Source organism: Lactuca virosa, chromosome 4 (assembly GCF_052849685.1).
Source record: "Lactuca virosa cultivar CGN04683 chromosome 4, Lactuca_virosa_CGN04683_v6, whole genome shotgun sequence".
Taxonomy (NCBI): Eukaryota; Viridiplantae; Streptophyta; class Magnoliopsida; order Asterales; family Asteraceae; genus Lactuca; species Lactuca virosa.
In genome coordinates this window covers 64,309,811-64,381,899 of record NC_136429.1, presented here as the reverse complement: position 1 = coordinate 64,381,899, position 72,089 = coordinate 64,309,811, and the positions used below count along the sequence as shown (strand labels likewise).

The 72,089-nt window shown below is 36.6% G+C and overlaps 2 protein-coding genes and 1 pseudogene across 3 annotated transcripts; all 3 read left to right on the top strand.

The window, feature by feature from the left end:
- The first annotated feature begins 27,082 nt into the window (after window positions 1-27,082).
- On the top strand, window positions 27,083-29,328 carry LOC145104965 (cytochrome P450 CYP736A12-like; annotated as a pseudogene). The gene is made up of 2 exons (XR_013707199.1): window positions 27,083-27,804; window positions 28,365-29,328. The product of XR_013707199.1 is annotated as a cytochrome P450 CYP736A12-like (transcript).
- A 14,078-nt stretch (window positions 29,329-43,406) lies between these two features.
- Window positions 43,407-45,470, top strand: LOC145104958 (cytochrome P450 CYP736A12-like). The gene is made up of 2 exons (XM_079042113.1): window positions 43,407-44,128; window positions 44,690-45,470. Exons 1-2 carry the CDS (start codon window positions 43,454-43,456, stop codon window positions 45,242-45,244), a joined length of 1,230 nt encoding a protein of 409 aa, XP_078898239.1. The 5' UTR covers window positions 43,407-43,453; the 3' UTR covers window positions 45,245-45,470.
- A 14,234-nt stretch (window positions 45,471-59,704) lies between these two features.
- On the top strand, window positions 59,705-61,913 carry LOC145104956 (cytochrome P450 CYP736A12-like). Its single transcript, XM_079042112.1, has 2 exons — window positions 59,705-60,426; window positions 60,988-61,913. The coding sequence occupies exons 1-2, from the start codon at window positions 59,752-59,754 to the stop codon at window positions 61,813-61,815; spliced, it is 1,503 nt and encodes a 500-aa protein (XP_078898238.1). The 5' UTR covers window positions 59,705-59,751; the 3' UTR covers window positions 61,816-61,913.
- Window positions 61,914-72,089: the final 10,176 nt, after the last annotated feature.

Here is a 72,089-nt window from a genome sequence, read left to right as displayed (position 1 = left end):
ATATAGGCCTGTAGATATGAATAAATGTAGTAAGGCTTATATTGTACTGTTTATGCTTTTGATCTGTATCGAACATGACATCCCGAGGTTTTTAATGAAATACATTTCTAGGGAAATGCTTTGATAAATCTTTATTATATTTTATTTTGGGAACAAATTCCACAACACTTTTATTTAAAATGTTACTCTGATTTTTAAACAAAGCATAAACAAAATCGGTCTTTTCTGGCCGTGAAAATGGGGATGTCACATACAGATAGTCATACAGATCTAACAGATCACTAACATAACATCATCCTATAACCAAGATACCGATCTAACTGATCACTAACATAGCATAATCCTATAACCAGGATACTGATCTAACAGATCACTAATATAGCAACCATCCTATAACCAGGATACCGATCTAACAGATCACTAACATAGCAACCATCCTATAACCAGGATACAAATCATAAAGGGCCGGCCTTGGTGCCTTAGACCCTGTTGATATAGTGAGAAGAACTCACCTCACAAGTAGCTCGGGATGATAATGTCAAACTCCCCAAGTACAGCTCCAAACTGAAGCACCTACATCCACCAATAATCCACTTCCATAATTTTCCAAAGTACTAAAATACCCCAGAAGTCAAACTGTTCAACCCTTGGTCAAAGTCAAAGTCAACGGTCAAGGTCAACAGTCTATGTTGACCCAACTCGTCGAGTGTAGCTAACTGACTCGTCGAGTTCCTTCAGAACTCAAGGAGTCGTGAAAACCCTAGTCGACTAGCCGAGTTTCCAGACAACTCGTCGAGTCTATGTGGTGTCCAATGTCAGGAAAAACCCTTACTAACTCGTCGAGTCATCTCACTGACTCTCCGAGTCCATGCGGAACCAAAAACGACCAATCTTCATCCGAATCGTCGAGTTCTTTCATTCCATTTCTCATTCAGGTGTTTTTACATGAAACCAAAACTCCAAACTGCAGATCTAGGCTCCTAGGGTGTTGTTATCACGTAAAGTTGAAACTTTACGTGCATGCAAGGTCTTTAATGCCAAAACCAAGCTAAGTAAGAGGTTTAATCCAAATATAAGGGCCAAAGCTTGATAATTTTAATAACTTTATGACTATAAGGACTTAGGGGAGTCCAGATCTGAATTTACAACTTCAGATAATGCCCAATACCCGAAATGACCCACAAATATGCTAAGGATGGCCTTAAACCCATGAATAAGGAGATCTAACACTAGAATGATCAAGGTAACAACTTGTTACCTTCAAATGGAAGCCAAAATGGAGTAGGTACTGGATCTACAAACTTCTCCTTGATCCAAGCTCTTGAGTCTTCAAGCTTCTTGCACAAATGTACCAAAACACTCTTTTAGCCTCACAACACTCAAAAATGGGGTTAGATCGCTTAGGGTTTTCTTCTGGACGTGAAAGGGTGGTAAGGAGGCTGGGGGGAAGGATTTAAGGTCCTTTAAATAGGGTGCAAACCCTAAAAATTAGGGTTTCATATTCCAGCTTCAACTCGTCAAAAAGTCAACCTTGAGAGAAAAAGGCCAAGAGCGTTGAGAATAGAAGTTGTCTCGACCATTGTGGAAAGTATAAAGAAAGCTCAAGAAGAAGCTACAGAGAAGAATGACCGAAAAGAAGAAGGTTTGGGTAAAACGTTGGTGTTAGGTACAAACAGTCAAGGACTAAAGGTATTCCAAGATAGAATTTGGGTACCTAAGACGGGAGGGATACAAGATCTTCTGATGGAAGAAGCTCATAAGACCATGTACTCGATTCATCCCGGTAGCACTAAAATCTATAGGAACCTAAAACCCTACTACTGGTGGTCGACGATGAAGCTCGATGTTGCAAAGTATGTGGCCGAGTGTGTAACTTGTGCAAGAGTTAAGGCACAACATCAGAAACCGTATGGGATTTTAGAGCCCTTACCTGTACCCATGGGTAAATGGGAAGACATCACCATGGATTTTGTGACTAAACTGCCTAGGACGAAGAACGGTCACAACATGATTTGGGTGGTCGTGGATCGTTTCACTAAGAGTGCACACTTCATAGCAGCCAACGAAAGGTGGTCTATGGATAAGCTCGCAAATGCTTACGTGAAGGAGATAGTAAGACTTCACGGTGTTCCTCTAACGATTGTATCCGATCGTGATAGTCGTTTCACATCATGATTTTGGAGAAGTCTACAAGAGGAATTGGGTATGAAGTTGTGTTTGAGTACAACTTACCATCCGCAGACTGATGGTCAGAGCGAAAGAACGATACAAACACTCGAAGATATGCTAAGAGCATGTACCCTAGAATTCCAAGGTAACTGGGATGAGCACTTACCTTTGGTAGAGTTTTCCTACAACAACAGTTTCCACTCGAGCATCAAGATGGCACCCTATCAAGCTTTGTATGGACAGAAGTGTCGTACGCCGTCTTGTTGGCTTGAGACCGGAGAGAAGCAGTTTATGGGCCCCGAGATAGTCCATGAGACTGCTGAAAAGTTAAAGGTGATCAGGGAAAGGATGTTAGCAGCTCAGGATCGTCAGAAGAGCTATGCTGACAAGAAAAGACGACCGATGACTTTTGAAGTTGGAGATTCCGTTTTGCTTAAAGTCTCACCGTGGAAGGGACTTATAAGATTCGGAAAACAAGGGAAGCTGAGTCCAAGGTTTATTGGACCGTTCAAAGTTCTTCAGAGGGTTGGGAACCAAGCTTACAAGCTCGAATTACCTGAAGAACTAGATGGTATTCATAAGACGTTCCATGTGTGTTATTTGAGGAATTTCACAGGAGAAGTTCCCGACATAATTCCAATCTCAGAGTTAAGGATGGATGAAAATAAGAGGCTAATCGAAGAGCCCGATGCAATCGTTGACCGTAAGACTAAGAAGTTACGACGCAAGATGGTCGACTTAGTGCTAGTCCGATGGAAACATTCGAATGGGCCAAATCTCACTTGGGAAACAGAGAGTGACATGATGAGTCGCTATCCACATCTGTTTGCTGATGCATGATTCCGGGACGGAATCATCCTAAGGGGGAGAGAATTGTAACACCCGGGTTTCGGGGCTAAGCATTAATAGATGATGTAATAGTCTAGGTCAACTATTGTAACTCTTTTTGAAGTAATAAAAATGAATTATTTGAGTATTATGTGAATTATGTGAATTTATGTGCTTTATACTTAATTATAAAGGTATAATTAATAAAGAATAAAAATAAGCGTCAAAATTAAAGTGTGAGATAAACCCGATATCTTTACATAAAGTGGTGGTGGTCGAAACAAGGATTCCGGGGATATAAAGAACCTCCAAATCTGACTTCGTATGAGGAAGTTATGATTTTTCTAAGATTTGGCATAGCAGTGAACGGCCCGAAACTCGAATTTTAGTTCGAGCGGTTTTTGGCTTACGCGACCTAAATGAGAGTTAAAGATCTCATTAATAGGAACTCAACGACAAAAAGACAGACGAAAACGGAGTCCGTATGTAAAAGTTATGAATTTTACGCGGACATTTAACAGTGTAATCACCTCCTACTGTTAAATTTAAGATTGGTCGAGAATTAGCCGACAGAGTAAATAGGAAAGTTGTAGATTTTATTTTTACCAACGTGTGGATATAAATAACGTCAAAAACGGAGCTCGTATGCGAAAGTTATGGACGAAGCTTAGTCTCTACTTTTCGAGCGCGACGAATTCGATATAGTTTTGTAAATCCGAGATAAAATGAGAATTAGCCAACGGGGTCTAAATGAAAGTTGTAGTACTCGTAAATACCAACGCGTCGATATAAATAATGTCGGAAATGGAGCTCGTATGCGAAAGATATGGATGAAGCTTAGTCGTTTCTCTTCGTGCGCGATAAATACGATACAGTTTTTGTAAATCTGAGATAAAAGGAGAATTAGCCGACGGGGTCTAAATGAAAGTTCTAGTACTCGTAAATACCAATGTGTGGATATAAAGAACGTAGAAAACGGAGCTCGTACGCGGAAGATACGGACGAAACTTAGGGGCTACTTTACTATAAAATCCCTATAAATAAAGGGTGAACTCTTCATATTTTCTTCACACCATAAGCCTTTATTTCTCTCTCTAACTTCTCTCTAGCCTCCCTAAACCCCTCCAAGTCTAGGGAACCTCCCTAGCACGAGAAGGAAGCCCCGGAGCGCCCGACGGCTTCGAGAAGAAAAGCTTTCGGCTCGGAAACGCTGCTCCAGCGAAGCCCGGTTTTTAATAAAAACCCGCTGTTTTTTCGAGGAAAATTGTTTTAAGAGTAACGAAGCGCTGTCCGAGTGCAGAGTCACCATCTTTTCAGGTGAGTGCATAGTCACTTTCATCTTACACATAAATATGAAGTATTTAATATAAATTACGTGCTATGTGTGCATATTGTCTGAATACTTGCTGTCTATGCTGATGAAATATTTTTATACATGTTTTAAATGATTTAAACTGTATATGTATTTTATATCTACAAAATGTTGGGGTAAAACATGGGTAGATGTAATAGACGATGTGTGATAAAATGATGAGAGGCCTCGATGTTGTTGTTGTTGATTCTGTCATCTAGCGGAGTATGGATGACAACCACAGACTCTTCTAGACAGTCCAGTGGAATGCTAGCAGGCTCGCAACCTGTAGGTGTTTGTGAACGATGTGTTCACCGGTGTACTCCATCCCCCTCATGGTTGCCTTTAAGACATTTATTGCTGAGGAACCCCCTTAGCAGTAGTGTCCATCCCGATGATGATCCTTCGGCTAGGTCCCTTATGATAGGTGTTTAGGGACGTAAAGTGAGGATAACGGGAACGGGTAATCGGGTTATTGTTGGTTGATGAAATTAATAAACTTATTTATTGTGGGTTGAAAACCCTATGTGTTCACCAGGCTCCCAAGCCTGACCCACTCAGTTTCTTGTATTACAGGTAGTGGTGCACGAGCATAGATATGATGTTTGGGATGAGAGATTACGGATATAGGCCTGTAGATATGAATAAATGTAGTAAGGCTTATATTGTACTGTTTATGCTTTTGATCTGTATCGAACATGACATCCCGAGGTTTTTAATGAAATACATTTCTATGGAAATGCTTTGATAAATCTTTATCATATTTTATTTTGGGAACAAATTCTGCAACACTTTTATTTAAAATGTTATTCTGATTTTTAAACAAAGCATAAACAAAATCGGTCTTTTCTAGCCGTGAAAATGGGGATGTCACATACAGATAGTCATACAGATCTAACAGATCACTAACATAACTGTTGGATTAATGTCTAAGTCCATAACTATATTTGGTATGTACTTGACCCGACCCGGCATGGTCCATTTGGGTTGCACTTCACCGGCACAATTTATATGGATAGTCTTTTGAGAATAGTATATTTATGATTTATATTAATATATTATAAGTTCTAATATATTAATATGGAATCATATTATTTAATTAGTATTGATCAAGAATTAATTTAGAATTAATTAAGTGATCAAAAAGAACTAATTAAATATGGACTCTTATATATATGGAATGGGCCAAGTTCATTTAGGTTGGGCTAAGCTTTCATGGATGGTCCATGGAGCTTTTAACCCATGGATCCTATGTAAATGAAAGGTCATGGGTATTAGGTTTTACATGGATGTAACCCTAATCCTCCATAATATATAAAGGGGTCCTTAGCTCACAAAATTGGCACAAGTGTGTGAAAATAAGAGTGGGCCGATTTTAGTGTGCATACATATTCTCTCAAGTTCTTCCAAGGTGTTTTGGTGATTTGTGATTCCATTTGAGGCTTCCACACTATTGGGGCTAAGCTCTTAAAGCTTGAAGACATCAAGCTACATCAAAAGGTATGTCATCTAACTAGAACTTTGTAGTATAGGTGCTTCATAATATGCTAGTTAGGATGAAACCTTGGAATAGTTAATATTTGCATGTATAATAGAGAAAACATAGATCCAAGGTTTATAGGGTTGCATGTACACCATAGGAGTGTTAGAATGCTCAAAACCCAACAGTGGTATCAGAGCCATGGGTTGTTTTCTGTTATATTGATGCAAATGTTTTATTTTCAAGTTGACAAAAAAGGGAAAAAAACATGACGTTTGTCAAATTTTAAGATAATTACTTGTTTTGTGAAAAACGAATTATTTGTAAAATTTGAATCATTTGTTATATGAGTTGAATTATGTCAAATTTAGTAAAAGATAAAATGATATGATTATTTTATTAGTTTTAAAAGTTTGATCTAAATGTTTTAAGGAGTTACATATTTTGTCATAAAATTTTGGAGCTCAAAAGTTTTTTTTAAAGTTGTGATCTTAAGGGTTTTTGAAACTTCCATAAGTTATGGATATGAAAGTTTTTTTTTTTAAAAAAAAATTTGATTTAAAGTTTTTATGGAGTGACAAAATTTGGTGTTAATGTTTTAAAGAATTCCATAACTTGTTCTTAAGTTATGGAACATGGAAAGTTTCATCATAAAACACCATTAATTCCATAAGTTATGGAATCCAAAGGTTTTCAAGAATTACAAAACTTGCCCTCAAGTTTTGGAATTTGAGAAAAGTTTTTTATGAAAAAAAGAATTGAATTCTAAAACTCTTGGGTTCATAACTTAAACAATTAATTAAATGGTTTAATTTTAAGTTTAATAATTGGAATTATGATGTTTTGTTGAATAGTTCAAATTAACTCTTATGGACTTTATTAATAGTTAATTAAAGCGTTCAAAAGAGTATTATTAATCCATAAATATATGGTTTGAGTTTAATTAAATTAAAAGTCTAGTTTAATTAATAGATTAAACCACCAACTATTTTAAATGTCTAAAATACACCCTTATACTATTATAATATTAAAAGTTTAATATATTATATGTATAAGAGCAATTCGTCTTACTATTAGTAGGCCTCATTCACGAAGCCGGTCTATAAGGGGGGTATAAGGTTACTGCCTATAAAATGGCAGTTTAATGGGTGTCCACTCTCACTCACCGCTTCCTTGACCGGTGGAGGGTCGTTACCCGAACAGGTAGGACAAGGACTATAATTCTCCCTTCATTATAAGTATAATGATAAATACTAAGTAACTAAACACTTATAAATTCCCAATCTTAGTTACTTAGGAAAATGTGAATAAGGTGCTAATCCATGAAATTACACTTTGCACTTTGTTTAAGCTGTTAGTGGAGCGTGTGTGGTTAACCGGCACACTAACCTGGACTTAACAAGGTAGGCAAAGGGTAACTTAATGTTTATCATAGTATCGTTGGAGCGTGTGTGGTTAACCGGCACATCGATTGAGGGGTAAATATTAAGGGTACCAAGTATATTTGCATGGTTACTTCACACCTTGTTTTGTGATCCTTGGCATCCCAGTCACAAAACCTGAAGGGCACACTCGAGATTGAAACATGCCATTGAAAAGTTCAATGAATCTCAAAAGAATCTAGGAGTTTCAAAACCAATTAAAACCTAATAATACATTTCGTTTATCTTGGTGGAAATTGGTGAATCGTCATTCACCTACCTTCAAATATTTTATAGCTTGGATTACGGCATCCCTCTTCCAAGTTATAAAATAGTTTGTTGGGTCCTAGCCTTAATATATCATATTGGGTGTTATATTAAGGACTTAAATCAACTTTACGTGAATTTCTCCCATTGTTGATGTCTGGTTTAGACAACAATGATCTTCCTAAACCAAGCTTTCCTAATGAATATGACTTCCCGAGTTTGGCTCATGGAAGTCATACTTCTCTTCCTCCACCTCCTCCAATTATTCTCCCTAACCCACAAGTTCAAGGTCACTCAAGCCCTAATGGCAAGCAAGGTCTATGTGTGATCACATCTTAGAGATGAAGTCACATATTGACAAGCCGGGAGAGTTGGGTGTCAAAGTCTTGAGAAAGTTGGATGTTCAATCACTTTCTAAGTCACATAGTGAGTTCCTTTGGGACTACTATGAAACAGACTATGACATGAACCTTAATGATCATATCTATTTGCTTGGTGCTGCTGAATCAGCAATGATTTGGAACGATAGTAAAGAAAATCTGATTAGAAGATCATCTTCCGAAAAACTTTATGGACAGTGACAATGGTGACACTGGAAATCCAGAAAAAGCATTCTCTTCCTAATGGAAAGGGATTGGCCATAGTCAACCCGGTTGACCAGATGGTAAAGAGAAAGGCTAAGTCTGAGATAGTCCCATTACCAAAGGGTCCATATGTTTATTTTGCCAAAGGAAGGGGCGTTGATTGCAAAGCTGTCAAAATTACCTAAGGATGTTAAAGTCAATAAGTTTGACTCTACATCAGGTAGAGCCCATTATCTAACTATGTTAAGTTCTATTCTGAGATCCTCATTACATGATGTGACTGGGTCACATGTTGATGTTTTAAGAATCAAAGAATAGAGAGAAATTTTAAAGGAAGTATATGCTGATTCTGATCGCGAAGGTGGATTTCGATCGCATCAGAATTTTGAGCAGTTGCTTAAGAAGTTATGATATATTGCTAAGGAATAGATAACAATAATTTTCCATGTGGATTGTAAGGATAAGGTTTTCCGCAAAGTTTTAAAATAAAAGAAAATTGTTTAATTTTGTTTATTTGAAGTATCCTTACAATGGCATTTGTGGAAAATTGTTGCTTATATGATTCCACTGACAACAATATTGGAAAATGGATTTGATTCTTTCATTTGTGGTAGTGTCTAAATTTACCAAATCAGGAAAGTTCCTCATCACCCAAGTTTCAATTGGACCGAAACTTGGAATCATGCAAGTTGAATAGTATGATGAATGAGAACTTTCAAGCATTGGAAAATCAAGACTAATTACTTGTTCACATGGATGTGTGAGTCAAGTGAAGGACTAAAGGGATCGAGTACACATTCTTGTGCACTGGTCATGTCCACCACAAAGCTCTTTAAGACTATTTGATTTACTAAAGTTTAGTAAATATGGTTATACTTACAAGTTTAAGTATAATTCTGAAACATTGGAAAAGTCTCAATGTATGGCAGAACGAATGGGAAGAATCAAATTAGGCAGAAAGATAAAAGTTTCTCAAATCTGAAAAGATGGGAGAGTACTTTAGTATCATGTTTGTGATCATCTTAATGATTTAGAAATCATATCACAATTAGTCCTCTAAAGGTCATCTTAGTGCATTCTTATGACTAAGAAGAGGAGTCATGAATTGTTGAAATGGTTAGATCAGGAAGATGAGTCATACTTCGTTCCAAAACAATTCTTAGAGTCATACTCCAAGATTGTAACTTGAGTGACATATCTTAAAGAAAGGTTTAAAACACTTGTCAAATGTAAGAGTAAAAGTGTCCTACTCTTGTACATTTGAAATTGGTAAGTTGTGATGTTTTGGATAAAACAAAGACCAACTAAGGCCAATTGTGTGAAGTGTTTGTCTTGATAAAGAATCCGCACTATCTCTTGAATATTTGGCAAGATAGTCTTATATGTCAAGAGGATAGTGGGAGTCTTAAAGATCCTAAAAAGAATTTCAAGAACTAATCAAGAATAAAACCTGAGGTTCTTCACTAGCACACGACTTGAGGTTTATAACCTATCGTGTTGACATATTCTGTGCCCATTCCAGTTAAAGTTGGCTTTGCATAGGAGTTCTGAAAGTTCTCAATTGGTTGCATAACAACTTGGAAGCAATGGCAGGCCCTGTACTGCCAGGTGGCAAGAAGTTAAGATTGCATAAGTTCAGTCCATATGAGTTTGGATTTGTCATTATCCTTGTCTTGTGACTATGGTTTTGACGATTCACATGGATAAGAACACATACACCATAAAATCTAAGGGTCATAAGGTTTCTCTCCGATTCATGAAAATGATGGTGAGAAAACACTTCCACCAAGTAGATTTGAAGCAGATGGCAAAAGGTCTAAACAATTGAGACTATGATTACGTCATCCCTTTTCATAGTTCTGAAATTGTTTAGACACACATACATGCTATCTAAGGAAAGGTGTATGATTTTGATAAAGTTTTATCAAAGCATCTCGTATCAGAAATCTGAACTTTGGTAAGAAAGTCAATAAAGTATTGATTTCTAGAAGTCCAGCTGATTTCTGAGTACATGTCAAAGCTAGTGGGAGCATAAGTGTTATGCTAATAATCATCATGTTAGTGGGAGCATGATAATTATTGTTAATGTTGCAAGTTAGCAATGTTAATTATAGAAAAAAAAAGTTTCAATTCGTGAGGCTGCAGGGATTGAAAAAGTTGTTTTGCTATAATTAAGGGAGAGGATATACTTCATTTCAGTTCTAAAGGCTTAGATTGAGACCTTAATCATCTTTATTCAAGAATATATATATGAATTTCATGTTGGATTGGTTCAACTTAAGGAAATTCTATATATTGCGTTCTCAAAATTCAATTATGATTACGACATCCCTCTTCATAGTCAAATTTTGAAAACATGGCAAATAAAAATATTGTAGCAAAAGACTGGTCTAGAATCATGTCTTTATGTGAGACATCATGAATCGTGTACCATTTGCTTTGGGTACAGGATCGATTGCATGTGCTATAATATTTGTCATTTCTAAATTTTTCCAAATGCCCAGAGGCATTAAGAAGGGAAAATGTCTAGAATTGGATATGACTAAAATGATTAAGCAATTGTCGAGGACAATCTGAGGTTTACCAAAGATTGGTTGCTCAGGGACAGTTGGAAGTATAGTGCTAATTTTGGAAGGACCATATTGACATATTCTGAAAAGAGGCATCTCTTATTCAGAAGTGATAGTCAAAATGAGAATATGGAGTTGTCTCCATAGGTGGAAGTTATCTGTGTAAGATTAGAAAACTTAATGCAAGAAGCATGTCCAAAGCAATGTACTTTGAATATGAGACTTAGTTTCCATGGAGTTGATCTACATTGGAATACCTTATAACGACTGTTGACAAGTCTTTGTGACTTTGTACATATTCATTACAGGAGGGTCAGTGCATATAAGTTTAAAATCTAAACAGATTTCGATAAATGATAGGAATTTGAAATTCTCACATTTTTCAATAAGGATTTGGGAGTGTGAAATTAGAATCATTGAAATTATGTTCAATTGGTTTATTTCACAAAGTAAGGATCATAGACAAACATAGAGTGCATACTTGGTGTATGGCAAAGCTATTGTTTAAGAAAAACATAGTGTACATGCTTGGAGCATGGGACAACTAGTGTTTTTAATTCAAGTATAAAGTTGATAAAACCGAAACAATGAATAATGAGTAATCAGTATGGTGATAAATAAAAGTGTTTATTTATATTCATAGGGTTTGATACCATATTTGATTCATTTATTCTTGTGTTTCACTTTGCATGTTTTGACTTCCAAAATAACTAAGTCGCTCTTCCTGAATGATTAAGTTATTCAAACCATCCACAGTCGGTCATATGTTGGAAGTAGATATGAATCAAGACTCTCATGGGTTGGTTTGTAGAGGTCCAAGTTGGTGGACAAAGTGGTGCTACAACACTCATGAGTGCTCATAAGTTCTGAGTATTGGATTCAACCGCGCTCATTTGAATCACTTCATGGATTTTATCACGAGTGATCATGAGACGATAATATCTTATATTCTTCAAACCTAGAGATATGAGTTGTTACTATGAGTTGGTTATACATTGATTGCACGAAAACACATTTGGTAACTCGATGTTATAAAACGTGCCTTTGTGTATGATTCAACAAGTAGTAGAACAAGCCATATGAGTCGAAGTTTATCCATTCCTTTTACCTTCGGGATAAAAGCGATATCTGTGGGCCCCTCGATGATTTAGCGATGACACATGTGAGTGTTTGGCGAAGCCAGGACTGATTTGATTTGTTCAATCAGTCAGTCATCATAAATCGAAAATCGGGAAACAACAAATGGACAGAGAGAATGATTATAATCCATGTCTCAGTCCATATGATATCTAGAATGGAGGAATATATGATCCCTTATCTAATGGACAAGTCATTGACAAGGTCAGAGTTCGACAGCGGCTTTAAGAGCTACGATTGCCAGTTAGGTTTTGAAGTCATACTCAATAATAGTTTTAGACTTATCCAAGTGGGAGATTGTTGGATTAATGTCTAAGTCCATAACTATATTTGGTATGTACTTGACCCGACCCGGCATGGTCCATTTGGGTTGCACTTCACCGGCACAATTTATATAAATAGTCTTTTGAGAATAATATATTTATGATTTATATTAATATATTATAAGTTCTAATATATTAATATGGAATCATATTATTTAATTAGTATTGATCAAGAATTAATTTAGAATTAATTAAGTGATAAAAAAGAACTAATTAAATATGGATTCTTATATATATGGAATGGGCCAAGTTCATTTAGGTTGGGCTAAGCTTTCATGGATGGTCCATGGAGCTTTTAACCCATGGATCCTATGTAAATGAAAGGTCATGGGTATTAGGGTTTACATGGATGTAACCCTAATCCTCCATAATATATAAAGGGGTCCTTGGCTCACAAAATTGGCACAAGTGTGTGAAATTAAGAGTGGGCCGATTTTAGTGTGCATACATATTCTCTCAAGTTCTTCTAAGGTGTTTGGTGATTTGTGATTCCATTTGAGGCTTCCACACTATTGGGGCTAAGCTCTTAAAGCTTGAAGACATCAAGCTACATCAAAAGGTATGTCATCTAACTAGAACTTTGTAGTATAGGTGCTTCATAATATGCTAGTTAGGATGAAACCTTGGAATAGTTAATATTTGCATGTATAATAGAGAAAACATAGATCCAAGGTTTATAGGGTTGCATGTACACCATAGGAGTGTTAGAATGCTCAAAACCCAACAATAACATCATCCTATAACCAAGATACCGATCTAACAGATCACTAACATAACATAATCCTATAACCAGGATACTGATCTAACAGATCACTAATATAGCAACCATCCTATAACCAGGATACCGATCTAACAGATCACTAACATAGCAACCATCCTATAACCAGGATACAAATCATAAAGGGTCGGCCTTGGTGCCTTAGACCCTGTTGATATAGTGAGAAGAACTCACCTCACAAGTAGCTCGGGATGATAATGTCAAACTCCCCAAGTACAGCTCCAAACTGAAGCACCTACATCCACCAATAATCCACTTCCATAATTTTCCAAATTACTAAAATACCCCAGAAGTCAAACTGTTCAACCCTTGGTCAAAGTCAAAGTCAACGGTCAAGGTCAACAGTCTATGTCGACCCAACTCGTCGAGTGTAGCTAACTGACTCGTCGAGTTCCTTCAGAACTCAAGGAGTTGTGAAAACCCTAGTCGACTCGCCGAGTTTCCAGACAACTCGTCGAGTCTATGTGGTGTCTAATGTCAGGAAAAACCCTTACTAACTCGTCGAGTCATCTCACTGACTCGCCGAGTCCATGCGGAACCAAAAACGACCAATCTTCATCCGAATCGTCGAGTTCTTTCATTCCATTTCTCATTCAGGTGTTTTTACGTGAAACCAAAACTCCAAACTGCAGATCTAGGCTCCTAGGGTGTTGTTATCACGTAAAGTTGAAACTTTACGTGCATGCAAGGTCTTTAATGCCAAAACCAAGCTAAGGAAGAGGTTTAATCCAAATATAAGGGCCAAAGCTTGATAATTTTAATAACTTTATGACTATAAGGACTTAGGGGAGTCCAGATCTGAATTTACAACTTCAGATAATGCCCAATACCCGAAATGACCCACAAATATGCTAAGGATGGCCTTAAACCCATGAATAAGGAGATCTAACACTAGAATGATCAAGGTAACAACTTTTTACCTTCAAATGGAAGCCAAAATGGAGTAGGTACTGGATCTACAAACTTCACCTTGATCCAAGCTCTTGAGGCTTCAAGCTTTTTGCACAAATGTACCAAAACACTCTTTTAGCCTCACAACACTCAAAAATGGGGTTAGATCGCTTAGGGTTTTCTTCTGGACGTGAAAGGTTGGTAAGGAGGCTGGGGGGAAGGATTTAAGGTCCTTTAAATAGGGTGCAAACCCTAAAAATTAGGGTTTCATATTCCAGCTTCAACTCGTCGAGTTGGGTCCTCCAACTCATCGAGTAGGTCCCTAAAGTCACGCGGCCATATCCGTTTCTACATGACGAGTTGGGGCATCCAACTCGTCGAGTAGGCCTTTAAACATGAATTTAAAGCTATAAAATTTATACCTAGGAGTCGGCGTGTTACAAAATCATGTGGCGGAAAATAACTTAACTCTTAAGTTCACATGCAACTTAATTGGATCTATGTTTTCACTATTGAAAGCTCTAATCTATGAACATCAAAGAACCCTATGGAAACCCTAGTATTTGTGAAAATCATAAATAAGTTAGAGTTTGCATGCCTTGTGATTATTCTTGTAAATAACCAACAAAATCCTTCTTCAATCGCTCTTGGAAGCAAGCACCAGAAACCTCTTGCCTCTAATGGTTCACACCTAAACCCTAGCAACTAAGAAAACTTGAAGATAGAGGAGAGGGAATGCAATTTTTGGCTATACTCTTGAGGTATCAAGTGGCCGAAAATAAGAGGGTTTAAGGCCCTATTTACATCTGCACTAGGAAACCCTAGAAACCATAATTTGAAAATAATACTACTATTTCAAATTAGGTCATTATCCAATGTCCTAATTATCTTCAAGTGATATTCTAGAAACCTTAGAATTTTCCTCCAAAACCGTCCACCACTTTTGGGGAAGGTTCTGGAACCTTTTTGTTCAACTATTGAACAATTACAGCTTAGGTCCTTACACTTTTAATTAATCCAATTAATCCAAAAATTAATTCTAATTAATTTCTTTAATTATTAATTAAATAATACTAATTCTAATTAATTTATTATTCTCATAATATATCAATAAATTATTTATTGATATTTATTAATCATATAATAAATCAATAAATCAATCTCCCTCTCAAAAAGTCATCCTATTAAATTACTAGGTTTGAGGGCAACCCAAAAGGACTTTGCTAATAATTCAAGTATATACCAATTTAGTCATTGTCTTATACATCTAATCCAATAGACATATTGTGGCAGTTAGGTTGTGGCAGTCCTGTTTTGTGTTGTAGGCCATGATAGCAGGTGCGGGCCGACTGTAAGCCATAGGCACGGAGGCTCGGGAGAAGAGGTTGGGTTGAGACAACATGCCAACATACCCATGGCAATATGGTCTTTGTGGCTGTAGGCCCGAGGGAAATCATGTATTTTTGACCGTGGGACCGGTATGCATGCATTGTATGTGTATTGTGGTGTGTGGTATTTTGGGGGAAACTCACTAAGCGTCGTGCTTACCCAACTGCTTATATTTTTTAGGTACCATCAGTGACTGTGGGAAGGCGAAGGCATGACTGTACACATTCATCAACAACAATGACGATCCCACATTCACTTTATTAGTCTGATTTTAAACAATGTACTTTGGAACAAATAGTTTTCTAAACTTGGAGTCTAAACATGTGAAGTCCTAACTTAATTAAAAATGAAAATTTTTGATGTGAAAAATGGAACATTACATGTGACTTTCCCATTCATCTGATGAAGATCCTGATACCTCCAATCCACTTAAGTATTCAACTGTCACCTTTGAGTTGTACCTCTAATCCACTCCTCTTTAAAGTTAATGTTTTCCATGAAATCATCCATGTTTACATCTAAATCACCTATCAAGTTTTCCTCATCGACTATAAAGTCATTATCCTCACCTCCACTATCACTATCAGTAACCACATTTCCATCCCTATCACTTCCCTCATGATGATGCCCAAATTGTCCCTACTTTCCTTCCTAACAGTTTCAAAATCATTGAAATTGATTTGTTATAACCCAACATCTCCTTTAACATTGTTATCTCTAGTTGGCTCTGTAACATTGGCTTTGTCTGGTTGTAACATCCCCTTCTAGCATGTATCATAATATATTTCGCTTTGGGATCCCGACACGAAAACTTCCCATGGGATCACCCATCCTGGAATTACTCTTGCATGGGAACACTTAACTGTGAAGTTCTTATGGGATCTGCTACCCTCACAACTTTAAAAAGTGTTGTGACAGGGAAGGTATCCACACCTCTCATAAGGAATGCATAGTTCTCATTCGCAGCCGATGTGGGATCAAGTGCAACCCACCTTCACCCCCTATACAAGATTCAATGTTCCTGTCGAACACATCGACCCATGCCCCAACTCTGATAACATTTGTAACGCCACAAATTCCAGAATAAATTTTTCAAAATTATAAAATAGAATAAACAACCATTTTCATAAAGTTACATTCAAGTCAGCCATTAGTTCATAAACTATAATTCACAATCAGAGTTATAAGGAAAATAATGCCGAATCTCAAATCATAAAACTATTTATGTGTATGTACAGTCCCGCCATCGCAATCCGATTGGTATCTAAAAACATTTGAATCCACCACTGTAATCCAAAGCTTAGCGAGTTCCCCAAAATACCCCACATAATAATACACATACAACGCATGCAAACATGTGCCTCCAGTCTAACCGGACCGCCTCACAAGGCCTACAGTACACCTGGACCACTCTCCTTGGTCCTACAGTATGACTGGACTGCCTCGCAAGGCCTACAGTACACCTGGACCGCCCGAGTATATTGGCCTACAACACAAAGCAGGACCGCCTAAACCCAACCACAAAATGTCGACATATGCAAACAAATAAACAATAACCGATAAGCACAAGTAATCATACAGATCTACCAATCTAACAGATCACTACATCATACTAACATCCTAAACACATGGATACATATTGCAGTACAAAGTATAGTGAAAAAAATTCACCTGAACTAAACAACAGAAGCTCCACAATAGTCTCAACAACAAAACCAGCTAACCAAGCTGTCTAAATCCAAACCAAGACTATCCCTTAATTAAATATACAATTCTACCCAAGTTTAACAAAAAGTTAAACCGGTCAAAAAGTCAATGGTCAAAGTCAACAGTCAAAACCAACTCAACTGGATACCACGTTGTAGCTAAGCATTTGCCACATCGTGGTGACCTTACGACAAAATAGACACAAAGACTGTTTATCGCCACGTCGTGGTGGCCAACCCTCGACGTCATGGTGACCAACCTTCCACGTCGTGGAACCTGTTCTAGCCTACTTAATGTATTAAGCCCTTAATCCTTTAAGCTACTCATTCATACATTCTAAAAGACTTTCCTACACTCAAAGCATCATAAAAAGTAGTTGCTTTATATAAATGCATGTCCAATGTATTTCTTGAGCTCAAGCTAGGTCAAAATGGTGAAAGTGAGGCCAAAACCTCATGCATGGAATCAAAACTATATCAAACTTCAGATTTGGAACATATAACCACAAAGGGACCTCAAGGGTCCATAAAGTTGCCAAATTTATGGAATCCATCCACTCAAACTCTCCTAATCATGGAGAAAAGTTCATACAAGCCTAGATCTAGAAGCATAGCACACAATGATCGGATCTTGAGGACTTACAAGAGTCCAAAATGTGTGCAAGAAGATGGTGAGGAGATTTGCTTGTTGGTTCTATGCACCAAGGACACATTCTTCTTCTTCAAGACACCAAAAGCTCAAAAATGTCAACAATGGAGGCTAGGGTTGCTCTATGTTGAAAGGGAGGTGATAGAGGCTGAGGGTGTGTAAACCTTAGCCATCATATCCCTTAAATAAGGCCCAAAACCTGTAAAATTTGGTTTTACACCCTGGCGGGCACCATGTCGTGGCCAGGCTCTTGCCACGTCGTGGTGTGCATAGATGATGCATGTTTCCTCCGGCTATGACCATGTCGTGGTCACCACAAAAACCACCATTTGGTTATTTCATTGTCATAAACTTAAGGGAATTATTTACCTGGAACTGGTGTTACACTGGTTGTGTGGAACTATTACTAACCACACTCTCTATGTCATGCTACTTAAAAAAAAGTCTTTTTGCACACCTAGGTTATAAGGGTAGTTGTGGCTCAATAATTCCTCTATACGAACATGTGGTGAATTAGGGGACATCAAGTAAGTTTTCAAATCGGTTTTCCCAAGTTCTATAAGAACATCTATGAGTTTATGCCTAGGGATATATTCAGCCAAATGACGATCATCTTGGTCACTAGCCAAGGCATACAGACCTATGTCTAAACTTGGTAAAGGCATTCAAAAATGGTATAACAGTGGCTTACCATCCTTAACATGATTAAGGGATGGCATCATGTCATCAATATCATGAATGAAGAATTTCTGAATATCTAGTAGGTTAACAAAATCCAACTTACCGTTAACATATTCTCTTCCAGGGTACTTTTTAAACTCCCTACCATAATGTAGACAAATGGAAAAAATATTAGGATGCCAATCTGCATTACAAAATGGTCAAGATGAGATTTTTGTTCTAAATGAAATGAACGACAAGTTATAAAAAAAAGCTTGTTGTGTCTTTTTCAAACATCTATTTCTGCCATTGTTGTAGATATTCTCCAAGTAGCCATTTTGATCGTTTGCTTTGGGGTTTAGAAGGGTTAGGTTTTACTTAGTTTAATCGGATTAAGGAGAAGACGGAGAAAGAGTAACCAAAGAGAGAAGGATGAAATGATCACAATTAAGGAAGTCTCATGGTTTCCTAAAGTTGCCGGTAACAAAGAAAGCCCCAAAGGACTAAATTACCCATACGTATGAGCTCACTAACGGAACAACTTGAGAGAGGGTTAGTATAAGGACGAAACGTGCAATAAATAAAGCATTTAAGGAATCCACGGATGGAGAAATCGACTTAGGGACTAAATGTGCAAGTACAACTATACACAAGGACCATTCGTGTAATTTACTCTTATTTCTATCATAGTTTTCCTTTATGAGACAGCTTATATATTAATCTCTAGTGATAATATTTATTTAAAATATTTTGTATTAAAGTTGATGTGTTTAAGAAATGACTAATTACATAAAGAGGTTTTATGGAACATCTTAGATAGATAGAGATAAATAATTATGATTAGAGATATAATTTAATTAAATCTAAAATAGAATAGAATAATGATGTGACAAAAATAATGATAAAAGTATATTGACTATTCAACAGACCTGACAATCGTGTCGTGTTCGGGTTGGCGGGTCAAAATACACCAACCCGAACATGACCCATTTAACTATACGAATCACGGGTTGACAGGTCACAGGTTGGTGGGTTTGAAACATAAACTCATTTACGACCCGTCAACCCACTTATTTATACGGGTTCATAGGTTGTTCGGTCAAATTCGGGTTTGTGGGTCATATTTGGATCTGTGGGTTAGATTCCACTAATAGAATTGATAATTAAGCATGACCAAATTTCAGAAATTTAACAAGATGCAAACATATCCAAATTTTAAAAACTTAAGTCTTAAACATCCAAATGAAAATGAAAAACATTCATGGAAACTTGTCCAAACTAAAACATTAATACAAACATAGATAAATTCAAATGCTAATGCAAAAGCCACAATTCCAATTTTTCCTTCAAATGGAACGACCTACTTAATAGAAGACCTACTTAATAGAATAATACTTAATATATTTAAAAATATATATAATTTTGTTTATAACATTCTAAACGGGTTGGCGGGTCAACTCGTATGTTTAATGAACAGGTTGGCGGGTTGAAAAACTCAACCCAAACCCGTTTATCTTCGTGTCGGTTTCATGTCGTTTCGAGAATTATCAAGCCTACCATTCAATATATATTGAATGACCCATAGTAAAAAAAATAAAAAGTTATATGCTTTATGATAATAACTGATTAATAAAAAAACAAATAGAAATAGATTATAAAATAAAGTCCAATGGAACTACTCTAAATTAATTAGATTTTTTTTGGAATAAATAAAAAACACTATTATACATCGACCAAGATATATATATATATATATATATATATATATATATATATATATATATATATATATATATAAAATAGCAAATTAATAAAAATCAATTCCTTTAATTAGTAAATATATAAAAATATTAATATGCTAATACATTAATATAATAGTGTAATAGTGTTTTATTATATTTATAGAAAATAATTAAAAAACTTACTAGTCAGGGGTTTTTGTGAATATAATTGTCTTTTTCCCTTGATCAGGGGCGGATCTCTTTAGGGGCCGGGAGGGGCCATGGCCCCCCTGTGTTTTTGCCTTCTAATACTAAAAAAATATAAATTAAGTTATAAGTTTAGGTAAATTCATTATAACAGTTGTGTTGATCAAAAATTAAAATTATTAATCTAAGAATTAGATGTATTTGCCCTCATAAATTTGAAAAAAATAAAATAGTAAACCACAATCGGTTACATCGGTTACAGTTAACAAGATAAATAAAATAGGAAGAAAAGCAGGAGAAGAGAAGTTAAAGAAAATAGAAAAGATTATATTTCCAAAAGTTCACAAAGTAAAGAAATAATCTTTAAAAAGTTAAAAGAAAACTAAATGACATACAATGGGAAAGCATCCCTTACACCGGAGAAACAATGATAGCAGCAGGAGAGCAACTATGGTCGCCTATCTTACCCTTCTTGTCGCCTTGACTCAACCATCCATCGCCGTTGTGATGTATTCTTTCTCTTCTTCATTTGCGGTAATATTTCTATTGCTTTTGAGGATTAGACTTTTGTGGTTTTTATATTTATTTTCATTTTAGAATACCCAATATCAAATTAAAGTGACTAGATTAGAGTTACTGTGAGTCTCTGAGCTTAGGCTTTAGGACCCATTACGAATTGTCTTGTCAATACCCTTGTTATATTTTTTTCATAATGGTTTTTTAATAATAGTAAAATAGTTCAGCTCTTGCAGCGTACAACTAAAATAAATTGATTTCATTTGTTTCTTATACATTTTCTCTAAGTATCATTTTGTATGTTATTTGTCTTTCATTTAATTAGTTTTTAATAAAAAAATTTGTTATAAGTGTAATACTTTATTCAATTGTAATTTAGTTGCATGTCTTCGTTTTATAATTTATATTACTAAAATTATATGCATTGATTCGTATTAGTATATAAACAGGTTTATTATTAGAATACTAGATATATAGATATATGTTTAGTTTTGTATTTAGAATATTAGGAGAGTAATCGGTTTATGATATATATATATATATATATATATATATATATATATATATATATATATATATATATATATATATATAATGCATTTATCTTTATGGGCCCTAAACATTTTAAGACTATTGTCTTAAAAAACAAGGAGAAGGGATCTTGACCCTTTATTATCATTCTAACGGTCCAGATGATCTCACAGGACATTCACACAGATCGACCATCTCCCGATACCTTCTTCACCCGCTCTTCCATGTTCATTTCAAAATTTGAATACTCTATCCTTTTCTCTCTAGAAACCCTAGCTATCACCGCCATCACCACAACCACTTTTCTCATTCTCTCTTTCTTAACCAGCGTCCGATCACCACAACCACCAGAAGCACCTCCTTCAACACGAAGACCAGAAAGAGAGACGAAGTTGAACCCTACACACGCCGATGATTTTCTCTCTAAAAATTAAAACTCAGATATCGTGTGACCATATGTCGCCGCACCATCGCTTGCCGCCTTCCCACCATTATCGATTTACTGGCCTGTGGACAGCTTAACCATCTTCTTTACCAGACACTACCCTCCAAAATCAATGTAACACTTGAACTGGTAAATATTTTCCTTTCATTTTTTGTTTGCTTATGGTTTGTTTTATTGCTTCGGATCTATTTAAACCACCTAAACATTTTGAAGTTTTAAACTCTTCTCGTTTGATTCTAATAGCTCGAGTTTGTATTTTGGTCATAATGCTCCCAAGCCCCAATAATTTTACAGGTATGTATTCATTGAATCGATTTTGTGATTTTTTTTATCTCGAATTTGCTCAAAACATATTTTCTTTTATGTATTTTGTTTCTCCCTGATTTGCTCAAGAACTCTAATTATTTGATATTTATGGTATTGATTTTCAGATCTATGTCTGTATAATCATGGTTTTGGCAACTTGGAGGTGAATTTCAAGTTTTTTTGTTTCCTCATAATTAGTTTCCTATACACAGACACATGTTTTTTTTTGTCAATTCATTGTTTTTACTGTTGAAATGGAGCTGCAGAAAATGCTTGGATATAGTTCTAATACTGATGTTATATTGTTTGTAGGAATGAATTTGGAATTTGGGTTCATCAAGAGCTTTCTGTACATTTAATATTTTCACATTTCTCACATATGAGCTGTAAATGGTATCCATTGTGCAGGAGCAGATCTGGGATTTGTGTCCTGCTCTCTAGCATCGAACCCTAAACTACAATTTGAAGAAGTATAATAGGTATCCATTTCTTTTTTCTTTTCACTCATCTTCATCTACTCGATCTAAACCCTCTCTTTAATGGTATATGTGTTATTTAACTTTATGTATGATAAACAATCTAATTATGTGTTTCTTTACTCTAATGTCTCAAAACATTTTAAAAATCACTAATGATTTTGTATCTTTGTTCATATAGTATATTTTATGGTATTAATATGTAAATCCTAATGTCCGTGTCTAATGTTTACAAATATTGATTAGGCCAAGTGATTTTGGGTTTGATTTTAACCTAACATAGCATCTCCACCATCCACTGGGTAGACTCTTGCTATCGCTATTTTTAATACAAATATTCGTAAGTTTTGCTAGCTTTGTGCTGATTACAGTTAGAAAGTATTTTCTTTATTATAGTAATTCTTTTAGTTATTTTTAAATTTGATGCAGAAAAGTTATCGAAGAAAATGAAAAAGTTTTGTTTGAGTCCTGATGATTCAACAAGTTTGGGTGTTTAGTAACACATTTGACAGCAAGGTAAGAAAATTTATACTTCTCTTGCTTGTATATGTCATCTTCTCAGAAACCACAAAATTCTCATGTTTTTGAGATGTTTGTATTCTTGACAGTTTTGGTTTATAACTATATGATGTTTGTGTAATTGTGTATGTGTGTATGCATGTCTGTTTTTTATGTGTTGTTTTTTTTTTCTCTCTCTCTCTCTCTATCTTTCTCTCTCTCTCTCTCTCTCTCTCTCTCTCTCTCCTATTTGTGTGTGTTGTAAATACATAGTAGGATGTTGTATTAAATGCATGTAGTAAGTACAACGTGGTAATGAATAAAATTAGGATGTTATAATACATAAATAAATAAAATTAGGTTGCTATTTTTTAGCAGTTACTCTTAACTTTTATGTTTTCCATATCTCTAATTCCCCCAATAATGGTGTTGGTGGATGCATATGAACATTTATTTCGTATTTATTGGATCTTTAATATATCCGATTAATTGAAATCTCATTTTTTACAATCTTAAAGCTTACAAGTTGAGATCGTTGACTGAGGAAACAGAGGATGTTTACAATCTTTTTTGCTTCTACATGTTTTCTGCTTGGTTATGACTAATGTCATTTTTTGAAATACTTTGAACTGTAATTATTTGGATGTAGTACACATGATGTTCAAATGAAGTTGTGTACAAAATGTGATGCGAAATAGACGTGGGAGTGTCATGTGGATGCTGCAACAGGTAAGAGAACTTCATAAGGCTTCAATTTCTGTTTCCTAAATCCATATCTAACCTAAAAATTTGGTTTAGCCTTCAAAAATATTGACTGAGATGATATAACTATTCAGGTTATGGAAATGTTGTCAGTTGGCCAACACAAAAGACAATGTTGATTGGTCAACAGTTTTGTGAAGCATGAGGCTATTTAGCAGAGGTTAGATGGGGGCACTTAACAATCTAACTAAAATGATGAATCTCCACTAAAGATGGTGGCAGCTCTTTTGCTAATGTTCTCTTTGATATTTCAGTAATATCAAGTTTGGAGGTCAAGTTCAGAGAAAGAGGAAGCCATGGTTAGATTAATAGGTAGAGGGAAAGATGTAGTGATATCAATCTATCTTTATATCGTATAGGCATATATTTTGAATAGTGAAATGATTTTCTGAATACAAAATCGCGAATTGTTGTCCAAATTATATCATTTTTCAGATTTGGAAAGTCTAACGTGGAAAGTGTTCTTTTGAAGGCATCATTCCTTTGGTTATTTTTATTTCCATATTTATATATCCATTTTAATTATCTCAAGGTATGATGTTAACGAAATTCTTATCTAATTGTAATTTAGTCGGTTATAAAAACTAATATTTTCTAAACAATTCTTTGTATGTGTAAAGTATTCTTTGAATGTATTGGAAGATAAGAACCTACATGTTGTATCTGTGTTTTATTTTAATTATTTTATCATATTTATGCTTCTTGGATTTCTACATTTTGTAAATTATTATGAACTGATTAAATGAAACAAATGATTTTTTATTTTATTTTGTCTATTGGTTTCAAATTTCAATAATGAATGCAAATGGTGAACTTGCTGTTAATCTTTGGTTTCAATAAGATTGGTGATTTTTGGTTCTTTTTTCGCAATCGAAGATCCATGCCTATTTTCGCAGTGAACTTACTGTTAATCTATGAGTTAAATTAACTATGAGTTAAATTAATGTTTTTGGTCTTAATTTCCAGTATTTGACTAAATGACATTTAAACACTTCTATTGTGAATATTTTAGATCTTAAACAAATGTATTTTTATTAGTAACCAAAAACAATAATATATTTATACTTATCAACCAGAAAATAAACATAATCTTTTAATCCAAAATGAAAAGTATACTTATATATTAAAGCAAAAAAATAAGAAGTTATTTTTATTTTTAGGGAAAAATACAAAACTAGCCATTTTTCCTAATTACTTATCAAAAAATAGCCAAAAAAACTCACTTAGCCAAACATAGCCCACAAAAGAGTAGTCAACTTTTGGTTGACTACGGTCAACAGAGGATGACTACGGTCAACGCCCGTTGACTACTCTTTTCCCCTAATGGGCTACTGTTTCAAGGGGCCGTTTACTTTTTCGTGGCCCATTAGCCCAAAGTATATAATGAAATTTTTTTCAGATTAGGTCATTTTCCTATTGTTTTTTTTTTGTTTGGCTACGTTTTTCTCTCAATGGAACACCCGAAGAACAACCAGGTTTGTCTATTTTTCTTAAAAATTTTACCGTGTTTGTGATTAGGAGTAGGTTATGTTTATGGGGATAATTTTTTTTTTGAAAAAAATATAAAACCGTAGGTTTCATATGAAACCTACGGTGTACAAGTGCCCAATGCACTGTTTGTGCAGTGTCGACTTGTACACCGTAGGTTTCATATGAAACCGTACAGACGTTTTTTTTTTTTTCGTTTTTTTTAAAATGGTATCAATAGAATAGGAATTGGATGTATTTTGTTGTGGTATAATTTTTTTTTTTAAAAAAAAGGGAAACCGTAGGTTTTTTAGAAACCTATGGTGTACAAGTATGTACTGCACAGTTTGTGCATTAAACACTTGTACACCGTAGGTTTCACAAAAAAACCGGTGTTTTTTATTAAAAAAAATTTAATAGCCAATAAACATTTGTATCTCCTTGTGTGTATCTTATGATTTTTGTTTGGAAAAAAAAATCGTAGGTTTTTGCGAAAACCCCCCAAAAAAAAAAAAAACCGTAGCTTTTTTTGCGAAAACCGTAGACTACGGTTTGGGAAACCGTAGGTTTTAAAAAACCTACGGTTTTGAATGTCAAAAATGAAAAAAAAAAAATATACAAAACGCGAAACAGTAGACGAAATGGCGAAACAGTAGGCGAATCTCGAAACCTATGGTTTCGTGGGCTATTTTTGGCAATTTGCTAATTTTTGGCTAAAAATTGATAATTACCCCCTTAATTTGGCTAGATTAGTAATTAGCCCTTATTTTTAACCCCCAAAAAATTGTATTTTAAATTTTAACGAAAATAACAATATAATTTTATTTTTAACCCAAAATAGAAACAAAAATTATCAATATATTGTAATGATAAACTATATATACAAATACACTCTCTTTATTCTATATTATTTTAATTTTATTACTTATATTATGATTATGACTATTTTTATCTTTAAATATTAGCAATGATTAAAGGACACTCTCTAAAATAAAATGTCCCACCCATACTTAAAAGTTATCACATTCCATCTAAATTTATAACCCATAAATACACAACTAAAATAAAGAGCCACCCATGGACTAAAACAATCAAATAGATGTAGTTATATTTATTGCACACCCCACCTCTTAAACCCTAAAATCTAAAGATAACTATTAGTCTCATGCAAAATGAAAGCTAAATTCCGCTCAAAACCATTTGTCATAAAGTTAGAAATGAAACGGAAAAAATAAAATCAAACTAAAAAAATCTAGAATTCGAACAAAAAAAGAAAAAAAAAAAAAGAACGTGATACCACAATGATATGGGACGAGATAAGATCGGAAAGAAAGACAAGTTAGGAAAAGACTAGATCAAAAAAGACTAACATGAAAAAGAGCACCCGAGATCGCCCGAAATAGATTGAACAATCGTCAGAATGAAACTATTATCTGCCCGCTGCATCGCGCGGGTACGCTACTAGTATATATATATATATATATATATATATATATATATATATATATATATATATATATATATATATATATATATATATATATATATATATAAGGATTCAGCCCCTCCTCTACTATTGCGTGTGTTCGGCCCGTGCCCTTCATAGTTACTTACTGGTCGGGGTTTTTTTTTTATTAATAATATTTGTCGTTTTAAATTTTTTTTTTATAGAAAATAATTAAAAAGAACAAGGACCACGTCCTAATTGACCATGCATGGGTCGGTGAAATAATCACTTTGGAAGAAGTTATTCAAGGACAACTTTTTTATTTAAACAAGTTAATAACATGACTTCAGCAAATCCGATAACCGTGTTAATTAGGTCAAAGTGAGCACAAACACGTTATGAAAAATTACAAACATAATATGCCAAAAAAAAAAATTAATCAGCTAATGCTAAGAAGAATCCATAAAGTCCATCAACCCAAGCCATCTACTTATACATCTATATCACAAAGATAATCTGTACCATAGAAGCTTAAACAAGCGGCTTGACAATGCATTCTTTTGCACTTGCAATACTCCTAGTTCTCACCGGAATCTTATTTTGGCAATGGTGGTCAACTCATGTCCGCTGTAAAAAACTACCACCAGGCCCCATGCCCTTACCAATCATTGGAAGCCTCCACTTATTAGGAAATCTCCCACATCGCGCCCTCCACAACCTCTCCCAAAAGTATGGTTCGATCATGTCCATCCGCCTTGGGTCCATCCAGTCTGTGATAGTCTCTTCACCTGAAGCCGCCAAACTCTTCCTTGGAACCCATGACGCCATTTTTGCTTCTCGTCCCAATACAGAAGCTGCAAAATACCTATCTTATGGTAGCAAGGGAATGACACTTACGGAATATGGACCATACTGGCGTAGCGTGAGAAAGTTTTGTACGTTGGAACTGCTGAATGTTATGAAAGTTAAATCTTTTGCAGGGATGAGAAGGGAGGAAATTAGGTTGATGGTGGAGGAGATGAAGGTTGCATCAATGGAGCGTAAGGTGGTGGATTTAGATGAGGCTGTAGGTGCGTTGGTTGATGGAATGACGTGTAGGATGATTTTTGGTAAGAAAAATAAGGATAGGTCTATTTTCAAGGGCGTACTTGATGAGACCATGGAACTAGCAGGTGCCTTCAATTTGGCAGATTATGTGACAATATTAGCTCCGTTTGACCTTCAGGTACGCAATTTCATAATCTTCACCTCAATTTTGCCAAAAGTTCATAGAGATATTTTTATTAAATACACATAAAAATATGTATACTAATATGCATGTTTGCCAATCGAATCAAACATTGGCTTTTTGCAGTGGCAGAACCTATAACCCAGGTTTTCAGCCTTATTAGTATACCAGATCCTATTTTTCTATAGACGAAAGATGAATTTTTTGAAAAATGAATTATAAGACAGCCAATGCATTACTTAGAACAAACCAAGTTTGTACCAATTTTTTTTAGTAATACTTATTTTGGCCACCTTGATTAAACTGTTTGTGTTCCCTTCTTGACTTTATGATAATAATCTGAGAGAGTAAATCAGATTCATATATTAAATGATAGTAAGATACTAATTATGTTTCTTTCGGGTAACAACATTTTAGGAAGCTAATACATCAAAATCGTGTATTTCATACATTTTAGACATGATTGGCTTTTATAGTTGCTTTGAGTTATTAATTGTCTTGAGTATTGAGAAATATATCAAAGATTCTGATCCATTTCTCATATTCTGGATTTGCAGGGCTTAACTAAACGCTTTATGTCGTTAGAAAAAGGCATTGATGAAATGCTCGAGACATTGATAAATGAGCATGAAGAACACGGTCGTGTCGGTTCTCAAAGGCCTGATGAAATGGATTTCATTGACATATTGATGTCACTAAAACAACAATATTCAAATACCCATGATGAGCTATCCTATACAATTGATAGGTCTAGCATGAAGGCCATTTTACTAGAAATGGTAGCTGGGGCCGTGACACTGTAAAAACTTCAATTGAATGGATATTAGCTGCACTTATCAAACACCCTAGAGTAATGAAAAAGCTCCAAAAAGAATTGAAGACTGTGATTGGAGATAAAAACGAGGTTGAAGAAATAGATTTGGCAAAGCTAACTTACTTGCACATGGTAGTTAAGGAGACTTTTCGGCTTTACCCGGTCTCTCCATTATTGATTCCGCATGAATCTATGGAGGATGTCATAGTTGATGGTTACTATATACCAAAGAAGACTCGTGTTATTATAAATTATTGGGCATTTGGACGTGACCCAAAACTTTGGTCTGAAAATTAGGAGGAGTTTCTTCCAGAGAGGTTTCTTGCCAAAGATATTGATTTTCGTGGGGCTGATTGTCAACTTATACAATTTGGCATAGGAAGAAGAGGATGTCCTGGGATGAATATGGGGTTACTGAACGTTGGTTTAGTGATTGCTAACATTGTACATTGCTTTGAATGGGAGCTACCGGATCGAATGTCACCAAGTGATCTGGATATGAATGAAAAGTTTGGTTTAACTATTCCTCGTATTAAGCCTTTATTAGCCATTCCAATATACCGCACTTGAGGAAGCTAGAAAGGCTTAGATTTTTTCAGGACACTTGGCAATCAAAGAATGAAACAAACTTTGGGGTTGCTTAAGTTTGAATCTTTCATTTTGTAATGTTTTCATGTGTTTACTAGGCGAATATATAGTTAAAATACTGCAAGTTCATGTTAAAAATAATTATTAAATTGATATTTACTATGAAATAATAGTTTCTTACACTAAATTGTTATGTAAAATTGTAATGATTTCTTACCATATTATAATATATATTAAAATCATATCATTTAATATTTTCTTAACGAGAGTTTCGGGCCAACTTTCGCACAACGATTATTCTCTCGCTACAAACATGAGACTATGGATCATGTCGTGGATTTAAACATGACACTACTACAAAAAAGTACATGGGACCTTCTAGAAAAGACCCAGTTTTGAAAAAAAACGGGTTTTATTAGTAGGGATATCGGGGCTTTTAATTTATGACCCGATTTAAAATAAGTGATCGGGTTTTATACTCTTTGGATGCCCTTTTCTCGAATTCATAGGCCCAGTTTTAACAACCAGGATTTTTTACCGATAAACGAGCAACAACTTGGTTTGTGAGATTAATTTTATCAACAATGACAGCGTGGTTGTTCAACACCCTAATTATTCTCAAATGATTATGTATAAACTCATATACTTCACCTGGTTTCAACAAACTACAATTTTTATATTCTTTTCTTTCACCATTACCTCTTTGCATTCTTTGCACGTTACTGTTCACCATCAATTTTTACTTCAATTTCGAAAGGTATTGTGATTACTCTTTTATTTATGTTGCATATTTATTTCAAAAGTTTGTATTTGTAAGTTATATTTTGTTAAAAGAGTTCTAGTTTTTTATATGACAGGATTACCGCTTTGCATTATTTTCACATTACCGATTCATCATCACTTTCAACTTCACTTTCCTAAAGTATTGTGATTACTCTTTTATTTATGTTATATATTTATTTTATAAGTTTGCATTTAACTTCTGAGATCGAGTAGTTTTGTTAAAATATTTCTATTCTTTTTATATAACAGGAATGACGGGAGAAATCAATTGAACCACAAAGCACACTTTTCTAGCTTGATCTAATCTGAACAAGTAAGGTAACATTTTTTTTCACTTTTAAGCAATCGTTCGTATTATTCTAAATTTTATTTTATAATTTAGGTACATAATACATCGCATATAAACTCTATTTGACATAATTACCAAACCACCTACACATCACATAACTTCTTTACAAAAATATTACGACAATATGAGGTATGTCTACAAAATGTGATATCAAATAGAACAAGACAAGGTTTTCTAATGGTTTCACAAACATCAAAACAAACGAGTTTAGGTCGAGAGAATCAAAGTATTTGGTTTAGTGACTCAAATGGCCTTTAAGATTTAGATCCTAAATTGATGCAAAAACCTGCTGAAAAAGTTTAGAAAAATTATATATTATACAAGTTTACGAATTCCCGAAAAGATTTTATTATAATAAAGTAATTAAAATGCATTATGTGTTTGAAAATCCTAAAGAAATCTACTTATGCTATTTAGAGAAACAATAGTCAAACACTTTGAAATTTATACATGTAAGCAAAAAGACAAGCATAGTGACAATTAGCAACCACCAAATGGTGAAAAAGTCCAAAAAAATTGGTCTTTGTGATAATTTGTAACTTGTATTGTAGTAAAGTTATTGTCACTTTTTATACTAAACAATTCAAACAAATAATACAACTTTTGGAATTTAATAAAAAGCGTAAAAATTATTACTCAAACAAATAATATAACAAAGCTAGACATCAGAAATAATTTGGAGAAAACATAGCCTGCAAATAATATCAAATGAATTAACCAATATATTTACCTCTTCATGAGAGCTAGCATTGATAGCAAAAAAAGTGAGTGTCCCATTCAACTACAGCCTACAGTTAAGTACATATATCGATAATTGCAAATAAAATATGAACCATGAGATTGTTAACGAAAAAAACTCTAATCAGTTAAAACAATAAATTTCTTTTTATTTGATTAGTATTGCTATTATTGCACAACTTTTTAAAAGTTCTTTGTTGTAACATGACCAAATGAAAGTATGGTGATATAAATTTATAAAAAACAAGTAAAATGAAACTATTTTGCTATTTTTTCAAATAAATCTTCAATATATTTACCTCAAGAGTCTTGGAATCCCACACTGGGAAATCACTTTTATGTGCTTTCAATATATTTACTTCAAGAGTCTTGTAAACTATTTTTTTGTCATAAATCACCAAAAGCATGAACTTATGTTGTAAACTAGATTATTTTGGTGGGCATAATATTACCTAATCTTCTCTTCCGTTAAACAACCAATTAAAGAGATTTGCTGAGTGGCGGAAAGTAACAAATCTACCATGGAATAAACACAGAAACGATGAACATATATTACTTTTGCGGATGGGTTTTGGGAAGGCGACTCAACGACTCACCTGTCTACATTCATGCGCCGACAGTTAGATGACCACCGATACGACGCTAAGGGTGATTGAGAAAGAAAATACAACCATCGTTCTCTATTTTTAATATGTAGAGGAAGAGATTGAGATAGAACCAAAGAGTTATTTATAAGCGATGGTCAATGAGAAGCAGAGGAGATATACCCTAGATATTGCGATGATGACCATTCGACTTGCTACCGAATTCTCCAATCAACTTCTCTTCTTCCTATATTACGATTTCCAATTTCCTTATGATATTCAGTGTCGCTCCGTTTCCTTTGGAATTTAGATTTCCCGCACATGTTGCACTTACCCCAACCCTGCTGGCCTCTCAAACGCTGATTAGAAGTCTTGGGTCTCTTCCAGGGACCCTCCACTATATGCACCTGATCTGACTCCTTCTTACCAAGGTGCTACAAATCGATCTCCCGCTCTCAGTCTCTGGAAATCATATCATTCAGGGTATTGCACCCTGAAATACTCACAAACTCCCTGATATCATCTCGCAACATATCATGATACCTCACCTTCTTCATTTCCTCATCTGCTGCATACTGCGGAACCAATAAAGCCCTATCCCATAACTTGGTAGTGATCTTTGCCACAGTCTCAGTAGTCTGGCGGAGATCCAGAAACTCTCGCACCAGCTGCTGCACCTCAATCACCGGTGCAAACTCAGCTCGGAACCTGGTCGAGAAGTCATCCCATGACATAGCATCAACAACATCATCATCCGTCTCACTACCAACCTCTTCCCACTAATCTCGTGCCCTGTCCTTCAATAGTCAGGAAGCATATATGACCTTCGCCTCCTCGGGGAAAAAACTCGTTTTGAACGCGTTAGTCATATCTGCTAACCACCTCCTACTGGAAATGGGGTCCCTTTCCCCATGGAACGTAGGAGCTCCACACGTACAGAACTCAAGGAAAGAAAGAGTGCGGTCTCCAATGATAGCCATAACCTCAGCACAGAATGCACCCAGACGCTCATCTAAGATCTCCAATATCCCCTCCTTGACAGAACCAAATATCACAGGAGTCTGCTCCAAAATACCGCGAGTAATCTCCGATGGGATGAACTCCCGCATCTGATCGCTAATCGGCTCAGTACTGTTGGATTAGTGTCTAAGCCCGTAACTATATTTGGTATGTATTTGACCCGGTTATGCATGGTCCTTTTGGGTTGCCTTCACCAAAGCAACTTGACAAGGTAATTTGATATGAGAGAGAGGATATTATGGTTTATTAATATATTATAAGAATAATATATTAAAGGAGAAATCATATTTATTTAATTAGTATTAGTCATAAATTAATTAGGAATTAATTTGGTGACTAAAAGAGATTAATTAAATAAAGGGGCATAAACTGTCAAATGTGTGATAGTTGAGTTTTGGGCTGGGAAACCTAATGGACTAAGGGGAAATGAAATTATGATGAAGGATCATCATATTTTCGTCCAAGTGCCTTATTCCAGAAGGTTCCTTGGGCTACTTGGTGGCTAAGGTATCCATTAGGGTTTAGACTGAAACCCTAGCAGCTTGCACTATAAATAAGACCCCAAGGCTCTAATTTTCGGCCACTTGCTTCCAAGAGAAACCCTAGGGCCGAAAATTAGCATCCTCCCTCCTCTCTCAAAGTTGCCTTCTTGCTTGAGGTGTTTATGATCCATTAGAGGAGTTACAATTGTGACTCTAAGCTCAAGAGAAGAAGAAAAGAAGATCTAAGCCAATCTTTGAAGAGGTAAACATCTAGATCTGATGTATTAAGTTAATTTTCGAATTATGTATGCTAGATTAGGGTTTGCAAGTCTTGGATTCAATGCATGTACAATAGAGAAACCTAGATCCAAGCATTAGGGTTTGTATGAGCACATAGGATTGTTCTTATGCTTAAAACCCATCAGTGGTATCAGAGCCTTGATTGGTTTCTGTTGTATGTGATGCAATTGTCGAATTCTTGCTGAAAAACAATTTTCTTGCCTCTGCCCGAACCAACTCGGCGAGTCAGTATCTGGACTCGGCGATTTGGCCCTACTCGGCGAGTTTAGATTGCTACTCGGCGAGTTTGGGACTCAGACAGAGGATATCTCGAGATTTCTTGCTGTTTTGGTGAAGAATAATTGCCTTATATGTTTTTAACTGATAAAATTCGAATTTTATTGTTATTGAAAGATTATCCTTGCCAAAACACAAGATAATTACCAATTGATTAGATAATAAATTCCTTATATGATTAAAATTGATTATTTGAATTAATTAGGTAACTTATCTTGCAAGAAATTGAATTAGGTCAAATATAGATAATCACTAAATTAATTGTTTGATTTATATTATTTGTTATTTGATCCCTTGTATTTTGAAAAGTTCAAAACTTGCCCTCAAGTTTTGAAATTTAATTTTTGATTAAAAGTTTAATTTTGATAAATTTAAATTTCAACCCTTAGAATTTTATAAGTTTAAAATTCAATCTTATACTCTATCTATTACAAGATTTATATATATATATATATATATATATATATATATATATATATATATATATATATATATATATATATATATATATGAGTAAACTACACGAATAGTCCCTATGGTTTAGGGTAATTTGCACTTTTGGTCCCTAACTTATTTTTTTAACTCGGAAGATCCCTACTGTTTGTTTTTGTTACGCGATTGGTCCCTGTCTTACTTAAAAAGACTCTTTTTCCCTTGATTTGTTAATTTCTTTAAATAAACACAACCCCAACCCCACCCCCTCACCTTACGTTACCTACCCCACTATTTTTCTCTATTTAAATAATAGTCTTTTTAGATAAGGTAGGGACCAAACGCGCAAAAACAAACAGTAGGGACCAAGCGCGTAACAAAAATAAATAGTAAGGACCTTTGGAGTTAAAAAAATAAGTTAGGGACCAAACACGCAAATTACCCTAAACCATAGGGACTATTCGTGTAATTTACTCTATATATATATATATATATATATATATATATATATATATATATATATATACATATATGTATAAGAATAAGCTAGTCTTATCGCTAGTAGGCCTCATTCACGAAGCTAGTCTATAAGGTGGGTATAAGGTTGCTGCCTATAAAATGGCGCTTAATGGGTGTACACTCACACCTACCGCTTGCTTGACTGGTGGAGGGTCGTTAGCCGAACGGATAGGATAGGGCACTTAATTCCTCATTATAAGTATAATGGAAATATTAAAGTAACTACATTGTTTTATAAATTCTCAATCTTAGTTACTTTAGGGTAAAATGTGAAAATGATGCTATTCCATGGAATTACACTTTGTACCCCTGTCAAACGTTAGTGGAGCGTGCGTGGCTAACCGGCACACTAATTTGGGATTGACATTGGTGACAAAGGGTGGCTCGATATTTTATCATAGATCAATGGAGCGTGCGTGGCTAACCAGCACATTGATTAGGTGATGAAAACATTGAGTGCACCATGTTGATTCGCATGGTTATTCACAAACTTGTTTGCGATCCTCGGCATCCCAGTCGCAAATTCAAAGTGCATATCGAGATTTAAACATGCCATTGAAATGTTCAATGAATCTCAAAAGAAATCTAGGAATTTTCAAATACATTTAAAACTTAATTTCTTTTCGTTTTTCATGGTGAGAATTAGTGAATCGTCATTCACTTACCTTCAAATTATTTACTTTTAGATTACGTCATCCCTTTTCTAAGTTGTAAATAATGTTGCTGGATCCTAGCCCTAATTTCTCATTTGGGTGTTTAATTGGGGATTCATTTCTAATCAAACTTTGTTCCTTTCTATTTCAGATGTCTAACGCAAACGCAAACAACAACACTTCTGGGTCATTCTCGTTGATGAACCTATGTCAAAAGGTGACATTTGATGGCTCGAACTTCAACGAGTGGATGAGATACATTCGCATGATAACTCGCTACGAGGACAAAGAATATGTCCTCGACGAGAAGCTAGAAAAGATCAACCCAGAAGAAGCTACTCCTGAAGAGATGGCCGCCTTTGAGGCCCACGAGCGTGATGCAACGAAAGTTCATTGCATCATGTTGGCCACCATGAACCTCGAACTCCAAAAGTCCTATGAGGACATGTATCCATATGAGATGCACCAAGATTTGTTGGACAGGTACCACCAGAGCGCGAGACAAGAGCGCTATGAGATCATCACCAACATGATCACCGCTAGGATGGGGAGTGGAGAATCCCTAACTGCTCATTTGCAAAGAATGCAAAGGTATGTTGATCGTCTTCTAAAACTTAATGTTAAGTTTGATGAGGATTTGGCTATCGACATCATCCTCCACTCCTTGCCTTCATGCTACAACCAGTTCAGAATGACCTACCATATGAAAAAAGAAGAGGTCACCCTGAGTAAACTTCAAGGGCTCCTGAGGACAGCTGAGAGCAAACTCAAGGAAAAATCTATTGCATCATCCTCTACTGTAGCTGCTCCTGTGTTGGAAATTGGCCAAGGAAAGGGAAAGAAGAGGAAGGCTCCTTCTAAGAGCCACCATAAGGGTAAGACCCAAGATGGTTCCTCTTCTAGTGGGACCAAAGCAGGTTCTGTTAAGCCCTCTTCTGACCCCAAGGAAGCAGAGTGCTTCTATTGCCACCAGAAGGGCCACTGGAAACGAAGCTGCCCTAAATATCTGCAGGATATTAAGGATGGGAAGATAAAGCCCACCTTTGCAGGGGCTAAGAAAAAGTAGGGAAGTGGAGCATGGAAGGATAAACTTGATCATGGGAAACAAGAAGTCTTCACCAGTAACCAAGATCGGAGTTTATTCCTTATTGTTGAGTAATGGGTTAGGGCTAGATTTAAATAATTGTTGCTATTCGCCAGATATGGCAAGGAACATCATTTCTTTTCATGGATTGTTTAGACAAGGTTTCAGATATTCGTTTGATAATAGTAATGGTTCTATTAATGCTTATTTGAATGGTGTCTTTTATTTCAATGCATTACCTTGTAATGGGATTTATGAATCTGTGTTAGTTATAGATAATTTAGGAAATGATGTTTTGAATATTGATTCGTCCACAAGTTTGGACAAAGCATGCTTGTGGCATTGTCGCCTTGGCCATGTTAACAAGAAACGCATAGCCCAACTCCAAAAGGTTGGAGTCTTGGAGTCATTCGACCTTAGGGACGATGACGTGTGAATCTTGTTTACTTGGGAAGATGACCAAGTCACCCTTTACTGGTACATGTGAAAGGGGTGAGGGTGTATTGGATCTCATACATACAGATGTATGTGGACCCTTTAGATCCACCACAAGGGATGCTTGTTGCTTCTACATGACTTTTACAAACGATTATAGCATATATGGATATATCTACTTGATCAAGCAAAAGTCAGAAACCTTTGAAAAGTTCAAAGAGTTTAAGAATGAAGTGGAGAATCAGCTGGGCAGGAAAATCAAGATGCTTCGATCTGATCGAGGAGGAGAGTACCTAAGTCTTGAGTTTCACGACTATCTAAAAGAATGTGGAATAATTTCGCAATTGACGCCTCCTAGAACGCCACAATTGAATGGTGTGGCTGAGAGACGTAATCGAACCTTATTGGACATGGTTCGTTCTATGATGAGTCGTGCTTCGTTACCAATCTCATTCTGGGGGTATGCCTTAGAGACTGCCGCCCATATCCTTAACTTAGTTCCCACCAAGAAGGCTGCCAAGACACCTCACGAGATGTGGACAGGGAAAGCTCCCTCGTTAGCACATATCAAGGTTTGGGGTTGTGAAGCTTTCGTAAGACGAGAGACTCATGACAAGCTAGAACCTCGTAGTGAGAAGTGTTATTTCATCGGCTATCCACATAAGTCTTTTGGCTATCTCTTCTATAGACCAAGTGACAATGTTGTCTTTGTTGCTAGGAGAGGAGTTTTCAGAGAGAGAGAACTCATAAGTCAAGGAGACAGTGGGATTCAGATTGACCTTGAAGAGCTTCAAGAGTCAGGAGATGAAGGAACCTCTGACACCGACGTTCAACCTGAGGAGGAAACTCCTGTTGAACCAATTGACCAGTCCTTACCTCTTAGACGTTCGAGTAGAGTTATTGTTCCACCCCAGTTTTATGGTTTCCATATTACTACTGACGGAGATACGTTTATTAGTGATAGTACACTAGTAAATCTGGACGAACCTAATAGCTACAAGGAAGCCATGGCAGGCCCAGAGTTTGCTAAATGGAAAGAGGCAATGGACAGCGAGATTCAGTCCATGTATGACAACCAAGTTTTGAATTTGGTTGACAATGTACCGGGTCGTAAGACAGTCGGGTGCAAGTGGATCTTCAAGAAGAAGACAGACATGGATGGGAAAGTGCATACTTATAAAGTGCGATTGGTCGCGAAGGGCTTTACTCAAACTCCTGGAGTTGACTTTGATGAGACCTTCTTGCCAGTTGCCAAGATAAAGTCTATTAGGGTAATGCTCGCAGTAGCTGCATTTCATGATTATGAAATCTGGCAGATGGACGTAAAAACCGCTTTCCTAAATGGGAAGTTGGCTGAGGATGTTTACATGAATCAGCCAGAGGGTTTTGTCGATGCGAAGCATCCAAATAGAGTGTGCAAGCTTGAGAAATCCATTTATGGATTAAAGCAGGCATCTCGCAGATGGAATCTTTGTTTTGACGAGAAGGTAAAAGAGTTTGGTTTTCTGCGAAACGAAGATGAGTCATGTGTGTATGTCAAGGCCAGTGGGAGTATAGTGAGCTTCCTCGTATTGTATGTCGATGACATACTACTCATAGGAAACGACATTCCAACCTTGCAGGAGGTCAAATCCTGGCTTGGGAAGTGTTTCGCTATGAAGGACCTCGGAGAAGCTGCATATATACTGGGAATAAGGATAGTGAGAGATAGAAGTAAGAGACTGATAGGACTCAGTCTGGATACATACTTGGAAAAGGTACTAAAACGTTTTAGTATGGAAAATTCCAAGAAAGGGGAGTTACCAATCCAATGCAATACCAAACTGAGTAAGACTCAGAGCCCAAGTACAGAGGCAGAGATAGCTGATATGAGCCGAGTACCTTATGCTTCCGCAGTTGGCTCGATTATGTACGCTATGACCTATACTCGCCCTGATGTGGCCTTCGCTTTGAGCATGGTCAGCAGATATCAAGGGAACCCTGGTAGGGCGCATTGGATTGCTGTCAAGAATATTCTTAAGTACCTACGAAGGACCAATGAATGGTTTCTAGTCCTCGGTGGGAGTGATGACTTAAGGGTGCGAGGGTACAGTGACGCTAGTTTTCAGACGGATCGGGATAATTACCGATTGCAGTCAGGCTGGGTCTTTACCCTGAACGGAGGAGCAGTGACTTGGAAAAATTCCAAGCAAGAGACCGTGGCTGATTCAACGTGCGAATCAGAGTACATTGCAGCAAGCGAGGCGTCTAAGGAGGATATATGGTTGAAGAACTTCATTGGAGACCTTGGAGTTGTGCCATCCATAAAGGAGCCCATGGAAACTTTCTGTGATAATGAAGGAGCGGTTGCCTTGACCAAGGAACCAAGAGATCATGGCAGATCTCGACATATCGACAGGAAATACCATTTTATTAGACATCAGGTAGAAGAGGGACTCCTCATTGTGAAGAGGGTATCGTCAGAAGATAACCCAACAGATCCCCTTACGAAGGGACTGAGTAGGGTTAAGTATTTGAAGCACGCTAGGAGCGTTGGACTAAAGGACGATATTAGTTTAGATTAGATAGATAGGAAATTTGTAATGGATAATTTTGTATTCAACATTTTGATGATTAAATAAAGGTGTGTTATTTATAAGAAAGTTACTATCTTGTGTTGATTATTTATCTGTTATTTCCAATTTTGCATGTTTTGACTTCCCGAATAATAAGATTGTTCGAATAGTCCACAATCGCTCATATGTTGGAAGTAGATATGAAAGAAGATTGTCATAAATTTGTTTGTAGATTGTCTGAAAGGATTTAGACATAGCAAAGGTTTGCTACGAAGTTTATGAGTGCTTATGAAATTTGTTTTGAGCATTGGAATAAACCCGCACTTGCTAGTATCACTTCATGAAAGTTATCATAAGTGATCGCAAGATGATAATATCATATAATCTTTAAACCTAGAGATATGGTTGTTGTTTGCTAGTTGATTATGCATTGATAATGCGAAAACGCATCAGTAACTTGATGTTATAAAACGCATTATTGTGTGTGACCTAGCTAGTAAATGATAAAAGCATATAAGTCGAAGTTTTCTGTACCTTTTATTCTAAGAAAATAAAAGCGATATCTTGGCCGCTCGATGATTTAGTTTGACTTATGTGCCGGGCCCGGTCAGAATGAAGTTGATGTGTTCAACTAAATTCTATGTCGAATAAATCAGAAATCGAGAAACAAAATGCTGGATAATAAGTATTGTCAGCATGATATCTAGAACAGAGGATTATACGATCCCTTATCTGAAGGACATGATTTTGATCAGAGTTGACAGAAGCGTATAAGAGCTACGATTGCTAACCAGATCCTGAAGTCGTATGCGAGATATAGTTACTAGACTTATCCAAGTGGGAGACTGTTGGATTAGTGTCTAAGCCCGTAACTATATTTGGTATGTATTTGACCCGGTTATGCATGGTCCTTTTGGGTTGCCTTCACCAAAGCAACTTGACAAGGTAATTTGATATGAGAGAGAGGATTATTATGGTTTATTAATATATTATAAGAATAATATATTAAAGGAGAAATCATATTTATTTAATTAGTATTAGTCATAAATTAATTAGGAATTAATTTGGTGACTAAAAGAGATTAATTAAATAAAGGGGCATAAACTGTCAAATGTGTGATAGTTGAGTTTTGGGCTGGGAAACCTAATGGACTAAGGGGAAACGAAATTATGATGAAGGATCATCATATTTTCGTCCAAGGGCCTTATTCCAGAAGGTTCCTTGGGCTACTTGGTGGCTAAGGTATCCATTAGGGTTTAGACTGAAACCCTAGCAGCTTGCACTATAAATAAGACCCCAAGGCTCTAATTTTCGGCCACTTGCTTCCAAGAGAAACCCTAGGGACGAAAATTAGCATCCTCCCTCCTCTCTCAAAGTTGCCTTCTTGCTTGAGGTGTTTGTGATCCATTAGAGGAGTTACAATTGTGACTCTAAGCTCAAGAGAAGAAGAAAAGAAGATCTAAGCCAATATTTGAAGAGGTAAACATCTAGATCTGATGTATTAAGTTAATTTTCGAATTATGTATGCTAGATTAGGGTTTGCAAGTCTTGGATTCAATGCATGTACAATAGAGAAACCTAGATCCAAGCATTAGGGTTTGTATGAGCACATAGGATTGTTCTTATGCTTAAAACCCATCAAGTACCTGCACCTGAGACGGAACCATAACTAGAACCGGAACCACCTCCCTGAGTTCTCATCACCAAACTAAAATGCAACATGTCGAAGATGAAAACATACCCAAAAATCCTCCTCCCATAAGCTTCTTAGATTCTCCAGGACTCTCCCTGATTCAAGTATGGATCCTGTGCTTTCAGTAGTATGGGCCCAATACTACCTTCCACACCTATCCATACCTTCCTCAAGGATCATCCCGAATCCTCTAAGTCACATTCTCAAACCTATGCACCAAAAACTCACTAAACCGCACCACTAAACCCACTAAAGCATATCCTAGGCTCTCCTAGGTTCCCGACCTTACCCAACCCTCAGCTACTGAAGGACTCCTACCAATGTCAACTATCTTCCTCATGAATATAGTCACATGCAACAACGATTAGATAATCATTCGAGTAAAAGAGTCAACCCTAGAACGGTTGGACTCAGACAAGAGCTGCGCAATAGGGTCAAATCCATCACTCTAAGATTATTTAACATGTACCACATGTGACTTAGCATATTCACTTAGCAGTCAATTCACATCACTAAGAGTCCCAGAAAGCATAAAGCAAGCAACATTCAGGCAACAGAAAATCTAACCAACATACAATAATCAAGCCATTATATCCACTTATCTGGAATCCATACTAGCATGCAATTCTAAAGCTCATACAATCAGACATATAAATGCATCTCTCCTATCATATACCACTGAACAGATCCTTAGCCCTAATCTAGCATGTAATTCTCATAATCATATCATATATATCATAATAAACACGTATTGGTTCTGGGAACCACTTACTTGAGCTCGGACGATTGCACGCATCACACCCCTTTCTTTGATTAAAAATTTCTTTTTAATTAAATGTTTAGTTTATAAAAAAATTTCACCAAACCCTCAGTTTGAGTTCAAGCACACACGAGAGTATGCTCGAATCCCTCAAACCAAGGCTCTGATACCAACTTGTAACATCCCGAAAAGACCAAGGCCTTTCTTCCCCAAGGCATTCTTGAGCTTACTATTCGAACGTCTATTTCCACCATTCTTGCACATATTCTCTAAGTAGTCATTTTGATCGTTTGTTTAAGGGGTTTAGAAGGATTAGGGTTTACTCAGTTTAATCGGATTAGGGAGAAGAGGGACAAAGAGTAACCAATGAGAGAAGGACGAAATGATCGCAATTAAGGAAGTCTCCTGGTTTCCTAAAGTAGTTGATAACAAACAAAGCCTCAATGGACTAAATTATCCCTACGTATGAACTCACTAAAAGCAAAACTTGACGATGGATTGGTATAACGACCAAACGTGCAATAAATTAAGCATTTAAAGACTCCATAGATAGAAAAACCGACTTAGGGACTAAACGTGCAAGACCACTATAACACAAGGACCATTCGTGTAATTTACTCTTATTTCTATCATAGTTTTCATTTATGAGACGCTTATATATTAATCTCTAGTGATAATATTTATTTAAAATATTTTGTAGTAAAATTGATGTGTTTAATAAATGACTAACCGAATAAGGAGGTTTTTGCGGAACATCTTAGATAGATGGAAAACAATAAATAAGTTCATAAAAAAAGCAATTGAAAAAGTTTTACCACTAGTGATATAATTTTTAATTAAATCACAAATATAACAGAATAATGATGTGGCAAAAATAATGATAAAATTATATTGACTGTTCAATACAAATTGAATGACCGATAGTAAAAAAACAAAAAGCTATATGCTTCATTTTAATAAATGATTAATAAAAAAATAAATAGTAATAAATTATAAAATAAAGCCATCGGAAATAGTTTAAATTAACTAGATTTTTTTGGAACAAATAAAAACACTGTTATATATATATGCATGGACCAAAATTATATATATATATATATATATATATATATATATATATATATATATATATATATATATATATATATATATATCAAATTAATAAAAATCAATTCCTTTAATTAGTAAATATATGAAAATATTAATATGCTAATACATTAATATAATAGTGTAATAGTGTTTTATTATACTTATACAAAATTATCAAAAAGAATAAGGACCACGTGCTAATTGACCATGCATGGGTCGGTGAAATAATCACTTTGGAAGAAGTTATTCAAGGACAACTTTTTTATTTAAACAAGTTAATAACATGACTTCAGCAAATCCGATAACCGTGTTAATTAGGTCAAAGTGAGCACAAACACGTTATGAAAAATTACAAACATAATATGCCAAAAAAAAAATTAATCAGCTAATGCTAAGAAGAATCCATAAAGTCCATCAACCCAAGCCATCTATTTATACATCTATATCACAAAGATAATCTGTACCATAGAAGCTTAAACAAGCGGCTTGACAATGCATTCTTTTGCACTTGCAATACTCCTAGTTCTCACCGGAATCTTATTTTGGCAATGGTGGTCAACTCATGTCCGCTGTAAAAAACTACCACCAGGCCCCATGCCCTTACCAATCATTGGAAGCCTCCACTTATTAGGAAATCTCCCACATCGCGCCCTCCACAACCTCTCCCAAAAGTATGGTTCGATCATGTCCATCCGCCTTGGGTCCATCCAGTCTGTGATAGTCTCTTCACCTGAAGCCGCCAAACTCTTCCTTGGAACCCATGACGCCATTTTTGCTTCTCGTCCCAATACAGAAGCTGCAAAATACCTATCTTATGGTAGCAAGGGAATGACACTTACGGAATATGGACCATACTGGCGTAGCGTGAGAAAGTTTTGTACGTTGGAACTGCTGAATGTTATGAAAGTTAAATCTTTTGCAGGGATGAGAAGGGAGGAAATTAGGTTGATGGTGGAGGAGATGAAGGTTGCATCAATGGAGCGTAAGGTGGTGGATTTAGATGAGGCTGTAGGTGCGTTGGTTGATGGAATGACGTGTAGGATGATTTTTGGTAAGAAAAATAAGGATAGGTCTATTTTCAAGGGCGTACTTGATGAGACCATGGAACTAGCAGGTGCCTTCAATTTGGCAGATTATGTGACAATATTAGCTCCGTTTGACCTTCAGGTACGCAATTTCATAATCTTCACCTCAATTTTGCCAAAAGTTCATAGAGATATTTTTTATTAAATACACATAAAAATATGTATACTAATATGCATGTTTGCCAATCGAATCAAACATTGGCTTTTTGCAGTGGCAGAACCTATAACCCAGGTTTTCAGCCTTATTAGTATACCAGATCCTATTTTTCTATAGACGAAAGATGAATTTTTTGAAAAATGAATTATAAGACAGCCAATGCATTACTTAGAACAAACCAAGTTTGTACCAATTTTTTTTAGTAATACTTATTTTGGCCACCTTGATTAAACTGTTTGTGTTCCCTTCTTGACTTTATGATAATAATCTGAGAGAGTAAATCAGATTCATATATTAAATGATAGTAAGATACTAATTATGTTTCTTTCGGGTAACAACATTTTAGGAAGCTAATACATCAAAATCGTGTATTTCATACATTTTAGACATGATTGGCTTTTATAGTTGCTTTGAGTTATTAATTGTCTTGAGTATTGAGAAATATATCAAAGATTCTGATCCATTTCTCATATTCTGGATTTGCAGGGCTTAACTAAACGCTTTATGTCGTTAGAAAAAGGCATTGATGAAATGCTCGAGACATTGATAAATGAGCATGAAGAACACGGTCGTGTCGGTTCTCAAAGGCCTGATGAAATGGATTTCATTGACATATTGATGTCACTAAAACAACAATATTCAAATACCCATGATGAGCTATCCTATACAATTGATAGGTCTAGCATGAAGGCCATTTTACTAGAAATGGTAGCTGGGGCCCGTGACACTGTAAAAACTTCAATTGAATGGATATTAGCTGCACTTATCAAACACCCTAGAGTAATGAAAAAGCTCCAAAAAGAATTGAAGACTGTGATTGGAGATAAAAACGAGGTTGAAGAAACAGATTTGGCAAAGCTAACTTACTTGCACATGGTAGTTAAGGAGACTTTTCGGCTTTACCCGGTCTCTCCATTATTGATTCCGCATGAATCTATGGAGGATGTCATAGTTGATGGTTACTATATACCAAAGAAGACTCGTGTTATTATAAATTATTGGGCATTTGGACGTGACTCAAAACTTTGGTCTGAAAATTAGGAGGAGTTTCTTCCAGAGAGGTTTCTTGCCAAAGATATTGATTTTCGTGGGGCTGATTGTCAACTTATACAATTTGGCATAGGAAGAAGAGGATGTCCTGGAATGAATATGGGGTTACTGAACGTTGGTTTAGTGATTGCTAACATTGTACATTGCTTTGAATGGGAGCTACCGGATGGAATGTCACCAAGTGATCTGGATATGAATGAAAAGTTTGGTTTAACTATTCCTCGTATTAAGCCTTTATTAGCCATTCCAATATACCGCACTTGAGGAAGCTAGAAAGGCTTAGATTTTTTCAGGACACTTGGCAATCAAAGAATGAAACAAACTTTGGGGTTGCTTAAGTTTGAATCTTTCATTTTGTAATGTTTTCATGTGTTTACTAGGCAAATATATAGTTAAAATACTGCAAGTTCATGTTAAAAATAATTATTAAATTGATATTTACTATGAAATAATAGTTTCTTACACTAAATTGTTATGTAAAATTGTAATGATTTCTTACCATATTATAATATATATTAAAATCATATCATTTAATATTTTCTTAACGAGGGTTTCGGGCCAACTTTCGCACAACGATTATTCTCTCGCTACAAACATGAGACTATGGATCATGTCGTGGATTTAAACATGACACTACTACAAAAAAGTACATGGGACCTTCTAGAAAAGACCCAGTTTTGAAAAAAAACGGGTTTTATTAGTAGGGATATCGGGGCTTTTAATTTATGACCCGATTTAAAATAAGTGATCGGGTTTTATACTCTTTGGATGCCCTTTTCTCGAATTCATAGGCCCAGTTTTAACAACCAGACTTTTTTACCGATAAACGAGCAACAACTTGGTTTGTGAGATTAATTTTATCAACAATGACAGCGTGGTTGTTCAACACCCTAATTATTCTCAAATGATTATGTATAAACTCATATACTTCACCTGGTTTCAACAAACTACAATTTTTATATTCTTTTCTTTCACCATTACCTCTTTGCATTCTTTGCACGTTACTGTTCACCATCAATTTTTACTTCAATTTCGAAAGGTATTGTGATTACTCTTTTATTTATGTTGCATATTTATTTCAAAAGTTTGTATTTGTAAGTTATATTTTGTTAAAAGAGTTCTAGTTTTTTATATGACAGGATTACCGCTTTGCATTATTTTCACATTACCGATTCATCATCACTTTCAACTTCACTTTCCTAAGGTATTGTGATTACTCTTTTATTTATGTTATATATTTATTTTATAAGTTTGCATTTAACTTCTGAGATCGAGTAGTTTTGTTAAAATATTTCTATTCTTGTTATATAACAGGAATGACGGGAGAAATCAATTGAACCACAAAGCACACTTTTCTAGCTTGATCTAATCTGAACAAGTAAGGTAACATTTTTTTTCACTTTTAAGCAATCGTTCGTATTATTCTAAATTTTATTTTATAATTTAGGTACATAATACATCGCATATAAACTCTATTTGACATAATTACCAAACCACCTACACATCACATAACTTCTTTACAAAAATATTACGACAATATAAGGTATGTCTACAAAATGTGATATCAAATAAAACAAGACAAGGTTTTCTAATGGTTTCACAAACATCAAAACAAACGAGTTTAGGTCGAGAGAATCAAAGTATTTGGTTTAGTGACTCAAATGGCCTTTAAGATTTAGATCCTAAATTGATGCAAAAACCTGCTGAAAAAGTTTAGAAAAATTATATATTATACAAGTTTACGAATTCCCAAAAAGATTTTATTATAATAAAGTAATTAAAATGCATTATGTTTTTGAAAATCCTAAAGAAATCTACTTATGCTATTTAGAGAAACAATAGTCAAACACTTTGAAATTTGTACATGTAAGCAAAAAGACAAGCATAGTGACAATTAGCAACCACCAAATGGTGAAAAAGTCCAAAAAAATTGGTCTTTGTGATAATTTGTAACTTGTATTGTAGAAAAGTTATTGTCACTTTTTATACTAAACAATTCAAACAAATAATACAACTTTTGGAATTTAATAAAAAGCGTAAAAGTTATTACTCAAACAAATAATATAACAAAGCTAAACATCAGAAATAATTTGGAGAAAACATAGCCTGCAAATAATATCAAATGAATTAACCAATATATTTACCTCTTCATGAGAGCTAGCATTGATAGCAAAAAAAGTGAGTGTCCCATTCAACTTCAGCCTACAGTTAAGTATATATATCGATAATTGCAAATAAAATATGAACCATGAGATTGTTAACGAAAAAAACTCTAATCAGTTAAAACAATAAATTTCTTTTTATTTGATTAGTATTGCTATTATTGCACAACTTTTTAAAAGTTCTTTGTTGTAACATGACCAAATGAAAGTATGGTGATATAAATTTATAAAAAACAAGTAAAATGAAACTATTTTGCTATTTTTTCAAATAAATCTTCAATATATTTACCTCAAGAGTCTTGGAATCCCTCACTGGGAAATCACTTTTATGTGCTTTCAATATATTTACCTCAAGAGTCTTGTAAACTATTTTTTTGTCATAAATCACCAAAAGCATGAACTTATGTTGTAAACTAGATTATTTTGGTGGGCATAATATTACCTAATCTTCTCTTCCGTTAAACAACCAATTAAAGAGATTTGCTGAGTGGCGGAAAGTAACAAATCTACCATGGAATAAACACAGAAACGATGAACATATATTACTTTTGCGGATGGGTTTTGGGAAGGCGACTCAACGACTCACCTGTCTACATTCATGCGCCGACAGTTAGATGACCACCGATACGACGCTAAGGGTGATTGAGAAAGAAAATACAACCATCGTTCTCTATTTTTAATATGTAGAGGAAGAGATTGAGATAGAACCAAAGAGTTATTTATAAGCGGTGGTCAATGAGAAGCAGAGGAGATATACCCTAGATATTGCGATGATGACCATTCGACTTGCTACCGAATTCTCCAATCAACTTCTCTTCTTCCTATATTACGATTTCCAATTTCCTTATGATATTCAGTGTCGCTCCGTTTCCTTTGGAATTTAGATTTCCCGCACGTGTTGCACTGACCCCGACCCTGCTGGCCTCTCAAACGCTGATTAGAAGTCTTGGGTCTCTTCCAGGGACCCTCCACTATATGCACCTGATCTGACTCCTTCTTACCAAGGTGCTACAAATCGATCTCCCGCTCTCAGTCTCTGGAAATCATATCATTCAGGGTATTGCACCCTGAAATACTCACAAACTCCCTGATATCATCTCGCAACATATCATGATACCTCACCTTCTTCATTTCCTCATCTGCTGCATACTGCGGAACCAATAAAGCCCTCTCCCAGAACTTGGTAGTGATCTTTGCCACAGTCTCAGTAGTCTGGCGGAGATCCAGAAACTCTCGCACCAGCTGCTGCACCTCAATCACCGGTGCAAACTCAGCTCGGAACCTGGTCGAGAAGTCATCCCATGACATAGCATCAACAACATCATCATCCGTCTCACTACCAACCTCTTCCCACTAATCTCGTGCCCTGTCCTTCAATAGTCAGGAAGCATATATGACCTTCGCCTCCTCGGGGAAAAAACTCGTTTTGAACGCGTTAGTCATATCTGCTAACCACCTCCTACTGGAAATGGGGTCCCTTTCCCCATGGAACGTAGGAGCTCCACACGTACAGAACTCAAGGAAAGAAAGAGTGCGGTATCCAATGATAGCCATAACCTCAGCACAGAATGCACCCAGACGCTCATCTAAGATCTCCAATATCCCCTCCTTGACAGAACCAAATATCACAGGAGTCTGCTCCAAAATACCGCGAGTAATCTCCGATGGGATGAACTCCCGCATCTGCTCGCTAATCGGCTCAGTACTGTTGGATTAGTGTCTAAGCCCGTAACTATATTTGGTATGTATTTGACCCGGTTATGCATGGTCCTTTTGGGTTGCCTTCACCAAAGCAACTTGACAAGGTAATTTGATATGAGAGAGAGGATATTATGGTTTATTAATATATTATAAGAATAATATATTAAAGGAGAAATCATATTTATTTAATTAGTATTAGTCATAAATTAATTAGGAATTAATTTGGTGACTAAAAGAGATTAATTAAATAAAGGGGCATAAACTGTCAAATGTGTGATAGTTGAGTTTTGGGCTGGGAAACCTAATGGACTAAGGGGAAACGAAATTATGATGAAGGATCATCATATTTTCGTCCAAGTGCCTTATTCCAGAAGGTCCCTTGGGCTACTTGGTGGCTAAGGTATCCATTAGGGTTTAGACTGAAACCCTAGCAGCTTGCACTATAAATAAGACCCCAAGGCTCTAATTTTCGGCCACTTGCTTCCAAGAGAAACCCTAGGGCCGAAAATTAGCATCCTCCCTCCTCTCTCAAAGTTGCCTTCTTGCTTGAGGTGTTTATGATCCATTAGAGGAGTTACAATTGTGACTCTAAGCTCAAGAGAAGAAGAAAAGAAGATCTAAGCCAATCTTTGAAGAGGTAAACATCTAGATCTGATGTATTAAGTTAATTTTCGAATTATGTATGCTAGATTAGGGTTTGCAAGTCTTGGATTCAATGCATGTACAATAGAGAAACCTAGATCCAAGCATTAGGGTTTGTATGAGCACATAGGATTGTTCTTATGCTTAAAACCCATCAGTGGTATCAGAGCCTTGATTGGTTTCTGTTGTATGTGATGCAATTGTCGAATTCTTGCTGAAAAACAATTTTCTTGCCTCTGCCCGAACCAACTCGGCGAGTCAGTATCTGGACTCGGCGAGTTGGCCCTACTCGGCGAGTTTAGATTGCTACTCGGCGAGTTTGGGACTCAGACAGAGGATATCTCGAGATTTCTTGCTGTTTTGGTGAAGAATAATTGCCTTATATGTTTTTAACTGATAAAATTCGAATTTTATTGTTATTGAAAGATTATCCTTGCCAAAACACAAGATAATTACCAATTGATTAGATAATAAATTCCTTATATGATTAAAATTGATTATTTGAATTAATTAGGTAACTTATCTTGCAAGAAATTGAATTAGGTCAAATATAGATAATCACTAAATTAATTGTTTGATTTATATTATTTGTTATTTGATCCCTTGTATTTTGAAAAGTTCAAAACTTGCCCTCAAGTTTTGAAATTTAATTTTTGATTAAAAGTTTAATTTTGATAAATTTAAATTTCAACCCTTAGAATTTTATAAGTTTAAAATTCAATCTTATACTCTATCTATTACAAGATTTATATATATATATATATATATATATATATATATATATATATATATATATATATATATATATATATATATATATATATATATATATATATATATATGAGTAAACTACACGAATAGTCCCTATGGTTTAGGGTAATTTGCACTTTTGGTCCCTAACTTATTTTTTTAACTCGGAAGATCCCTACTGTTTGTTTTTGTTACGCGATTGGTCCCTGTCTTACTTAAAAAGACTCTTTTTCCCTTGATTTGTTAATTTCTTTAAATAAACACAACCCCAACCCCACCCCCTCACCTTACGTTACCTACCCTACTATTTTTCTCTATTTAAATAATAGTCTTTTTAGATAAGGTAGGGACCAAACGCGCAAAAACAAACAGTAGGGACCAAGCGCGTAACAAAAACAAATAGTAAGGACCTTTGGAGTTAAAAAAATAAGTTAGGGACCAAACACGCAAATTACCCTAAACCATAGGGACTATTCGTGTAATTTACTCTATATATATATATATATATATATATATATATATATATATATATATGTATAAGAATAAGCTAGTCTTATCGCTAGTAGGCCTCATTCACGAAGCTAGTCTATAAGGTGGGTATAAGGTTGCTGCCTCTAAAATGGCGCTTAATGGGTGTACACTTACACCTACCGCTTGCTTGACTGGTGGAGGGTCGTTAGCCGAACGGATAGGATAGGGCACTTAATTCCTCATTATAAGTATAATGGAAATATTAAAGTAACTACATTGTTTTATAAATTCCCAATCTTAGTTACTTTAGGGTAAAATGTGAAAATGATGCTATTCCATGGAATTACACTTTGTACCCCTGTCAAACGTTAGTGGAGCGTGCGTGGCTAACCGGCACACTAATTTGGGATTGACATTGGTGACAAAGGGTGGCTCGATATTTTATCATAGATCAATGGAGCGTGCGTGGCTAACCAGCACATTGATTAGGTGATGAAGACATTGAGTGCACCATGTTGATTCGCATGGTTATTCACAAACTTGTTTGCGATCCTCGGCATCCCAGTCGCAAATTCAAAGTGCATATCGAGATTTAAACATGCCATTGAAATGTTCAATGAATCTCAAAAGAAATCTAGGAATTTTCAAATACATTTAAAACTTAATTTCTTTTCGTTTTTCATGGTGAGAATTAGTGAATCGTCATTCACTTACCTTCAAATTATTTACTTTTAGATTACGTCATCCCTTTTCTAAGTTGTAAATAATGTTGTTGGATCCTAGCCCTAATTTCTCATTTGGGTGTTTAATTGGGGATTCATTTCTAATCAAACTTTGTTCCTTTCTATTTCAGATGTCTAACGCAAACGCAAACAACAACACTTCTGGGTCATTCTCGTTGATGAACCTATATCAAAAGGTGACATTTGATGGCTCGAACTTCAACGAGTGGATGAGATACATTCGCATGATAACTCGCTACGAGGACAAAGAATATGTCCTCGACGAGAAGCTAGAAAAGATCAACCCAGAAGAAGCTACTCCTGAAGAGATGGCCGCCTTTGAGGCCCACGAGCGTGATGCAACGAAAGTTCATTGCATCATGTTGGCCACCATGAACCTCGAACTCCAAAAGTCCTATGAGGACATGTATCCATATGAGATGCACCAAGATTTGTTGGACAGGTACCACCAGAGCGCGAGACAAGAGCGCTATGAGATCATCACCAACATGATCACCGCAAGGATGGGGAGTGGAGAATCCCTAACTGCTCATTTGCAAAGAATGCAAAGGTATGTTGATCGTCTTCTAAAACTTAATGTTAAGTTTGATGAGGATTTGGCTATCGACATCATCCTCCACTCCTTGCCTTCATGCTACAACCAGTTCAGAATGACCTACCATATGAACAAAGAAGAGGTCACCCTGAGTAAACTTCAAGGGCTCCTGAGGACAGCTGAGAGCAAACTCAAGGAAAAATCTATTGCATCATCCTCTACTGTAGCTGCTCCTGTGTTGGAAATTGGCCAAGGAAAGGGAAAGAAGAGGAAGGCTCCTTCTAAGAGCCACCATAAGGGTAAGACCCAAGATGGTTCCTCTTCTAGTGGGACCAAAGCAGGTTCTGTTAAGCCCTCTTCTGACCCCAAGGAAGCAGAGTGCTTCTATTGCCACCAGAAGGGCCACTGGAAACGAAGCTGCCCTAAATATCTGCAGGATATTAAGGATGGGAAGATAAAGCCCACCTTTGCAGGGGCTAAGAAAAAGTAGGGAAGTGGAGCATGGAAGGATAAACTTGATCATGGGAAACAAGAAGTCTTCACCAGTAACCAAGATCGGAGTTTATTCCTTATTGTTGAGTAATGGGTTAGGGCTATATTTAAATAATTGTTGCTATTCGCCAGATATGGCAAGGAACATCATTTCTTTTCATGGATTGTTTAGACAAGGTTTCAGATATTCGTTTGATAATAGTAATGGTTCTATTAATGCTTATTTGAATGGTGTCTTTTATTTCAATGCATTACCTTGTAATGGGATTTATGAATCTGTGTTAGTTATAGATAATTTAGGAAATGATGTTTTGAATATTGATTCGTCCACAAGTTTGGACAAAGCATGCTTGCAGCATTGTCGCCTTGGCCATGTTAACAAGAAACGCATAGCCCAACTCCAAAAGGTTGGAGTCTTGGAGTCATTCGACCTTAGGGACGATGACGTGTGAATCTTGTTTACTTGGGAAGATGACCAAGTCACCCTTTACTGGTACATGTGAAAGGGGTGAGGGTGTATTGGATCTCATACATACAGATGTATGTGGACCCTTTAGATCCACCACAAGGGATGCTTGTTGCTTCTACATGACTTTTACAAACGATTATAGCATATATGGATATATCTACTTGATCAAGCAAAAGTCAGAAACCTTTGAAAAGTTCAAAGAGTTTAAGAATGAAGTGGAGAATCAGCTGGGCAGGAAAATCAAGATGCTTCGATCTGATCGAGGAGGAGAGTACCTAAGTCTTGAGTTTCACGACTATCTAAAAGAATGTGGAATAATTTCGCAATTGACGCCTCCTAGAACGCCACAATTGAATGGTGTGGCTGAGAGACGTAATCGAACCTTATTGGACATGGTTCGTTCTATGATGAGTCGTGCTTCGTTACCAATCTCATTCTGGGGGTATGCCTTAGAGACTGCCGCCCATATCCTTAACTTAGTTCCCACCAAGAAGGCTGCCAAGACACCTCACGAGATGTGGACAGGGAAAGCTCCCTCGTTAGCACATATCAAGGTTTGGGGTTGTGAAGCTTTCGTAAGACGAGAGACTCATGACAAGCTAGAACCTCGTAGTGAGAAGTGTTATTTCATCGGCTATCCACATAAGTCTTTTGGCTATCTCTTCTATAGACCAAGTGACAATGTTGTCTTTGTTGCTAGGAGAGGAGTTTTCAGAGCGAGAGAACTCATAAGTCAAGGAGACAGTGAGATTCAGATTGACCTTGAAGAGCTTCAAGAGTCAGGAGATGAAGGAACCTCTGACACCGGCGTTCAACCTGAGGAGGAAACTCCTGTTGAACCAATTGACCAGTCCTTACCTCTTAGACGTTCGAGTAGAGTTATTGTTCCACCCCAGTTTTATGGTTTCCATATTACTACTGACGGAGATACGTTTATTAGTGATAGTACACTAGTAAATCTGGACGAACCTAATAGCTACAAGGAAGCCATGGCAGGCCCAGAGTCTGCTAAATGGAAAGAGGCAATGGACAGCGAGATTCAGTCCATGTATGACAACCAAGTTTGGAATTTGGTTGACAATGTACCGGGTCGTAAGACAGTCGGGTGCAAGTGGATCTTCAAGAAGAAGACAGACATGGATGGGAAAGTGCATACTTATAAAGTGCGATTGGTCGCGAAGGGCTTTACTCAAACTCCTGGAGTTGACTTTGATGAGACCTTCTTGCCAGTTGCCAAGATAAAGTCTATTAGGGTAATGCTCGCAATAGCTGCATTTCATGATTATGAAATCTGGCAGATGGACGTAAAAACCGCTTTCCTAAATGGGAAGTTGGCTGAGGATGTTTACATGAATCAGCCAGAGGGTTTTGTCGATGCGAAGCATCCAAATAGAGTGTGCAAGCTTGAGAAATCCATTTATGGATTAAAGCAGGCATCTCGCAGATGGAATCTTTGTTTTGACGAGAAGGTCAAAGAGTTTGGTTTTCTGCGAAACGAAGATGAGTCATGTGTGTATGTCAAGGCCAGTGGGAGTATAGTGAGCTTCCTCGTATTGTATGTCGATGACATACTACTCATAGGAAACGACATTCCAACCTTGCAGGAGGTCAAATCCTGGCTTGGGAAGTGTTTCGCTATGAAGGACCTCGGAGAAGCTGCATATATACTGGGAATAAGGATAGTGAGAGATATTAGTAAGAGACTGATAGGACTCAGTCTGGATACATACTTGGAAAAGGTACTAAAACGTTTTAGTATGGAAAATTCCAAGAAAGGGGAGTTACCAATCCAATGCAATACCAAACTGAGTAAGACTCAGAGCCCAAGTACAGAGGCAGAGATAGTTGATATGAGCCGAGTACCTTATGCTTCCGCAGTTGGCTCGATTATGTACGCTATGACCTATACTCGCCCTGATGTGGCCTTCGCTTTGAGCATAGTCAGCAGATATCAAGGGAACCCTGGTAGGGCGCATTGGATTGCTGTCAAGAATATTCTTAAGTACCTACGAAGGACCAATGAATGGTTTCTAGTCCTCGGTGGGAGTGATGACTTAAGGTTGCGAGGGTACAGTGACGCTAGTTTTCAGACGGATCGGGATAATTACCGATTGCAGTCAGGCTGGGTCTTTACCCTGAACGGAGGAGCAGTGACTTGGAAAAATTCCAAGCAAGAGACCGTGGCTGATTCAACGTGCGAATCAGAGTACATTGCAGCAAGCGAGGCGTCTAAGGAGGATATATGGTTGAAGAACTTCATTGGAGACCTTGGAGTTGTGCCATCCATAAAGGAGCCCATGGAAACTTTCTGTGATAATGAAGGAGCGGTTGCCTTGACCAAGGAACCAAGAGATCATGGCAGATCTCGACATATCGACAGGAAATACCATTTTATTAGACATCAGGTAGAAGAGGGACTCCTCATTGTGAAGAGGGTATCGTCAGAAGATAACCCAACAGATCCCCTTACGAAGGGACTGAGTAGGGTTAAGTATTTGAAGCACGCTAGGAGCGTTGGACTAAAGGACGATATTAGTTTAGATTAGATAGATAGGAAATTTGTAATGGATAATTTTGTATTCAACATTTTGATGATTAAATAAAGGTGTGTTATTTATAAGAAAGTTACTATCTTGTGTTGATTATTTATCTGTTATTTCCAATTTTGCATGTTTTGACTTCCCGAATAATAAGATTGTTCGAATAGTCCACAATCGCTCATATGTTGGAAGTAGATATGAAAGAAGATTGTCATAAATTTGTTTGTAGATTGTCTGAAAGGATTTAGACATAGCAAAGGTTTGCTACGAAGTTTATGAGTGCTTATGAAATTTGTTTTGAGCATTGGAATAAACCCGCACTTGCTAGTATCACTTCATGAAAGTTATCATAAGTGATCGCAAGATGATAATATCATATAATCTTTAAACCTAGAGATATGGTTGTTGTTTGCTAGTTGATTATGCATTGATAATGCGAAAACGCATCAGTAACTTGATGTTATAAAACGCATTATTGTGTGTGACCTAGCTAGTAAATGATAAAAGCATATAAGTCGAAGTTTTCTGTACCTTTTATTCTAAGAAAATAAAAGCGATATCTTGGCCGCTCGATGATTTAGTTTGACTTATGTGCCGGGCCCGGTCAGAATGAAGTTGATGTGTTCAACTAAATTCTATGTCGAATAAATCAGAAATCGAGAAACAAAATGCTGGATAATAAGTATTGTCAGCATGATATCTAGAATAGAGGATTATACGATCCCTTATCTGAAGGACATGATTTTGATCAGAGTTGACAGAAGCGTATAAGAGCTACGATTGCTAACCAGATCCTGAAGTCGTATGCGAGATATAGTTACTAGACTTATCCAAGTGGGAGACTGTTGGATTAGTGTCTAAGCCCGTAACTATATTTGGTATGTATTTGACCCGGTTATGCATGGTCCTTTTGGGTTGCCTTCACCAAAGCAACTTGACAAGGTAATTTGATATGAGAGAGAGGATTATTATGGTTTATTAATATATTATAAGAATAATATATTAAAGGAGAAATCATATTTATTTAATTAGTATTAGTCATAAATTAATTAGGAATTAATTTGGTGACTAAAAGAGATTAATTAAATAAAGGGGCATAAACTGTCAAATGTGTGATAGTTGAGTTTTGGGCTGGGAAACCTAATGGACTAAGGGGAAACGAAATTATGATGAAGGATCATCATATTTTCGTCCAAGGGCCTTATTCCAGAAGGTTCCTTGGGCTACTTGGTGGCTAAGGTATCCATTAGGGTTTAGACTGAAACCCTAGCAGCTTGCACTATAAATAAGACCCCAAGGCTCTAATTTTCGGCCACTTGCTTCCAAGAGAAACCCTAGGGACGAAAATTAGCATCCTCCCTCCTCTCTCAAAGTTGCCTTCTTGCTTGAGGTGTTTGTGATCCATTAGAGGAGTTACAATTGTGACTCTAAGCTCAAGAGAAGAAGAAAAGAAGATCTAAGCCAATATTTGAAGAGGTAAACATCTAGATCTGATGTATTAAGTTAATTTTCGAATTATGTATGCTAGATTAGGGTTTGCAAGTCTTGGATTCAATGCATGTACAATAGAGAAACCTAGATCCAAGCATTAGGGTTTGTATGAGCACATAGGATTGTTCTTATGCTTAAAACCCATCAAGTACCTGCACCTGAGACGGAACCATAACTAGAACCGGAACCACCTCCCTGAGTTCTCATCACCAAACTAAAATGCAACATGTCGAAGATGAAAACATACCCAAAAATCCTCCTCCCATAAGCTTCTTAGATTCTCCAGGACTCTCCCTGATTCAAGTATGGATCCTGTGCTTTCAGTAGTATGGGCCCAATACTACCTTCCACACTTATCCATACCTTCCTCAAGAATCATCCCGAATCTTCTAAGTCACATTCTCAAACCGATGCACCAAAAACTCACTAAACCGCACCACTAAACCCACTAAAGCATATCCTAGGCTCTCCTAGGTTCCCGACCTTACCCAACCCTCAGCTACTGAAGGACTCCTACCAATGTCAACTATCTTCCTCATGAATATAGTCACATGCAACAACGATTAGATAATCATTCGAGTAAAAGAGTCAACCCTAGAACGGTTGGACTCAGACAAGAGCTGCGCAATAGGGTCAAATCCATCACTCTAAGATTATTTAACATGTACCACATGTGACTTAGCATATTCACTTAGCAGTCAATTCACATCACTAAGAGTCCCAGAAAGCATAAAGCAAGCAACATTCAGGCAACAGAAAATCTAACCAACATACAATAATCAAGCCATTATATCCACTTATCTGGAATCCATACTAGCATGCAATTCTAAAGCTCATACAATCAGACATATAAATGCATCTCTCCTATCATATACCACTGAACAGATCCTTAGCCCTAATCTAGCATGTAATTCTCATAATCATATCATATATATCATAATAAACACGTATTGGTTCTGGGAACCACTTACTTGAGCTCGGACGATTGCACGCATCACACCCCTTTCTTTGATTAAAAATTTCTTTTTAATTAAATGTTTAGTTTATAAAAAAATTTCACCAAACCCTCAGTTTGAGTTCAAGCACACACGAGAGTATGCTCGAATCCCTCAAACCAAGGCTCTGATACCAACTTGTAACATCCCGAAAAGACCAAGGCCTTTCTTCCCCAAGGCATTCTTGAGCTTACTATTCGAACGTCTATTTCCACCATTCTTGCACATATTCTCTAAGTAGTCATTTTGATCGTTTGTTTAAGGGGTTTAGAAGGATTAGGGTTTACTCAGTTTAATCGGATTAGGGAGAAGAGGGACAAAGAGTAACCAATGAGAGAAGGACGAAATGATCGCAATTAAGGAAGTCTCCTGGTTTCCTAAAGTAGTTGATAACAAACAAAGCCTCAATGGACTAAATTATCCCTACGTATGAACTCACTAAAAGCAAAACTTGACGATGGATTGGTATAACGACCAAACGTGCAATAAATTAAGCATTTAAAGACTCCATAGATAGAAAAACCGACTTAGGGACTAAACGTGCAAGACCACTATAACACAAGGACCATTCGTGTAATTTACTCTTATTTCTATCATAGTTTTCATTTATGAGACGCTTATATATTAATCTCTAGTGATAATATTTATTTAAAATATTTTGTAGTAAAATTGATGTGTTTAATAAATGACTAACCGAATAAGGAGGTTTTTGCGGAACATCTTAGATAGATGGAAAACAATAAATAAGTTCATAAAAAAAGCAATTGAAAAAGTTTTACCACTAGTGATATAATTTTTAATTAAATCACAAATATAACAGAATAATGATGTGGCAAAAATAATGATAAAATTATATTGACTGTTCAATACAAATTGAATGACCGATAGTAAAAAAACAAAAAGCTATATGCTTCATTTTAATAAATGATTAATAAAAAAATAAATAGTAATAAATTATAAAATAAAGCCATCGGAAATAGTTTAAATTAACTAGATTTTTTTGGAACAAATAAAAACACTGTTATATATATATGCATGGACCAAAATTATATATATATATATATATATATATATATATATCAAATTAATAAAAATCAATTCCTTTAATTAGTAAATATATGAAAATATTAATATGCTAATACATTAATATAATAGTGTAATAGTGTTTTATTATACTTATACAAAATTATCAAAAAGAATAAGGACCACGTGCTAATTGACCATGCATGGGTCGGTGAAATAATCACTTTGGAAGAAGTTATTCAAGGACAACTTTTTTATTTAAACAAGTTAATAACATGACTTCAGCAAATCCGATAACCGTGTTAATTAGGTCAAAGTGAGCACAAACACGTTATGAAAAATTACAAACATAATATGCCAAAAAAAAAATTAATCAGCTAATGCTAAGAAGAATCCATAAAGTCCATCAACCCAAGCCATCTATTTATACATCTATATCACAAAGATAATCTGTACCATAGAAGCTTAAACAAGCGGCTTGACAATGCATTCTTTTGCACTTGCAATACTCCTAGTTCTCACCGGAATCTTATTTTGGCAATGGTGGTCAACTCATGTCCGCTGTAAAAAACTACCACCAGGCCCCATGCCCTTACCAATCATTGGAAGCCTCCACTTATTAGGAAATCTCCCACATCGCGCCCTCCACAACCTCTCCCAAAAGTATGGTTCGATCATGTCCATCCGCCTTGGGTCCATCCAGTCTGTGATAGTCTCTTCACCTGAAGCCGCCAAACTCTTCCTTGGAACCCATGACGCCATTTTTGCTTCTCGTCCCAATACAGAAGCTGCAAAATACCTATCTTATGGTAGCAAGGGAATGACACTTACGGAATATGGACCATACTGGCGTAGCGTGAGAAAGTTTTGTACGTTGGAACTGCTGAATGTTATGAAAGTTAAATCTTTTGCAGGGATGAGAAGGGAGGAAATTAGGTTGATGGTGGAGGAGATGAAGGTTGCATCAATGGAGCGTAAGGTGGTGGATTTAGATGAGGCTGTAGGTGCGTTGGTTGATGGAATGACGTGTAGGATGATTTTTGGTAAGAAAAATAAGGATAGGTCTATTTTCAAGGGCGTACTTGATGAGACCATGGAACTAGCAGGTGCCTTCAATTTGGCAGATTATGTGACAATATTAGCTCCGTTTGACCTTCAGGTACGCAATTTCATAATCTTCACCTCAATTTTGCCAAAAGTTCATAGAGATATTTTTTATTAAATACACATAAAAATATGTATACTAATATGCATGTTTGCCAATCGAATCAAACATTGGCTTTTTGCAGTGGCAGAACCTATAACCCAGGTTTTCAGCCTTATTAGTATACCAGATCCTATTTTTCTATAGACGAAAGATGAATTTTTTGAAAAATGAATTATAAGACAGCCAATGCATTACTTAGAACAAACCAAGTTTGTACCAATTTTTTTTAGTAATACTTATTTTGGCCACCTTGATTAAACTGTTTGTGTTCCCTTCTTGACTTTATGATAATAATCTGAGAGAGTAAATCAGATTCATATATTAAATGATAGTAAGATACTAATTATGTTTCTTTCGGGTAACAACATTTTAGGAAGCTAATACATCAAAATCGTGTATTTCATACATTTTAGACATGATTGGCTTTTATAGTTGCTTTGAGTTATTAATTGTCTTGAGTATTGAGAAATATATCAAAGATTCTGATCCATTTCTCATATTCTGGATTTGCAGGGCTTAACTAAACGCTTTATGTCGTTAGAAAAAGGCATTGATGAAATGCTCGAGACATTGATAAATGAGCATGAAGAACACGGTCGTGTCGGTTCTCAAAGGCCTGATGAAATGGATTTCATTGACATATTGATGTCACTAAAACAACAATATTCAAATACCCATGATGAGCTATCCTATACAATTGATAGGTCTAGCATGAAGGCCATTTTACTAGAAATGGTAGCTGGGGCCCGTGACACTGTAAAAACTTCAATTGAATGGATATTAGCTGCACTTATCAAACACCCTAGAGTAATGAAAAAGCTCCAAAAAGAATTGAAGACTGTGATTGGAGATAAAAACGAGGTTGAAGAAACAGATTTGGCAAAGCTAACTTACTTGCACATGGTAGTTAAGGAGACTTTTCGGCTTTACCCGGTCTCTCCATTATTGATTCCGCATGAATCTATGGAGGATGTCATAGTTGATGGTTACTATATACCAAAGAAGACTCGTGTTATTATAAATTATTGGGCATTTGGACGTGACCCAAAACTTTGGTCTGAAAATTGGGAGGAGTTTCTTCCAGAGAGGTTTCTTGCCAAAGATATTGATTTTCGTGGGGCTGATTGTCAACTTATACAATTTGGCATAGGAAGAAGAGGATGTCCTGGAATGAATATGGGGTTACTGAACGTTGGTTTAGTGATTGCTAACATTGTACATTGCTTTGAATGGGAGCTACCGGATGGAATGTCACCAAGTGATCTGGATATGAATGAGAAGTTTGGTTTAACTATTCCTCGTATTAAGCCTTTATTAGCCATTCCAATATACCGCACTTAGGAAGCTAGAAAGGCTTAGAGTTTGTTCAGGACACTTGACAATCAAAGAATGAAACAAACTTTGGGATTGCTTAAGTTTGAATCGTTCATTTTGTACTGTTTTCATGTGTTTACTAGGCGAATATATAGTTAAAATACTGCAAGTTCATGTTGAAAATAATTATTCAATTGATATTTACTATAAAATAATAGTTTCTTGCACTAAATTGTTATGTAAAATTGTAATGATTTCTTACCATATTATAACATATATTAAAATCATATCATTTAATATATGAAAAAAACGGGTTTTATTAATAGGGAAATCGGGGCTTTTCATTTATGATCGGGTTTAAAATAAGTGACCGGGTTTTATACTCTTTGGATGACCCTTTCTCGAATTCATAGACCCTAGTTTTAACAACCAGACTTTTTTTACCGAGAAATGAGCAACAACTTGGTTTGTGAGATTAAGTTTTATCAACAATGACAGAGTGGTTGTTCAACACCCTAATTATTCTCAATTGATTATGTATAAACCCATATACTTCACCTGGTTTCGACAAACTACAATTTTTATATTCTTTTCTTTCACCATTACCTTTTTGCATTCTTTGCACGTTACTATTCACCATGAACTTTTACTTCAATTTCGAAAGGTATTGTGATTACTCTTTTAATTATGTTGCATAATTATTTCAAAAGTTTGTATTTGTAAGTTATATTTTGTTAAAAGAGTTCTAGTTTTTTATATGATAGAATTACCACTTTGCATTATTTTCACATTACCGATTCATCATCACTTTCAACTTCACTTTCCTAAGGTATTGTGATTACTCTTTTATTTATGTTATATGTTTATTTTATAAGTTTGCATTTAACTCCTGAGATCGAGTAGTTTGTTAAAATATTTCTATTCTTTTATATAACAGGAATGCCGGGAAAATCAATTGAACCACAAAGCATACTTTTCTAGCTTGATCTAATCTGCACAAGTAAGGTAACATTTTTTTCACTTTAAGCAATCGTTCGTATTATTCTAAATTTTATTTTATATTTTAGGTACATAATACATCACATATAAACTCTATATGACATAATTACCAAACCACCAACACATCACGTAACTTCTTTACAAAAATATTACGACAATATGAGGTAGAATGTGATATCAAATACAACAAGACAAGGTTTTGTAATGGTTTCACAAACATCAAAACAAACGAGTTTAGGTCGAGAGAATCAAAGTATTTGTTTTAGTGACTCAAATGTCCCTTAAGATTTAGATCCTAAATTGATGCAAGAACCTGCTGAAAAAGTTTTTTAAAAAAATAAATTAAACAAGTTTACAAATTCCCGAAAAGATTTTATTATAATAAAGTAATTAAACAAGCATTGCTATTATTGCACAACTTTTTTAAAGTTCTTTGTTGTAACATGACCAAATGAAAGTATGGTGATATAAATTTATAAAAAACAAGTAAAATGAAACTACTTTGCTATTTTTTCAAATAACTCTTCAAAATATTAACCTCAAGAGTCTTGGAACCCCTCACTGGGAAATCACTTTTATGTGCTTTCATCATTCTCTCCAACATATTTGATAATAAAAAGTCAGGTGAATATAAGTTGTAAACTATTTTTTTGTCAGAAATCACCAAAAGCATGAACTTATGCTATAAACTAGATTATTTTGGTGGGCATAATATTACCTAATCTTCTCTTCCATTAAACAACTAATTAAAGAGATTTGCTGAGTGACCGAAGGTAACAAAACTACCACGGAATAAACACAGAAACGATGAACATATATTACTCTTACGGATGGGTTTTGGGAAGGCGAATCAACGACTCGCCTGTCTACATGCATGCGCCGACAGTTAGATGACCACCGATACGACGCTAAGGGTGATTGAGAAAGAAAATACAACTATCGTTCTCTATTTTTAATATGTAGAGGAAGAGATTGAGATAGAACCAAAGAGTTATCTATAAGCGGTGATCAATGAGAAGCAGAGGAGATGCACCCTAGATTTTGTGATGATGACCATTCGACTTGCTACCGAATTCTCCAATCAACTTCTCTTTTTCTGATATTACGATTTCCAATTTCTTTCTGATATCCGGTGTCGCTCCGTTCCCGTTTGAATTTAGATTTCCGAGTTCCAATGATCCCCATTATGTCTTGTTGAAAAATGACAATACTCTAATCTCCAAAACTAATTCTTACCCCTCCACTATCAGACCATATTGGGAAGTATGTGGATTTGGATTTTGGAGGGTAATACAGAATCGTAGGCATGAAGGAAAAATCAATGTGAAAGAAGGAAACTAATTAGAATAAATGATATCTAACCATTATAAAATGAATAAAATAAATTTTAATGTTTTTAATTATTAAATTATCTATATGATATCAAGATATGCGATACGTGTCACATATTTTATTTTATTGTTTACATTGTTATTTTTTTTTCTTGATTGTTTTTAAAAATGTTATTTATAAATAATTGTGTTAGAAATTTAGGATATAATATCACTTGAAATAATGAGAATCGTGATTGTCATTTTCAAATTGAGTATTTATGTGGTATTTAATTTAAAAATTGATTGAATTGATAAAACAAAAAAATATATTAATTGTTTAATCTAAATCGTGAAAGTAAGTATATTTTTTTACCACTTTTTAGGAAATCCATCATATATTTGCAACAACCATTTAGTAATTTGTAACGTCCGGTTTCTGGTACGAATTTATTTACAAATTATCTATTTTTATAAAGCTACTCGACGAGTTGGAAGCCCCAGACTCGTCAAGTAGAATTGAGATTTGGACGCGGGTTTTCAACCATCTACTCGACGAGTCAAGAGCCCTCGACTCGGCGCGTAGGTCTGTTAAAGTGAAACCCTAATTTCGGGGTTTTGCACCTTATTTAAGCATCTTAATCCTCACCTTTTCGCCTCATTTCCAGCCTCCAAGTCCCAAACCCTAATCCACGAAACCCTAGAGCTTTATTTGAGAGTGTGAGCCATTTTGAGTGATCTTTGTGCACTTTTGAAGCTTGCAGAAGAAGAAGAAGATAGAAGGCTCAAGAGGGAAGGAGTAGATCTAGAAACTACACTCCATTTGCTACATTTTCTGGTAATCAAGTCTCTAACTTGCTCATTCATTCTTTAGATCTACTTATTTCCATTTTATGAGGATTTTGGTGCAATAACCTTTGTCTTTGGGATTTAGACGTCCCAAGTGACTCATATTTCAGATCTGGGATCTAGAAGGGGTTCCATGGCATAAAAGGTGCAAACTTTATGACCATGGAAGCCCCATGCAAGCTTATAAGCGTTAATATGGCTTTTTTAGCCTTAAGAGGCCATGCTTGGAAGGAAAGCTAGGAACTTTACGTGTCCAACTGATGTTCAAAGCCTACATCTAGTATAGTGTGTTTTGGTTTAGGGTATTATGGTTTGTGGACCAAGATCTATGTTCTAGAGAGTTAGGGTTTCAGCTAAACCCATTAAGAAGGACTAAGAGCGAGTAAAGTTGGAAACTTTACCCTTAAAAGTGTATTCCCAGTGTGTAGATATAGTATGGAGCTTGGATCTGAAGGGTAGGAGCTTAATCCATTGAGATTGCTCAATTAGACAGAGGAACTCGGCGAGTCCATAGGGGGACTCAACGAGTTGAGTTGGTTTGTCCCGTTTTTAGCTAAAGGTAGAACTCGACGAGTCGGTGAAAGGACTCGACAAGTTGATTCGGTAAGATCGCGACTTCAGGTTCTAGGACTCGACGAGTTGACGGAGCAACTCGACGAGTTGGGTCAACCAAAAGGTTGACTTTGACCGAAGCGTTGACTTTGACCAGGGGTAAAACGGTCATTTTACCCTAAGGAGAATTATCAGGTTTTGACTAAGTGTTATTGTGATAATGATAGTTGGGGAGTCGTGGGAGCAGCCATCAGAGATTCCTCACTCGAGATTTCAGCAGCCAGCCTTACGAGGTGAGTTTCCTTCAGTAGGAACGGGTCTACAACACCAAGGCCGGCCCGTAGATATGTTAGTAGCTGAGTGTGGGCGAGGCCCGTATCTCCCAGTCAGCCTAGTGTGGGCGGGGCCCGTATCTCATAGCTTAGTTTGATTATGGATATATGCCTGATTGATAGATTTAGTTATACTTGTTGTCTACGTGATACTTGTATGTATGTTTAGTAGCTGAGTGTGGGCGGGGCCCGTATCTCATAGCAGTTAAGAGTGAGCGGGGCCCGTATCTCATAGTAGCCGAGTGTGGATGGGGCCCGTATTTCGTAGTAGCTAAGCATGGGTGGGGCCTATATCTCAGAGTCAGTGGAGTGTGGGGGGGGGGGCCCGTATCTCCCAGTTAGCAGAGTGTGGGCGGGGCCCGTATCTCCATGAGTGTGGGAGGGGCCCGTATCTCATAGTTGTATGTTATGTGTATGGTATGTGGTAGTTTGGGGAGACTCACTAACCTTCATGCTTACAGTTTTCAGTTTTGGTTTCAGGTACTTCCGGTAGCAAGGGGAAGGGCTCGGGATGATTGCAGTGCACACACCATTTGTTCAGCCTGGGATGTTTATACTCTGATTTTTTTATATACATTGATATGATGTTTGACATACTATGACATGTGTTTTGGATAACTATGGTTTTATTAATAATTAAAAACAAAATTTTTGATTTGTATTTTTGGGATGTTTCAAGTTGGTATCAGAGCCTTGGTTTGAGGGATTCGGGCACACTCTCGGGTGTGTCTGAACTCAAACTGAGGACTTGGTATGAAAATTTTCAAAAGAAAATCATTTTTATAAAAAGAACTTTGAGAAAAAGAAGAGAATTTTGAAAAGAGAAAAGAGCTTTGAGAAAGAGGAAAGGGTGTGGTGCATGCAATCAGTCGAGCTCAAGTAAGTACTCCCAAATTACCCATACAAGTTTATGTTATGATATGTTTATGAGAACTGCATGCTAGATTAGGACTAAGGATCTACGAAGGATGCCTTATGTGCCTATTATATGTGTATCAGCTTTATGAGAATTTCATGCTAGATTAGGACTGAGGATCTAGGAAGGATGCCTTATGTTCCTGTTATATCTATCTCAGCTTTATGAACCGCATGCTAGTACAGATTAGTCAGGGATAGCCTGAGAGAGATATGCTTGATTATGTTTACTCGATGCTCGAATGCTGCTTGCTTTGTGCTTTTAGGAGTTCTAGTTATCTTTTACTAACTAGTAAATGAATATGTTAAGTACATATCGCGAGGACTAAATAATTTCAGAAGGTTAGGTCTAGCTCTATTGCAAAGATCTTGTTTGAGTCCAACCGTTGTAGGGTAGGATCTCTCATTCGAAGAATTATCTAGTCTTAGTGATATGTAATAGTATTCACAAGCTAGTTAGGGGGAGATAGCAGGGACATCTTATGCAGCTGATAGCAGAGAGTGGGTTGGTGATTACCCTAGGGCAAGCCTAGGATGAGTTTAGCATGAGATCAGCAGTAGTAGTAGAAGGGACTTGGTGGAGTCGAGGCAGTTCTTGAGGAAAGTACGGATAGATGTGGAAGGTAGTATGGTCCAGTACTACTGAAAGCAGAGGATTCGTACTCGAATCAAGGAAAGTTGAGATGAATCCAGGAAACTTGTAGTGTGTGAGATCCGTCGAGTTATGATGAGTATTATGATGATTGTAATGGTATATTTCCGAGTATAGTAACGCTACGTGGTATGGAAGATGGTAGTTCTGGTGCCGGTAGGGAATCAGGCTCGGACTCTAGAGCCGGGCAGCTTGATGGTCAGATGAGGGAGTTCATTCCATCTGAGAGTACGCACAGTATCACTTACCAGAATCCTGTGATCAAGGAGGGAATTTTAGAGATTTGTGATGAGAGGTTGAGTGCATTCTACACTGAGATGGCGGCCATGATGGGGTCGCGCACACTGACTTTTAGAGAGTTCAGAGTTTGTGGAGCTCCCAACTACCATGGGGCTCGGGACCCCATTGAGAGCACCAGATGGTTGGTGGATGTCGCCAACATATTCCGCATCAGCAGATGTCCCGAGGGGGACACGGTTAGGCTTGCTTCCTGTCTTCTGAAGGACAGGGCACGTGACTGGTGGGAGGAGGTTGGGAGAGCCATTGGAGATGATGCAGTTTTGGATGTGATGACCTGGAGGGATTTTTCGACCAGGTTCAGGGCCGAGTTTACACTTGTGATTGAGGTGAAACAGTTAGCGAGGGAGTTCCAAGATTTGGAGCAGACGACAGAGACTGTGACGGAGATCACCGCTAAGTTTAGGGAGAGGGCCCTTCTCGTTCCGCAGTATGTGGCGGACGAGGAGATGAAGAAGGCCCGATATCATGAGATGTTGCGGAGTGATATCCGTCAGTTTGTGAGCCGCTCCAGCTGCAATACACTGGATGATATGATTGCCAGAGAGAGAGAGAGAGAGAGAGAGAGAGAAAGAAAGAGAGAGAGATTGATTTAGAGATGGAGAGGAAGAGGAAACCAGATGCGACATCTGGTATGGAGGGTTCGGGAAAGAAGCCCAAGACAGATTCCCGAAGGAAGGTCCAGCAGGGCCGAGGCCGCTGCGGCAAATGCGGTAGGTCGCACGAGGGGACGTGCAGGGCGGGTAGTTCGGGCTGCTTTAAGTGCGGCCGAACTGGACATGTGAGCAGGGATTGTACTGATGCTTCTACCACCACTTTATCTGATCTAATTTGCTTTCAGTGCAATCAGAGGGGCCACAAAAGGTCCTAGTTTCCGAGTTTAGCAGCAGCAGGGAAGGTGGTGGCACCCGCCCCTGCTACATTGAGGATTACAGACGGCCGTCAGGGCCGAACAGAGGCGCCAGTGGCGAAGAGCAGAGCCTTCCAGTTGACAGCAGAAGAGGCACGTACAACTCCTGATGTAGTTATGAGTATGTATCTTATACTTATCTCTTTATCTGTCTTGTTTATTGCTTATGTTTATGTGTTTGTTATAGGATCATTCTTAGTGAACGGTAGATCAGCCTTGGTACTATTTGATTCGGGTGCCACCCGATCTTTTGTGTCGCCCGCGCTCAGCAAGCGATTCGTAGGAGCTCCGTGGGAGTTGGATTGCCTACTTGATGTGGAGATAGCAGATGACAGGACAGTTAGGGTTGTGACGATTCAAAGAGGTTGTACACTATAGTTATTTGATGAGAAGTTTTTAGTGGATCTGGTTCCTATTCCTCTATGAGGGAATAAGGTTATAGTGGGTATGGATTGGTTGAGCCCCATTGGGGCAGTGATTGACTGTGAGCAGTAGCTAGTGAGGATTCAGACTCCTAGTGGGGGAGGGATTGTGATTCAGGGTGAGAGGCCACAACGCGGACCAGTTTTATGTTCAGCAGGGAGGGCGAGGCGTTACCTTCAGCAGGGTTGCGCATGTTACGTTGCTTATGTTACGGATACCCGAGATAAGGGTAAGGCGACATCGGATGATGTACCGGTCGTGTGAGAGTACCTGGATGTATTCCTGAAGGATTTGCCTGGGATACCTCCGGAGAGACAGGTTGAGTTCAGGATTGACCTGGTCCCTGGTGCGGCTCTGATAGCCAAGGCACCGTATCGGTTGGCTCCTCCCGAGATGCATGAGTTGTCTACGCAGCTGCAAGAGCTACTAAACAAGGGATTTATCAGGCCGAGTAGTTCACCATGGGGAGCCCCGATCCTATTTGTGAAGAAGAAGGATGGGTCGTATCGGATGTGCATAGACTACCGGGAGCTGAATAAGGTAACGGTAAAGAACCGTTATCCCCTTCCGAGGATCGATGATTTGTTTAACCAGCTACAGGGTGCATCTTGGTTCTCCAAGATTGATCTACGATCGGGTTATCACCAGATGCGAGTCAGAGAGGAGGGTGTGCAGAAGACGGCTTTTAGGACTCGCAAGGGTCATTATGAGTTTGTGGTGATGCCGTTTGGGCTCACCAATGCTCTGTTGGGTTATGAGCAAAACAACATTTCTATGGTGTTCATGCAAACCATAATGCTTGGATCTAGTTTTTCTAATTGTACATGCAATATTTTTCTAAGACTTGCAAACCCTAATCTAGCATACAACAAAAACTAAATCAACATAAATAAACTAGTAAGAATGTTACCTTTGATTGTTGCTTGAAGATCTTGAGCTTTTGAGAACCTTAGCACCTCAAATGTTGTGCCTCTAATAGATCAGAAACACCAAAGCAAGTTGGAGAATGATGGAGAAAGAGGAATGGAGGCTCAAAATCGGCTGGAACTCTTCTAGGGTTTCAAGTGGCGATTTCACTATCTCAAGGGGTCCTTATATAGCTGCAAAATTAGGGTTTCAGTCAAATCCCTAACCTGGTTGCTTAAGCCCTAAGCAGCTCATAGGAATCTTCCAGAATCAAGCCCTTGGACGAAATCCTTATGGGCTCCTATAATATTTCGTCCATCCTTTGCTTAAGGGATCCACAGCCCAAATTCCAATTATCTTATAATTACAATTCCAGTCCCCTTAATTCAATTAATATCTTTTTGACCATAAGATTAATTCTTGACCAATATTAATTAAACAAATATGATTTCTCTTTTAATATATTATTCAAATAATATATTAATAAACCATAATAACCTCTTTCTCAATTATTCATCCAGTCAAGTTGCTCTGGTGAAGGCAACCTAAAAGGACCATGCTACAACCGGGTCAAGTACATACCAAATATAGTTATGGCTTAGACATCTAATCCAAAAGTCTCCCACTTGGATAAGTCTAATAACTATAAATGCAAATACGACTTCAAAATCCGATTAGCAAACGTAACTCTCAAAAGCTGCTGTCGAACTCTAACACGTCCTATAGATAAGGGATCGTATAGTTCTCCGTTCTCAAGATATCGTGTGGACAATCACATGGAACATAGTCATACTTATTGTCTAGCAGTTTGTTTCTCGATCTCTGATTTGTCTGACATAGAACTTAATTGAACATATCAACTTAGTCCTGACCGGGCCCGACACATAAGTCAAAACAAAATCATCGAGGGGCCCAAGATATTGCTTTTAGCCTCATATGATAAAAGGAACAGATAAACTTCGACTTATATGCTTGTACTATTTACTCATCAAATCGTACACAACAATGCGTTTTATAACATCAAGTTACTGATGCATTTACACATTATCAATGCATAACCGACTCGTAAACATAAACTCATATATCTAGGTTTAAAGACTATATAATATTATCGTCTCACAATCACTCGTGATTAATTCCATGAAGTGATTCATGTGAGCATGGGTTTAATCCAATACTCAAATCATATTTCATAAGCACTCATGAACGTTGCAGCAAACCTTTGCTATGTCTAAACGCTTAGACAATCTACAAGCCAATTCATGACAGTCTTGATTCATACTTACTTCCAACGTATGATCGACTGTGGATAGTTTAAATAATCTTATTATTTAGGAAGTCAAAACATGCAAAGTGAAACAATAGTAAATAATTAACATAAGATAGTAACATTACTTATAAATAATACTCTTTTATTTAATCATCAAATGTTAATTACAATTTATCTATTACAAGTTTATAAAAGCTATCCAATCACTAAAACTAATATCGTCCTTCAGCCCAATGCTCCTAGCGTGCTGCAAGTGCTTAACCCTACTCAGTCCCTTCGTAAGGGGATCTGCTGGGTTATCCTCTGACGATGCCCTATTAACTACGAGGAGTCCCTCTTCTACCCGTTGTCTAATAAAATGATATTTCCTGTCGATATGCCTGGATTTGCCATGATCCCTCGGTTCCTTGGTTAAGGAAACCGCACCTTCGTTATCGCAGAAAATATTCATTGGCTCCTTTATGGCCGGTACAACTCCAAGGTCTCCGATGAAGTTCTTTAGCCATATTGCCACCTTTGACGCTTTGCTTGCTGCTATGTACTCTGATTCACACGTTGAATCAGCTACGGTCTCTTGCTTGGAACTTTTCCATGTCACTGCTCCTCCATTTAGGGTAAAGACCCGGCCTAACTGCGAGCGGAAATTATCCCGACCAGTCTGAAAACTAGCGTCATTATACCCTCGCACTCTCAAGTCATCACTCCCACCGAGGATAGGAAACCATTCCTTAGTCCTTCGAAGGTACTTAACAATATTCTTTACTGGGATCCAATGTGCTCTACCAGGGTTCCCTTGATATCTGCTGACCATGCTCATGGTGAAGGCCACATCAGGGCGAGTACATGTCATAGCATGCATGATTGAGCCAACAACGGAAGCATAAGG

Bases quoted from the DNA above. Each gene is read 5' to 3' on its own strand.
- LOC145104956 (XM_079042112.1), top strand. From the start codon at position 59,752: ATGCATTCTTTTGCACTTGCAATACTCCTAGTTCTCACCGGAATCTTA. The intron at 60,427-60,987 runs GTACGCAATTTC...CTGGATTTGCAG, and splicing joins TAGCTCCGTTTGACCTTCAG to GGCTTAACTAAACGCTTTAT.
- LOC145104958 (XM_079042113.1), top strand. From the start codon at position 43,454: ATGCATTCTTTTGCACTTGCAATACTCCTAGTTCTCACCGGAATCTTA. The intron at 44,129-44,689 runs GTACGCAATTTC...CTGGATTTGCAG, and splicing joins TAGCTCCGTTTGACCTTCAG to GGCTTAACTAAACGCTTTAT.